The sequence below is a fragment of the Phyllostomus discolor genome, chromosome 3 (assembly GCF_004126475.2).
Source record: "Phyllostomus discolor isolate MPI-MPIP mPhyDis1 chromosome 3, mPhyDis1.pri.v3, whole genome shotgun sequence".
NCBI classification, from domain to species: domain Eukaryota; kingdom Metazoa; phylum Chordata; class Mammalia; order Chiroptera; family Phyllostomidae; genus Phyllostomus; species Phyllostomus discolor.
In genome coordinates, this window is record NC_040905.2 from 81,635,935 (window position 1) to 81,708,023 (window position 72,089).

General features: G+C 35.9%; 1 pseudogene; it reads left to right on the plus strand.

Annotated features, from left to right (window-relative positions):
- The first annotated feature begins 12,751 nt into the window (after positions 1-12,751).
- On the plus strand, positions 12,752-50,132 carry LOC114496766 (annotated as a pseudogene).
- The last annotated feature ends 21,957 nt before the right edge of the window (positions 50,133-72,089 follow it).

The following is a 72,089-nucleotide window of genomic DNA, read 5'->3' on the forward strand; positions in this document are numbered from 1 at the left end:
CTGTATCTGAATCAAGAAATCCATACTTTTGGCATGCAGTGGACTGTTATTCCAGATGCTATGGCCATAGAGAGATAATCTGATTCTGCCTTCTTAATTTCTGTATTACTTAGCAAAGGATGCAATGTCTGTCATGTAGTGAACATGCAATAATGGTCTTCATAGTATAGTAAATGGTTTGGATACTTGTCCCCACAGAGAGAATAACTGGTGTTTAATGAATACATACTATGTGCTGAGGTGTTAGGTATTTGGATTCAACTTTTGGTTCAATTTTAAGTAAATAGTGACTTTTTAAATCTCAGATACCAAAATTATAGAAGAGAAATAATTCCTCTTCCATTGAAAAGGTTATTTTTTATCCCCAGTTTTATTGAGATATAATTTATATATAACTGTAAGTTAATTTTATACAATGTGTTGATTTTAAATATTTATGTATTGGCAAATAATTATTGAACTAACATTATCTAAGAATGCCATCATATCATATAATCTTGTTTTTTTTTGAGAATATTTAAGATCTGGTCTGCTGGCAACTTTGAAAAAAGTTAAGAAATATTTTTTAAAGATTTTATTTATTCATTTATTTTTAGAGAGAGCAGAAGGGAGGGAGAAAGAAAAGGAGAGAAGTATCAATGTGTGGTTGCCTCTTGCACACCCCCTACCGGGGACCTGTCACACAACCCAGACATGTGCCCTGGCTGGGAATGGAACTGGCAACCCTTTGGTTTGCAGCCCACACTCAATCCACTGAGCTACATGAGCCAGGATGTGAAATTTATAGTACAGTATTATTAACTATAATCACTGGTCAAACATTAGATCCCCAGAACTTATTTATATTATAGCTAGAAATTTTTATTTGACCACATTTTCTCATTTCCCCAACCCTCGGACCCATGGTAACCACCATTTTAGTATCTGTTTATGTAAGTTCAGCTTTTTTAGATTCCACATGTAAGCAATATCAGAGAGCATTTGTCTTTCACTAACTGATACTTCATTTAGTATAATGCCCTCCAGGTCTGTCCTTGTTGTTGCAAATGGCAGGATTTCCTTTTTCCTCATGGTTGGATAATATTCTATTGTGTGTATAATGTATATTATATATATTTCACTTCTTTATCTATTCATTTGCAGATAGTCAGTTATGCTGTTTCCATATCTTAGAAACTGTGAATAATGTTGCAGTGAATGTGAGAGTGCTGATATATCTTCAAAGATCTGTTTTGCATTTCCTTAGGAGATATACCCAGAAGTGGAAATGCTGAATCATATGATAATTCTATTTTTTATTTTTTTAAGGAAACTGCATACCGTTTTCCACAGTGGACTGCTAATTTACACACTTACTAACAATACACAAGTGTTCCCTTTTCTCCACATTCTCACCAACACTTGTTATCTCTTTTTTTATTGTGATTATTTTAATAGGTGTAATATGATATCCCATTGTGGTTTTGATTTGCTTTTCCTGATGATTAGTGATGTTCATTACCTTTTCATGATTTTGTTGGTAAAATATATCTTCTTTGGAAAAAATATCTGTTCAGTTCCTTTGCCCATTATTAATTGGATTGTTTGGGTATTCTTTCTATTGAGTAGCATGAATTTTTGATATTTTTTAATAGTAACCCCTTATCAGATGACTTGTGAATATTTTCTTCCATTTCATAGACTAACTTTTAATTTTGTTTCTTTTGCTATGAGGAAGTTTTTAAGTTTGATGTGGTCCTACATACTTTACTTTTGTTGCTTACACGTTTGGTGTCATATCCAAAAAAAATCATTGCCAAGACCAATCAATGTCAGGGGGATTTTTCCCTATGTTTTCTTTGGATATTTTCCAACTGTTTATGTTTTCTTTAATTTCTGTAATCAAAGTCTTGTAATTTCTAATGTAGTAATATTTTACCTTCTTGGTTAAATTTATTTCAAAGTATTTCAGTTATTTTTGAGACTATTGTAAATGGGCCTGTTTATTTATTTTTCAGATATTTTGTGGTAGTGCATGAAAACACAATTGATTTTTGTATGTAAGTACAAATCTATAAATCACCAGATTTTACTTCCAAAATTTTACTGAATTTTTTGTTTAGTTCTAACAGTTTTATGACAGAGTCTAGGGTTTTCTGTATACAAGCTCATATCACCTGCAAACAAAAACAGTTTTACTACTTCCTTTCTGATTTGGATGTCTTTTATTTTTCTTGCCTGATTGCTCTGGCTAGTATTTCTAGTACTGTGTTGAATAGGAGTTTTGAAAGTGGGTATCCTTGTCTGTTTCTGATCTTAGGAGGTAAAGCTTTCAACCTTTTATCATTGAGTATAATGTTTGATGTGGGATTATCATATATTGACTTTATTATATTGAAGAATGCTCCTTCTACAGAAAATAAATTGAACATTTTTATCCTCTCTATTTCAAAGCACAAAATATTTTTGTTTTTCAGTTCCTTTTCTATTGGCCTATAATGTTTCCACTGCAAAATCCATTGACAGCCTTATGGAAATTCCTTTGTCAATTACAAGCTATTTTTCCTTTTTATTCTTTTAAGATTATCAAATTTGTCTGTTTTTTTTTTTTTACCAGTTTTATTGCAATATGCTTTGGAGAGGATCTCCTTAACTTAATTGTGTTTGGTGACCTATAAGTTTCATGAACTTAGATTTCCAAATCTCTTTCCAGATTTGGGAAGTTCTCAGCCATAATTTCTTTAAATAAACTTTCTGCCCCTTTGTCCCTATGTTCTGAAAGTTAGTGATTTGCACATTTTTCTTTCAATAGTATTCCATAACTCAGGTATGCTTTCCTCCCCTTTTCAATTATTTGTCTCTGTTCTACTTTCATTGGGTGATTTGAAAGTTCTATCTTCAATCTCAGATTCTTTCTTCTGCTTGATCAGTTCTTCTTTTGCTTGATCAGTTTTGTTATTTGCACTTTGTTTGCATTATTTAATTCCTTATTTTTTTATCTGTGGGATATCTTTTTGTTTTTTTTATGATTTCTTTGTTAAATTTCTCACTTTGTTCATGCATTATTTTCCTGATTTTATTGAATTGCCCTTCTGTGTTTTCTTGTAGTTCTTTGAGATTTCTTAGAATAACTGTTTTGAATTCTTTATCTATAAATCACCAGTCTCCATGTTTGATTATGGTTACCAGAAGTCTATTATGATCCTTTGATAGTTAGTGTCTTGTTACCTTAATTTTTCATGTTTCCTGAAGTTTTGAATTATTGTCTTCACATCTGAAATAGCACTCACCTCCTTCAGTCTTTACTATCATTGCAGGAAAAATAACTTCTGTCAGTCCTGCAAGAGATTCTGAGGCATATACCAGTAGATACAACTACTCCACACTTTTTGCCTTCTTGTGGCTGAATTCTTAAGCTTGTGTGCCTTCTTTGTTCCCTGCAATGCTCTAGGTTAGGTGATGACAGCCTCTCTTTTGTTTTCTCAAACACGACTTAAAGCTCAATTTTTGGATTTCTCCCCGACTGGCCAATTTGCTCAGCTTTTTTATATATCCTCACTAGCTCCCTGGCAGAGTCTGTTTTTTGACACTACTATTGAGAGTATGCACAGGGAGCTGGCCATAGGGTGGATTGTGTGTGAGTGAAGCACTTGGAGCACTACGGATCATCATAGACCAGCTGGGGGGTATTCATGGGTGGGGCATTCCCAGTGACTCATTAGGTGGGCTTCTTGATGGAACCAATGATATAATTAGTACCATCCAGATCCTTTCAATGTCCATTGAGAGTCCTACCTTTTGCTCTCCTCACCACTTTTCACACACCAGCCATTTAGCTTATGATTCCTTGCTCTGGATAGGAGCAAAAGAGAAATGAGCCCTTTGGCAGTGTCCAGAAGCATTGCTACAGCAGCCAGCTTCTCACTCACTAGCTCTATTTTACTCCTGCAGGAGAAATCATGAGCCAGTGAAAACCCCTCCTAACTCTGACCTGTTTCCCCTTGGGGTGAGGGTAATCTAGATAAAGTTTAATTTTCCTCTACCGTGTGTGTGTGTGTGTGTGTGTGTGTGAATTTACATGTGTTTTTATGAGTTTATATATATATACACATACACACACACACATACATATGGATATACATACATACATACATACGTGCACACACACAACTGCTGAAGCTTCTCCTCTGGAAACCAGGATTCCTACACAGGCTCTCTTGTCTGGGGGTAATTGTCTATGTCAGTGTTCTCCAGAGTCACCCAGACCACAGCTTACAGTGGCTAGAGTTGGTTCACAGGCTAGTACAATCAATGTTCACAGCCAGAATTATGTCCCGTCTGCTTATTTACTGATGCAGAGGTGGGACCCTTGGCATATGGGTCCTTTGGCATATAGAGCTGGATCCCACAGCTCTCTCAAAGGCATGTTTGTCCATGGCTGATTTTGCATTTGAGTAAGGGAAAAAATAATGGATGTCTTTTGCCACCACAGTGATGATTTCATTCTGAAATGTTTTTGAAAGTTAAAACCTCATTGGTTATTAAATTATTAAATTTAGTGTTATAAAGTATGTTATCTTAATAAAACAAATATATTCTCTGTTTATTAAGCACCAGTAATTGTTGTAACATTTGGATCAATATTAGAACTCAGTGCTTAGATGTGGGTTCATCTGATTTACTCCTATGGCTACTGAAGGCTGAGTTTGATTTTAATTTTTAAATTTGGTAATCAACCTTAATATAAGTCCCTTAACTAGTTAATACTATATTACTCACAATCACTTATCTTAGTGTAACATATTAAAGAGATTGTTTTGAGTGCTGGACTTTCTCACACAGTTCACATACCCATATAAGATGCCCTTACTGAATCTGAAAATTGTGTTTTTAAAGCTTAACTATAGTCTATAACATAATGTATCTGGATTACTTTTAAGTGTTCCAGGTCATTTCCCAACTACTGGATATTTTAATGGAATACAACTAAACTTTATTCTTTTTTTAAATTCTCAACCCAGGGTGTGTTTATTGATTTGAGAAAGGAAGGGAGAGAGAGAAGGGGGAGAGAGAGAAACATCGATTGCTTGCTTCCTGTACGCACATTGACTGGGGATCAAACCCACAAGCTAGATCTGTGCCCTGACTGGGAACCAAACCTGCAACCTCTATGGTGTGCAGGATGATGCTCCAACCAACTTGAGACACCCAGTCAGGGCAAGCTATATTCTTGACCAAAAAGCATAATTTCAGTTATTTCTATTTCTCTTTGTTATGCATATCCAGAATCCTTGCATTCCTGCTTGTTTGGCCTAATGTCATGAATTTAATTATATATTAAATTTGTAGGTATCCATTGTTAAGAGGCACCAGCAAATGCATTGTTTGTTGTTTGAATTGTGACAAAAAAAAATATGTATCTATACATTGCCTCGAGTTACTCCCTATTTGCTTGCTTTTCATTCATAGGCTATTTTTAGAACATTTTTACACATACAATAATTGAATAAATAATAGAGCTCCCATATACCACCCTCTTACAGCCTCTGCTATTATTAATATTTTACATTCATATGTTACATTTGCAACAATAAACCAACATTGGTGAATTATTGTTAATAAAATCTATCGTTGGTTCAGATTTCCTAAATTGTACCTAATATCTTTTCTGTATTCCAGGATTCTATTCATAATATCACATTACATTTAATCATTATTTCCCTTTAGATTTCTCTTGGGTGTGACAGTTTTGCAGATTTTTCTTGTTTATTGACCTTGACAGTTTTGAGGAGTATTGATCATGTATGTAGTAGGATGTGCTTATATTGGAATGTGTCTGATGCTTTTTCATGGTTAGACTGAGATGATGAGTTTTGAGAAGCACTACCACAGAGGTAAAATGCCTTTTCTATCACTGCATATCAAGGGTACATGCTATCTACTTGACTTGTGACTGTTAACATTGACCTTGATCACCTGGCTAAAGATGTATTTGTCAGATTTTTCCACTATAAATTGCACTTTTATTTCCTCCTTCCCATACTGCACTCTTTGGTGGGAATTTACCTGTAAGGTGGTATGTGTACACAATTTATCTGAAATTCTTCTGCATGGAGGATTTGCCCCTTTTCATTTATTAATTATTTAATCATTTATATACATCATATGGACTCATATTTATTTTATATTTATGGTTATAATACCTAATTCCTTTTATTCCAATCAGTCCTAGAATCATCCAAATTTCCAAGGATCTCTGGTTCTTTTCTTTTAAAGATTTTATTTATTTATTTTTAGAGAGAGGGAAAGGGAGGGAGAAAGAGATGGAGAGAAACATCAATATGTGGTTGCCTTTCTCATGTACCCCTTACTGGGGACCTGGCCTGCAATCCAAGCATGTGACTCTACTGGGAATCAAACAGGCAGCCCTTAGATTCGCAGGCTGGCACTCAATCCACTAAGCCATACCAGCCAGGGATGTTTTTTTTTTTTTTTTTTTTTTTTTTTTTTAAATTAAAGAATGGTATTAGAAACCAAGATCTGGATACTAGGTGCACTTGTGTTATTGGGCATCCTTTCTTTTAAGGCCTCTCAGCTCAGTTAATAGAGCAAAGAAAAGTATGTGATATTAACCCATGCATATATATATATTTCCAGATATGAAACCAACTCTATATGTTTTATTAATATTTCCAACTCTAATACTTTACCACTTAAATATTCTAGCCTCCTCTCTTGTTTATCTGTAAATTCTACTCCAACAGCAAGAAACTTGGATTATACCATCCACCATCCATTTACCTAATTGTTCATTTCCTTTATAGGTGCATAACAATCTCAGATTTGTTCATGTATACTAGTGTGGTGACAATCTTTTGAATAGAGTACAGTGCTTATATGCAGTTCTTTTTGCCTTTGGTTTTGCACACACCACTCATTTTCAAAGTTACTTAGGTTACTATCTTTCCCTCACTTCCTTTGGTGAGGTTATTTCATGTATTTGTAGTAGAGTTATATTCTCTTGTCACAGTCTGTATGATTTCCTGAGATTCCTCCAATGTCCTAAATAAATTTTAACAGTTGCACTGTTACAGAAAAGACGACTCAGAGGGCCTTGGAGTTTGCAAAGTGGGGTTTATTCATGCATGCGGACCCAAAGGAACTCAATTTCAAATTCTGGGCATTGAGCTTAAGGTGGAGTTTGCTTATACTCTTGTTACAAGGCAAAAAGGAGGCAGGGGGAAACAACTGCTAAAAGCAAGCATACAGAAGCAGAAAGCGAAGGTTAGTGTATAACCTTGAGATAACTGCTTATCTGGGAATGGCTGCTGGTCAGCTCCTACCTAAGAATAGCTACTGCTCAATTATGTCCTGTCACAATTCCCCCTTTGATGCTATAAGGTGCTTTTATCCCTTTAGCATCACTGTATGCCTGGCAATGTGGCTGACGTCATGGGGAAGGTTGTAACTGCTGATACTGGTATTGGTACCACTGGAGGGCTAACACCTTGGTGTCTGCCTTCCAAGTCACCGTGGCCTCCAGGTGTTGGACCAAGGTTCGGAGGATGCAGGGCCCCAGAGTTATGCCTAGGAGAATTATGAGGATGGGCCCCAGGACAGGCAACATCCACCTTAGCCACGTCTGTGGACTGAATCCAAAATTCCAATCCTCTAGCTCTTGGGTCCGAATTCTAATGTTCTCTTTTAATTCTTTTACCTTTTTTGCTACTATACCGGATTGACTGACAAAATAGCAACATTGTTCTCCTAGGAACATACATGTTCCACCTTTCTCTGCAGTAATGAGGTCTAAAGCTCTGATTCTGAAGGGTTACCTCAGCGAAGGAGTTTATCTGCTGCTGCAGGGTGGTCAGGGAGTCGGCTACGTTGTCCATATCTTCGCTCAGCTGAGCTGACAGCTTGTAGTAAGTGGATGCAGACAATCCCATTGCCCTGACTCCTGCCCCGACCCCCACTGCAAGACGTGCCCCTATAGCTATGGCGGCCCCTACTCTTCTCTTACGCTGGGAGGCTTCCTTTACTTTAGGTTGCAGTAGTTTTCTCATCTCGTTAGGGGTCCGGATGCTGACACTAGGGGCTAGGAAGACTTCAGTGCAGATCCCAGTCTAATTCTGGGGCAGACACTTGTAAGTTGCCTTCTCACAGAGAAGGAAGATTCCAGGTTCAGTACAAAGGCTGCTGTTGTTAGGAATATTACATTGACCAGAGAAGAGCTGGGGGTTGAGTGTTCCCATATTGTTCCTCAGCTCTTCGGTCTGGTTTGCCACCAAACAGGTTAAGTTCATCCCCTTAGCATCTAGGAAGACAATGGTAGCTATGGGTCCTTGGATCACAGTAAGACCTGTGTCTATGGGCTTATAGCCCTGTTCTAGCTCGTGGGTACTGGAATATCTAGAAACCCTTTTTCTTCTATAGGCAAACATACCCAGCATTCTTTTGTGGAGTTAGTAACATTCTGGTATGCTGCATACATGGCGTGGACCATGTACTGAACTTGGACTGCTGGGCTAACCCTCCGCCGGGCCTCCTGAAAGGCCATGAGGTTAGGTCCTTTGTAGATGACTGCTTCTTGGGCCAACTGGTTTGCTATTTCTCTTGCAGCCTCTTTCTTAGCCTGTTCAAACTCTTTCTGGCTCATTGTACTCAGCTGGCGGTAAGAGTTCCAACATACTTGTTGGCCGGCGTGTCCATATCCCTGACACTTTTGGGACTGGTATCCTACAGTTCCTTCCATTATTCCAGTCTGGTATAATTTCCCTCCCCAAGTACAGAGAAACAGGCTGTGGCTGAATGCAACCTGATGGCATGGAGGTGGAGGAGGTGAAAGCTACAGCTACGGAAAGCCTAACCCTTGCACAGGGGCACTACATTTACAGACTGAGGCTGAGATAGACCCCACATTTGTCAAACAAAGCATACAATATATCCAATTACAGAGACTAAACAGAGATAAACTACTCCCAGGGTGACTTGCTCCCCAGGACTCCATTCTGCCTGGGTCACAGTCACTAGTCCAATTCCCAATACTCCTATGAAGATGTCGATTATAGTCAGGAACCCTGTGGAGCAACAGTCCATCCCCCGGTGTATTCTCCACTGGTTGGTGTCCTCCAGAGCCTCAGCATGGGTAGTCTGGGTGCAGGCTTGGTCTTTGGGTCCTCAGGATCTGCTGCTGCTTTGGCCTGGCTATAGTGGATCCAAGGGGTGATTCCTGTAACCTAAGCAAAGCTAGCAGTACAAGTCTGTCTAGGGAAGTTTGGTTTCCTGGTGAAATTTAGCTAAGGTTTCTTTGTAAGAGTCTGGTGCATCCCAGAGTCTGTACTTTCCCAGAGCTCTGGGGTCGATAGGCAGTGTGCAGCTTCCACGTGATGTTCAGAAGTTTGGCTGTTTCTTAGATTACTTGTGAGACGAAGGCTGGCCTGTTGTCACTTCCAATGGTTAGAGGCAATCCATACCTTGGGATGACCTCTCTCAGGAGGGCTCAGGTGACTTCTCAGCTTTTCTCCGTCTTGGTGGGGAAAGCCTCAACCCATCCAGAGATGGTGCACACAATTACCAGGAGGTATTTTAACCTTCAGGTTGGCTTGACTTCAGTAAAATAATTCAGCCAGGAGCTTCAGCAGTGTGTGCGTTCCCTCCCAGCACCATTCCTGGGATGGGGCTGCCAGGAGGAGGTTGTCCATGTACTGCAGAATCATCAGGTCTGGCCCCCCTCAGCAAGGGGCTTCAGGTCTCCTGCTAGGGCTTCCCCAAATAAGGTTGGGGAGTTCTTAAACCCCTGGGGCAGTCTAGTCCAGGTCAACTGAGTCTTGACCTCTGTGTGCGGATCTTTCCATTTGAAGGCAAAAATGGGTTGGCTGGAAGGTGCCACAGGAATGCAGGAAAAGGCATTCTTCAGATCAAGGCAGGTAAACCACATTGCTGTTGGGGGAAGCTAGCTCAGGAGGGTGTACAGGTTTGGGATGACCAGGTGAAGGGTGATGGCTGCTTCGTTGACAACCCGCAGATCCTGGATGGGCCGGTATCCGCTTCCATCCAGCTGCCATCATGGGTCTGGGCAGGTGTGGCCCCATGTCATGGAGCCAATCTTCTTTGAGCTCCCACGCAGGTGCTGTAACTCGGGGGACCTGCCTCCCAGTCACATCTTAGGTGGGGGGAGTCTTTTTTTATCTCCCTGGCCCAGAGCATGGCCACAGCCATTCAGCATATCTAAGTGACCAGCCGAAGGCTATAGGTATGTCAAATGACTATGCCATGGGTTAGCTGTAAAGCTGTTGCTGTACAAAACAGCCCTGCATGTTCCTGCTCTGTGTGTCCCTTCCCCCAATTCACACCTGTGGGGGAAGGGGTGAAGACAGCTTAAAATCTCCTGGATGCCTTGAGTTCTGGTCCCCATTTTAAATGCCCATTTGGGGTCCCCCCTCTTGGCTGCACCGTGTAACAATCTCTCATTTTAGATATATGCCCACTTTAAATTCTTTTAAAGGACAATGGATGAAGGTCTCATCTTCTTGTAACTACTTCCAGCTGGACATGGATGTCATCCTACCTACCCTTGGGTCTGGGGTGCTCTGAAGCGGGGGGTGGGGGGGTGGGGGGGATGCAGCACAGAGGGAGTCCTTCCTGTAAGGGGAATGACCTTACAGAATCCTGGCCAGTTGGCTGTCACCAGAAGGTTGCAGGCTTGGTGTCCAAAGACTGGCATTTCTGGACCATTGGCATCCTGGTTATATTCTGGAGATGATAGATTTAGAAAGAGTTGGAAGGCCCAAATAAATGATAACCACTAAATGACAAAGGCAGGAACTTAAGTAAAGAATGGCTTATCTGGAGGAAGGTGTACAAGGCATGCTACACCTATCCAAAACTCTTGTGGCCCATTATACTTCACTCGGGCTGAGGGGAATGTATTAGGATTTCCCTCCTTTCAGATATCTGAACCCTTCCTGTCCAAGTTATCAAGACAGAAAAGGGAAAATCAGTTCTACAGTGAAGCCCACAGATCACCCGAACTGCTCACTAACCCAACCACTCAGTTCAGCCAAACCATTGAGTTTCAGGGGGTGATGATAAAGAATGGGCTCCTTAAGTGAGGCCTATATTGCAACCAATCACTCAGGTAATGAAGTCATAGGCATACGTCCTATGAAAACAGAACACACAGGTTAATTCACACAATAGTCCCCAAACCAGTCTCTGTGCCTCTGAGACTGTATTTTGGGAAGATGTTCAGTTGCAATGTCTTTCCTGCAATTACATTCAGCAATTGCAATTTGACAGGTCCTCTGTGCCTGTAAATTGTACATCTTTGATGATATTACAAAACCAGTTTTAACTTTCAAATGAAAAGAAATTTTCAAGACAGTTAGCTGCATCATTCTGATGTCCAATACTGAGCACTGTGATTTTCCTTGAACCACAGTTTTTCTCCTTAAGATCACCCTCACTGTTATTAAAGGGACTACTTTGAGTCCCACTTTTCATTTTGACTGTTCCTTTGCATAAACACACCAAGAGCAGGCTGGATCACTTATGATCTTTAAGTCTGCTTTGCTGGAACTCACACAGGGAACCTTTAGATTGACTTCTCAGCCCACCTCTCAGGGCACAGAAGCAGAGCCACACATCCGCCATCTGGCTTCGCCTGTACCAGTTGTTTCACTCAAATCCTTGAGGCTTCCATTGTGCCCACAAGTTCTTTTTTGGCCATCTTTCATGAAAGCAATCTTTGTTCCTTCCCTGGAAAGACTGCTATGAACCGCACAACCAACCAAAGTACCAGGCTTTTTTCATGAGCTTACGCTAGCTTCACAAGTCAATCCCACTTCCTCAGGGCTTTCTGGTGACGACCAGAACCCAGACATGCCTCCTTCAGGTGTGACATTCCAGTCAAAGTCTTGGTTAACAAAATCACTATTAGTGAGCAGATACAGAGCAAAATTCAAAACACAAAGTTCCAGAACAATACACAGGTAGAAGCATTCTCTTGCGCCAATGTGTCCATCAGTACCTCGCAGAGATATGCTCCTTCAGGCCCGGTCTTTTGGCAGAGACATGCTGCTTTGCCTCTGTCTGAAGCACTCATCAGCCCCAAATGATCCTCCCTGGGTCCCGAGTGGACTGGAGGCAAAGGCATTCTCCTCAACCAGTTACAGTGACCTTTCCGTGGCCTTATAGGTGACCTTGAACAGGTCTTCAAGTACAGAGGGTTTCTGATCAGAAACACCACCAAGGGCAGAGACTTGCTCTTTCAAATCCGGACTCATGGCAGAGACATCCCCACCCCTTGAGATAACCGCCCTCGCCGTGATGAATTCTCCCGATTGGCGCTGACAGACAAGGGAAGGGATTCTCAGGTCACCCGCCTGGCCTCTCTCCTCTCGGGGTACTTAGGTTCATCTTAGCTAAGGCTGCCTGTGTAAAATTCGGGTTAAACTCCTAGCTGTTGTGCCGTATGACAGACCAAGGAACTGCAGGTTAGGGCTCACTCACGCTCCATAGGCTTCCACCCGTGGAGCAACAAACACAGTCATTCACACAAACACACTGAGTTTATTACATTCCCACCCACCCGAACTGTGGGAGCCCTGCCTGGGCCTTCCGGCCTGAGGAGTGATCAGTCCCAAGCCTGATCTCGAGCTCCTGGTCCCCGGGGCACTTACCAAATTGGTGCCTTCCCAGATTCCACCAGTTCGCACCCCACCAGCCCAGGTCAAAGAGTGGCCCGGGTGCTGAGCCTGTGGAGCCTGGGATGTTCAGGACCCGAAATTACTGGGGTGCCTCCTTATCACTGCCGGGCCCCACCAGCCGCTCCAAGGCCGCCTTCACTGGAGGCAACAGCCTGCTCGTGTGAGTTGTTTCCCAGTCAGGGAACTAAAATGTTAACAGATAAGACGACTCAGAGGGCCTTGGAGTTTGCAAAGTGGGGTTTATTCATGCATGCGGACCCAGAGGAACTCAATTCCAAATTCTGGGAACTGAGCTGAAGCTGGAGTTTGCTTATATTCTTGTTACAAGGCAAAAAGGAGGCAGGGGGAAACAACTGCTAAAAGCAAGCATACAGAAGCAGAAAGCAAAGGTTAGTGTATGACCTTGAGATAACTGCTTATCTGGGAAAGGCTGTTATCTGGGAACAGCTACTGGTCACCTCCTACCTAAGAATGGCTACTGCTCAGCTATGTCCTGTCACAGCACAAACTAGCATTCATCCTCTGGGCTATAAAGTTCCCTGGGTTTTGACAAATGCCTAATGGCATGCGTTCATTATTACAGTATCAGACAGAACTATTTCATTATCTTAAAAATCCCCTGTGTTTCCTATTCATCCTTCTCCACTGAATGCAGGACAACCACTGATTTTTTTTTTACTACCTCTATTTGTTTTACCTTTTTCACAATGTCATATAATTGGAGTCAGAAAGTATGAAGCCTTTTCAGACTGGTTTCTTTTACTTAGAATGAATTTAAGCTTTTTCCATATCTTTTTGTGGCTTGAAAGCTCATTTCTTTTTTCACAGAATAATATTCCATTTTATGGCTATTTCATAGTTTGTTCATCTGTTCACCTATTGAAGGATATCTTAGTAGCTTCTACTTTTGGCAATACGAACAAAGCTGATACGAATACACATGTGCAGGTTTTATGTGGACATAATTTTTTTAACTTCCTTGACTACATACCTAGGATTGCAAGTACTGGACTATATGGTAAGACTATGCCTAGATTTGTTACACCCTACTAGTTGAACTACTTTTTTACTCATTTTGTACAGGGTCTGTCCATAAATGAAAGAAGAGTGTGGAAATCTCTAATCATAATAGTGGAAACCTCTCTGTCTCTGTATTTAAAATAGTTTCTTTTTTAAAAAATAGACAACACATAGTTGCAGGTTTGTTTTTTTAATACACTCTGTCAAGCTCTGACTTATAATTGATGTATTTATACCATTCGCATTTAAATTGTTACAGTTGGATTAATGTCAACAATACTTGTGCCAGTATTATATTTCTTGAATTTGTTCTTTGTTTCTTTTTTACATTACCAGTCACTTGCCTTAACTAGTTTTAACTGAGCATTTTATATAATTTCATTTTCTGTCCTCTTTTTCTTTTTAGTAATTAGAGTTATTTTACTTTTTTAAAGAGTGTTTTAGAGCTGCTAGTATCCATTTGCAACTGATCTACTTTAAAATGACACTCTGTCTGCTTCACAGACAGTGCAAGTATTTTCTAACCTAGCATTTCCAATTTCTCCTTTCTATCCTTTATAATATTATTGTCATTCACTTCACCTAGCCATGTGCTATAATCAGCCAGTGTGTTGTTACTGTTATTACTTTTGGCAATTATCTATCAGATCAATTAAGAATAATACAAATGAGAGGCAACCAATCAATGTTTTTCTCTCACATTGATGTTTCTCTCCTTCTCGTTCTCCCTCCCTTCCCTTCTCTTTCTCTCAGAAAAAGAATAATACATATAAAATATTTATTTTACCTTATTGTGTCCATCTCTGACACTTTTTTAAAAATGTAGATCAGAGGTTCTAATCAATGACATTTTCCTACTCTCCAAAAAATGTATTTTTTAATTTATTTTAAAATCACAGTTGACATACAATATCATATTAGTTTCAGGTATACAACATAATGATCAGATATTGATATACTTTACAAAGTGATCACCCCCCCCTTAAGTCTAGTACCCATCTGATACCATACACAGTTATTACAATATTGCTAACTATATTCCCTATGCTGTATTTTACATCTCTGTGACTGTATAACTGGCAATTTGTACTTCTTAATCTCTTCAATTGTTTTCAACCCCACCTCCAAACCCCTCCCATTGAGTAACCACCAATTTGTTCTTTGTATAAGAAACTAATACAACTTAACTCTAGAAAAGGGGGGGAGGGAAAGAGCAAACAATTAGATTAAAAGATGGGCAGAGGACCTGAATAGACTTCTCCAAAGAGGACATACAGATGGTCCATAGACATATGAAAAGATGCTCAACATCCCTATCCATCAGGGAAATGCAAATTAAAACCACAATGAGATATCATCTCTCATTTGTCAAAATAGCTATCATCAATAAATCAACAAACAACAAATGTTGGCGAGGATGTGGAGAAAAAGAGAAGCCTAGTGCACTTTTGGTGGGATTATAAATTGATGCAGCAACTATGAAAAACAGTATGGCATCATCTCCAAAAATTAAAAATGGAATTACCATATGACCCAGTAGTCCACTTCTGGGTATTTATCTGAATAAATAAAAAACACTAATTTGGAAAAAAGTATGCACCCCTATGTTCACTGCAGCATTATTTACAGTGCCCAAGATCTGAAAAATGTCTTTTAACCTTTATTGTAGGCAAATTTACTGGAGACAAATTGCCTCAGTTTTGTTTGCTAAGAATGTCTTTACTTTTCTTTCACTTTTGAAGAATACTTTCATGGGATATAGTATTCTGGGTTGGTAAATTATTTTTGTGAACACTTTAAACATTGTACTATACCACCTTCTTGCTTGCAAACATGATAAAAGGTCTGATGTAGTAATTACGGTCCTTGTAACTCTGTAAGTAATGTGGTTTTGTTTCTTCTGTTTTTTTCAAGACTTTCTCCTTGTCTTTGGTTTTGTGAAGTTAGAATATGATGTGTTTTGGTGTACAGTTTTTGGTATTCACTCTTCCCAGTGTTCTGTGAGTTTCATTGACCTTGTTTAGGTGTTCGGCATTAATTTTAGAAATTATCAGATAGTGTTACATCAAAAACTTGTTCTGCTTCTTCATTTATTTATTTTTTAAAATTATCTCTCCTCATTTTGGGAAGTCTATATTGATATTCTTTAAGCTTCTTTCTTCAGCCATGTCCAATCTACTGATGTGCCCATCAAATGAAATTTTTTAAAATTTTTTATTGTATTTTCTGATTTTAACATTTCATTGTGCTTTTTATTAAAGTCTTGTCCTCTCTGCTTACATTATCCATCTGTCCTTTCATGTTGTCTACCTTTTGCATTAGAGATTTTAATGTATTAATCATAGTTATTTTAAATTCCCCATATGATAATTCCAAAATTGATGTCATGTATGAGTCAGCTTCTGTTGCTTTATTTGTCTCTTCAACTGTGCTTCTTTTTATACCTTTTATAATACAAAAATTTGTAATTTTTTGTTGCTAGTCAGACATGATTTCTCAGGTAATGGGAATTGAAACAAACATGTACTATGTGAGATTTTGTGTGATTCTGGCTCACAGTTTATTTAGGTGTCTTTAATGTTGGCTGTAGTTGTAGGTACTATAGCTTCACAGTACTCCAGTATCCTTGTTTCTCCCTGTTATCTCTGGGCCCTCTAAGAACTAAATATTAAATACATTGCATCTTAGCTATTTCAAATATAGTCCTCTGTTATTATAGGAGTCCTATTACGTTGGGGTGAAGTGTGGAGAAAGGGAAGCAGTCTATAATCTTATGATTGAATCTCACTGTTTGAGTGGGTGTGAAAACCTGGGCTGTAACCTTCAATGTTTCTCAATGTTTCTCAACGTGTTTCTCAATGTTTTCATCCCAGTTAGGTGAGACATGAAAATGAGACAGTGCTTGAGTTGGCTAATTGCCCTTTCCCCAGACTGGAAAAGGCTCTGTTATAGGTTTTTCCCTTGGACAGCAGGCCTTTGTTGTGGGGAACAGTCTGGACATGTTTCAAAAGGGTTATTTTTGCCTTCCCTTTACCAGAAACACAAGGTGATTTTTCTTGGTTCTTCACCTTAAGAAATTGGTAGGGTTTCTGTAGATAAAACCTGTGAACGTGTGGGCCCCTAGGACTTGGACCTGGCACAGAAGCTGCTGGAGTCATATAGTAGTAAAAAATACTTAAATGTTAATTTTGCTGAATCGCAGGGGGTTAAATGTGATGAGCTTGAATGAGAGCAATTCTTTGATCTAATTTTTGCTCCTGAGGGCTTGAGCTATGGGAACAGCTGTTTGAATGGATTTTACCATCCTAGCTCAGAGAATATAGCAGGATTTGGGGGACATTGACGATATATGTGAATATGTGTGGCTACGTTTCCAACCATCAAGCACCGAGATTTAGACATGAAACAATCTCTCGATTTCTGTAATTCAAAGCAGTTTCACAATGGAAAAACAGTTAGAGGACTTCTTTCCAATTGTTCAACACATTTCTCTGTGAGGAATGTGTTGAATGACTGGAGGGTGGTTGTGTAGTCATCCCAGCTTTTGGCCTGAGGTAATTTATAAATATATTTACAGTATCCAATGAAACATATGATGGAAAAGTGGCACTAGTTGCATGGGGAAAATAGGAGAGAGGAGTTTGCATGAATGGGGTATTTGGGAAAGTTTCATGGAGAAAGTTCATAAAGAGAATCTTACAGATTGAGGAATTCTGGAGCAATTACAAGCTAATAGAGAATAGGAGATGAGAAGCAGGGAGATTTGATAACATAGCTGTTGATCTGCAGTTCTTCGACCACACCAACACAGGCCATCTGGTCTACATGAGCACCTGGCCCATATTTGACTTATTAAAAAAGTGGAAAGATGAAAAAGTTTTTGCTTGCCTGTAGCATTATAGAGTGAATAAGGAAAAATATCCTGTAAAATATTTTAAACCAGAATACGTAGGAAGATGTATTTCAAAATACCTGGAGCTTTTATTGGGTGATTAAAATACTCCTAGATTTTCACAGTAATTTTAAATGTCAAAAATAAGTTGGAAAATGTTTTTAATAATACAGTGTCCTTGGAGTATTCATAAGCATTTATCAGATTATCAGTCATTTAAAGAAACATTATGATTCATCTTTCCCCTGGAAAATTGTAAATTGTATAATAACCAGCTCTTTTATCAAAGCTACTGATTTCTAGGTATATAAACAATGAAAAAATCTTGAATAACTCCTTATAAGATTTACTCTTTATAGATATAAATGTTTAGTTAACCTTTAATACTATTGCACTAATTATTCTACCTTGAGATGTTTTTAAAAAGTCTTTCTAAAGAAAAAGACCAATTTTGTAAGAAAATCATGTGTGTGTCAATAGACTTCAGGGACTGAAAGAAAAAGAATGTTTGATTTATTAGAAACTTAAACACAAATCTCTTTCTTCAAAATATAGTATGGTTATATGGTGTCCAAGACTACTAGATCTTAATATTTTTACTACATGTTTAAAAAATTCCAGCTTTCAAAGTTATAAGCAATTTTTGCTTTTAGGGTAGATCATTAAATTGTTAAATTTCTCTAGGGACATATTCTTTATTTCTTAGGGGCACAGAGACTGAGATGGAATTTTTAATTTGCATTGGTAGAGTTTTTTGTTTATAGATATGAATCAAGTGTCTGCTTATTGATCTTAATGGTGCAATGGAGTGTGACAAAAGGGAATTGTCAACTGGAGTCAGAAGCTACTTGAGCCTAGAGGCATGACATACTTCAAGTGATGACAGGGTTGGAAATGTGGGCATGATTAACTCTGACATTTGGAAGGTAGCTGGAACTTTAGCCAGGTAGAGATTCTAAAGTTGGGCATGCTAGATTCTTTGAATTGCTGCCTCTAACAAGAGCTATATCCCCTCCATTAGATAAGTGAGTTGATGAAAATTATCCAAAGGACAGCTGTGTCCAGCAAAATAGATGGTCAGTAGCTAGCACCCAGCAGTAGACAATGCCACAAAATCTTGGGCAAAGAGTGAACTGCTGGAGAGTGAAGGTGCCTGGAAAGCTAACAAGAAGCAGACGCTGACATCAGGCATAGGGTAGCTGTCATTGACTGGCATCACCACTGGCTGTCGTCCTTAGCTCCCAGCAATGCACCTGGCACCCAAGGGTGAAGAAACCTCTAATCATAATTATTTCATGTAGACATTGAAGGCTGTCTGCTTTTTTTTGTTTTGCTTTCCTTTGTTTTGTTTTGTTTGTTTTGTATTTTCCCCTCTCCTCAGTTCACTGATATGGCAACAGGCTATTTCCCAGCTGATTGCTCTCTTCATTACATTACTGAACATTCCTATCATTGGTAGAAACACCGTTATCTCCCAGTCACATTTACATATAACTGAGATACAATTTAAGTTTAAGCAACTTTGCTAAGGTGCTACACTTGAACCCTGGCAAAATTACTTAAATTGTGTCTCAGTTGTACCTACAAGTGGGGTTATTCTGAGGATCTTAAGAGACACATCCTTTCCTTTCAGTCTAGCCAGGACCACCCAGATCAGATAACACCCTCTCCATTTGAATTATTCCAAGTTCTTTGCTTCTGGGTAGAATTTGTTGTTTTCCATTTAAATTCCCCAAGCACTTTTAGAAAGCCCCATAACTTACCATACGTATTTACCTGTCCATCTTTTTCAGGTAACTGTGAATTCCTTAAAAAGAGGGATCATGACATTTTCATGTTTATCTTACTAATACCAAGCACAATGTGCGGTGCATAAAAGATGTTTTCTAACCATTTGTTTCTTAATAAAGTACAATATTGGAACTGTGTCTTGCAATTTAAGTAAATTATCCTCCCTCCATTGCTATGGTTGCTGTCCTGATGGGTATTCTCAATAAGAAAGAAAGTTGTGGGAAATAGAGTTAGATGTTTTTCACAGGGCCCTAAAAATATTAAAAGATAGAAAGAATAGGTGAGTGATGATCAGAAGGTAAATTTAATATGGTAAAGGAAGAAAGTATATTAAAATTAGTGTTAGGTAAATAGAGTTTTTAGTTAGTGATTTTAAAAGATATTATGTTATACTAGGAAAAATTTCCAAATATTATATGCATATTATATTTGGAAAACTTTCAGATATTACGTTAGTAGAAAAACTATTTTCTAAAGTTGGTAGATTTAAATGAATATATCTTGTTCCATTTGAGAAATGAAGATTAAGGTGAGCTGAGTCAAAGGAAACAGTGTGTTTACATTCAAGTAGCCATAAGGTCAAAGTAAAAAGCCAAGTAGCCATAAACCAAATATATCAGAGGGTCCAGTGAAGACTAACCATTATAATCAGCATTCCTGTGAGCCCTGGTTATGGGTTCTCCTCCTCATGTTAGTGCAATTTAAAGGTAAAGTTATAGGCAAATGGTTAAAGAGTAATCAGAGTTAAAGTAATACCTGGCATTGTCACTCCATTGGAGGAGGAATGGAAGAAATACTAGTTGTTCAAATAAAGGGCAAAAGAAACGTCATACATGGAAGGACTTTTCTGGTTAAAGAAATAAAAGGAAAGGGAAAGCAGACATGTTCTAGAACATTCTGGATATAGTAACACATTACTTCTTATGATGTAGTTACAAGAGCAGGGGGAAAGCATGATTCCACATACCTGTGCTATCCAACCTTTTACCATCACTGCATGGAAGAAAGCCCTCAGGAAGTAGGACAGAGAACTCAACACATAAGTGACACCAACATGATCGCCCCGTGATATTATCAGCTGGTTCAGAAGTTTTCTCCCTGCTTTTCTATAGCTATCAGCCTCCTAGAATCTCTAGTCATGTTGGACTCTTAGGCTTTTTCAATTTGTATTCTATAGGGGTGGGCAAAAGTAGACTTAGAGTTGTTCAGATGAAAAATAATACAGTGATTAATAAATAATAGGAATAAACTGTCTTTCACATACAACTGTAAGCCTACTTTTGCCTACCCCTTTATGTTAGATCAAATATTAGGAATCTGAACTACCTCATTTAGTACACCTCACAAATATTTAAAGTAAACATTTTTATAGCCATTTTGCAGATAATAAAATTAAGGATGAGAAATTAAATAATGTCCCTTGTCAAACAGCGAGGAAATGGAAGAGCCACAATATTCAGGCCCAGGTAACTCTCCAAACTATGCTTCTTACAGTATTGTGTCCCAGTAAAGGAAGGACTTTCTGGTTCATTTTTTTTTAGTTCTTTATATTTCTGGTAAGTACTTCTATATACCATGTTTTAAATTATTTTAAAAACAAAACAGTGAACTATTTTGCTTTCATTGTAAAATAGTTATCACTGATCAATCAAGTAGCTCTTTGAATTTTTAAAAGATATTGCTAGTTATCATACTCATTGTGCCATGATCATACTCTAAATTATTTAGACTAGAAAACATGTGGAAATCAAATTGCTGCTAAGCTATTGTTTCTGAAAATTAAGATGGAAAATTTTTTAAATGAATTAATTTAAAGGCAATGCTTTTGGGCCAAAACTTCCACAGTGATTTGTTGTAGGCAATAAGAAAACAGGTGATTGAAATGAGATGTTTTATGTCCAATTATTGGTATATTTTCATTGTAAAATGAAAATATTAAAGCAAACATATCACTTTGAAATTAAAAGCCTATACATTGTGAAGAGTGACAGTCTTGTGTTGCATGTGACAAACAGTCCTTGATATATTTGTGTCTTCTATTGGCTGATCATACTGCTACTGTGCAAACTAACAATGATTCAAAAAGAAACAGTTTATTTCAACCCAGGAATATACACAATGTCTCTTATTATTTTCTAAGTGGGCAAATGCAAAGTGTTTTATTACTCTGCTTTTATACTGGCTTATGTAGCTAGAAAGTTGCCTCCAAAATGTTTTGGACATTGGCTGTTACCATGAGTTGAAAGACATTCTCAGAGGCTTATATACAATTAAGTGGTAGGATCCAAGCTATGGAAAATAAAGACCACTGTGAAGAGTGCTGATCTATTCATCCCAATGTGACACTTTGAACAGTGCATTCTTTTTGAAAGGAGAACCAGGGAGAAATACCATTTTGTGCATTTAGTGATTTGTTTGGAAATAATGAAGTACTTTAATTGTTTCTCTTTCTAAATAATATTATTTTTACTTATTGAAATGACTATCACAGCTGAATAGCAAAACTTTAATGATGATATGTATAGGGTTATATAAAAAGTGAAAGAAATAAAAATTAAATGATGATATCTGATATACTACCATGCCTAAATTTCAGTAGCTAAAAATAAGATTTATCCTTTTTTAAAAAAACAGTAACGTTGAAATTAAGAACAACTGGACAGTAACCAGAGAAGGGTGGGAGGGGATAATGGGGGAAGGGTTTTAAGGAACAACTGTAAAGGACACATGGACAAAACTGGGGGTGGGGGGTTAGAAGCAAGGGAGGGAGGTTGGTTTGGCTGGGGTGGGGGGGTAATGGTGGGGGATAAACGAAGACAACTGTAATTGAACAACAATAAAATAATTTTTAAAAATACAAAAATAACAATAAAATTGAAGAAAAGGGTGAAGAAAAACATCACTTTTACTTCTTATCACTGAAATAGTTAGCTATGTATGCATATTAAACTCAGGGATTAAATGCAATATTTTCACAGCTGGAGGCAATATTGTTTTTGCATGTTTATGTAAGATTATTTTCTTTCATCTTTAAGTCCAGCAAAATTTTTTCTACAAAGAGCAAATTGCCTTTGCGTGGCAAAGTTTTTGCATAAGTGGCCCATACTTTTAACTATATAAATTTCTAGTTGATTCAGTCACTTAAATAATTCAGTAGACTACAGGGGAAAATATGGATATTTCAAAGTAAAAATTTCAGGGCCCAGAACCTTATATAATTAAAGTAGATAAATAGATAAATAATTCCCACTTCTGAGCCAGAGAGCAGCAATGTAATGTTTAATAATTGAAATGTAGTAACAGTGGCATATTAATGAAGGTCAATTTATACAGTTGTTTTGTCCAATACAGAATGTTTGAAATATAAATAGGTTTAAAATTAAAGCAATTCAATTAAGTGCAGTAATTTTAGAACAAGATTTTTTTAAATTAAAATTTATACTAGTTTATTTTTTAATTAGGACATGACCACAGTAGGCAGTTTAGAAGAGTAGAAAAAAGAAAAATATTATCATTTACCATCAGACCTTCTAGTGTATTCCACTCCCATTCCCTCTCCGCTGCATTCTTCACATGGAAGCCAACAGTGGCCAGTCTATATGCCCAAATTCTTCTTTCTTGGTCTCAGTTTTTAATATTCAATTGCCCAGCGAAAACCACTTAAGCCTGTGGCACTTGAACATATCCCAAATTTGGTAGAAAGTGTCCAGTACTTAGAAAGAGACAATTGTAAAATGATTTTCAGACCTGACTCCATCACACTGGAATGTCCCCGACAATGTAACTGATAATGTAGGGTCTGTTTCAGGTACCTAACAAACCTAGACTAAGAAAATATATTTAGAGTATGCAAAATTTCTTCTGCTGAGCTGACCCTCCCTAGTCTTATCTAGAATCCAGAGATTTCCCACTCTGAAATAAGTGACAAGATGGCTGAAATTAAGCTTATAAATATTCTCCAAGGAGATATATTTTATTTTTTTAATGAAACTAGCTTTTGGATGGCTCTTGTACTGTTTATCTTTAGTTAAGCCAATGGGAAACAACTAGGGTATTTTCCTAGGAAACCTATATAGCTTAGCTTATTTCTATCAAGGACATATCTTCCTAGGGAACTTTTCTCATAGGTGTGCTCAAGACTTTCTATCAGGAAAGGAAACTATTTTCCCCTCAATTTTCAAGCAATATGGTCTTCAGGGTGTGCTCTGCGAACAAGTCAAGGTCCTGAAATTCCAGGGTTTATTTATTTTTATCTCATCCCTTGATGAGATAAAAATAAATTCCAATCATACATTCTTTTGGAATGTATGATTTACAATGTAGATATTCCAGAAAAAATATCAATGCCAAGCTGGGTGATATTTCAAGATATTTATAACTGTGATAAGTGGAATATATTTTAAGTAGTAGAGATAAACATTAGCAAGTATAGACCAAAACACAATTTGACAACAGATAAAGCAAACCATAGACTATTGCATGTTGCTTTCTGTGAATATGAGTTCTTCCTTTTTTGCACAGTATGTACTTTTAAAGTTGTTTTCTTTGCTTGGAATGAATTATTAAAGAGGTAGTAAAGGCCACATTTTGTCAGCTGTGGTATTGAGCTACTGTTAATGTAAGGGCTGCTCAGTGAGTTGGAGGAGGCACTGAGTAGCTATTGAAATTAGTAAAGGGAAATAGACTTAAAAATACTGTTTTTGTTTTTAGAACATGGTGCCAATTTAGTAATATAGGTTTAAACTTTTGCATGCTGTGTTAGATTATTCTATCTAGTAATGAATAGTAGTATTCAGCTTCTTTGATGAATGGCCTACAGATTTATTCAGCTCTGAACTGAGCATAGCATAGAGAAATATTAACATGCTTTTATCTACCTACTGCAAACTAATGAGTCAGTCTGCCTCATGGATGATGAAAATTACCTCCCGTCAACATCAGAGTTCATTCTTTTAAAATGAAACTAATTTAGATTTGGACTAACAATTGAATAAATCTCAGATAAGCCCAAGTAAAACACACATACAAGAATTATGGCCTGGTATTTCCAGTTGGCACTTATCTTTGCATTTGTTTAACTGTACACTTCAATCTGAAGATTTCTCTCAAAGAACAACTATCGGCTCTATGAGAATCCTGAGGTGTGCAGTTTTCACATTTTCAGTTACACTGAATACTGTTTGTTGACAGGATAGACTGCTGCAACAGGCCATCTCTAATTCCCAGAGCCAGAGTTAGTCAGGTGGTATGCCCCGCCATTCTTCTGTCAAAAGCACTGTGTAACTTAACAGAAAGAACCAATAGTTTAATTAATCTGTTTAAGTTTTCCATTTCTGGGGGTTTTCTATTTTGACAATTTGTATTTTTATAAGAAAATCATCCATTTCTTCTACTTTTCAAATGCATTGCCATGGAGTTGCAGGTATTACTTTAATTTCACTTTTTCTGAACCTGTGTATGCTTTCTCTTAATTCTCTCTCTCTGTCTCTCTCTCTGTCTCTCTCTCTCATTTTCCCACTTTGCCTGTTGGAATAACAAGAGGTTTAACTATTTTCTTCATCATTACAAAAATTCAGCTTTTGATTTTATTCATCTTACAAATTTTGGTTAAATATTTTGTTTTATTCACATTAGCTTTTATCTTTATTGATTTCATTTTCTTTCAATTCTGTTGTAGTTTTTCCTAACATGTAAAATTCTTTTTTTCATTTTTAGTCTTTCATCTTTAATATTGAAAGAATTAAATGTACATTTTCTGAGCACAGTTTTTACTCTGTCTCATAAGTGTTCAGTGTAGAGTAGTTTCTTTTCAATGACTTGAAGTTGTTCTGCATTTTCTGTTGATTTCCTGTTTGATTCGTGGATTATCTAGGTCTGTTTCCTAATTTCTAGTGATTTAAGTTTTGTCACTTCTTTATTATGTAGTTATAATTTTATTGAATTCTGATCAGAGAATCCAGTACTATAATTTTTCACTTTGTCATTTGTGTAGTTTCTATGTACCCGAGCAAATGATTGCATTTTTGTGCTTCATGAACATAAATAACAAAACATATTTGTTCTGTTTGAGGGCTGTAAGGTTTTATATATGCATGTGGGTGTGTGTTCAATGTTGGTAGCTTTTTAAATTTAATTCTTTCATAATGTTCTCTTAGTCCATTCCAACTACTGTAACAAAGCATCATAGACTAGGTAGCTTATAAACAATATAAAGTTATTTCTCATAGTTCTAGAAGGTGGAGGTCCTACATCACAGGTCCAGCATGTCTAGTGAGGGTTCTCTTCCAGGTTGCAGACTATCAGCTTCTCCATGTGTCCTCTTGAAGTGAAAGGGGTGAGAGAGCTCTCTTAGCACCCTTGATCAATCTCTTGATTGCCTTGAGGCTCCGAACTGCCTTGTTGATGCCTTGAGGGCATCCATCTCATTCATGAGGGCTCTGTCTTCATGACCTAATCCTCCCCAAAGTCCTTACCTTCTAACACTATTACATTGGGCATTAGGGTTTCAGCATTTGAATCTGGGGATACACAATAATTCAGATAATAACAATCCTCATTGATTTTTGCTTGGGAACATTAAATCCTTTGTTGGGATCACAGAACAAATTTTGCCAGGACACATTTCATGCCTAGATCCTTCATCAAAATCTTGGATACAGTAGTTTTTGAAATCCCCAGATTAACTTCTAGTTCTCACACTGTCAGTTGCCAATCTTTATTGATTGCAGCCCATACACATTCAACATTCTAAGGTGTTCTGTTTGTTACAGGCCTTCCAGAATGTGGGTCACTTTCAACAGATTCTTGACCATCTTTGAAGTATTTGTACCACACTTGTATTTGCACTGCACTCATTGCATCATCCCCAGAAACCTTCTGAATTATCAGAATAGTTACTGCAGAGGAATGTTCAACCTTAATGCACAATTTGATGCAGATTCATTGCTCTACTCACTCAGTCATTTTGAATGTGATGGCCACACAGTACATACGCTCACTGAATGGTGTCTACCACCTCTACTGACTAGTCCAGTGAAGTCATCATTATTCACACATGCGTATTCCAGTCCACTCTCCTTGGCGTCCAGGTTACATCCACATCACAAACCATTCTCATGATATTAAGAGTGGCTGGACTTTTCCCAAACAGACTTCTGATATTGCTGTCTATCTCTGTAGGGTTCCTGTGGCTCAGCTGCAGTTGCTGGAGTACCCTGAGAGGTGGCATCCTAACCAGTAGAGAAAGATGATTTGGCATGACAGGCTCCTGGACATTTGTAGGCACTTGGTGGAAGCTTTCCTGCTCTCCCAACTTCTTATCTTTTCTTTGTAAAGAGAAAAGTCAGGTAATCTTTCCTTCCTGGCATCTTGTGAGTAATGGGAAATCAGGAACACTGAAGAGGGGGAAGGGACAATGTTGACTTTTCCTAAATGATACCATAGATTTCTGTTGGTCACTGGTTTCTACTTCTTACCTTGGGGCTCCCAAAAGTTGGTTTCCAGACATTCACACAGGCACTGGCATTAAGTCCTTCATAGGCTCTCAGCCAGAACTTCCAAGACACCTAACTCCAACTTTCTTCTTCTGAACTAAGGAAGTACAGGGAAATGGAGGAAGGTCATGTTCTCTTCCTGTCTCCCATTAAAAATTGTCACACTTAATGGTGGCTTTAGGGCCATTGATGAAGTTAAGCAGTGTGTGCAGTATTCCAGGAAACACATTTCTGTTTCATCTCAGGTCATTTATATGCAAGAATATATTCCCTATTGACCTGGTGATTATGCATGCCTCAGTTCTTAAGCAAGAATTTGGCTATGTTTGGCTTTATAAATGCCTGGATATTTCACAAATTAATTCTAACAGTATTAATCTTTAAAGCAAAAGTTTTATAAGTTATATCTTCATTAAATTTAACCATTTATTTTAAAGTGAAAACAATAAATGTGTCCTTGTAAGTTGCAAAAAATATTTAAAGTTTACATCTGATTAACAGGCTAAACTTACATTTCATGTTTTTAAGTAAAGGATTGAATTTTCTTATTAGTCTTCATGATTTTAAATAAATAAAAGGGAAGAAGTAGCTTCATAAAAATTCAATCTGTTAGCTCAATGGTTGGACTTTTAATTATGAAGCATCTTCCCCTATGTCAAAGAACATTGCCCTATTTCAAATTTGTTGTTAATTATTATTATTAAATGCTCTTCATTTTTTTCTCTTGATTTTCTGCCTGTAATCAAAGTTTATCTTGAGAATAAAACTATTCTTTGGAATATTTCTGGTAATAATATTAAAATTATCCAACTAATTCAGATCTTTGAATAACAAGAAAGGTTAGCCATACAATAGAGAAAACAAAAATTCACTAGGGGAAAAAAGAAAACAGAGAACATTGACAATGCTTTCTTCTTCTTTTTTTTCTTTTACAACACTAGAGATTTCTTTTTAGCAAAGTACTGATTTTCGAAAAATCCACCACAGCAAAATCAAAGAGAAAAAATTGTTCCTTCCATTCTCTTTCTTAAGTTTTTTTTGTATCCATCTTCAATAAAAATCCCTTTAACCCCTTCTCATAGACCATTCCTAGTTTCTACAAAAATGATCTCCTTTTTTCAAATCTCTATATGACTTTTCTTCTGGAAGCCTCCAAATTACTATGTACAAGATTAACCTAAAAACACTTTCATCAACTTTCTATAAAGCTTATCTAACTTCAAGTCACAGAAATTTTTCAAAATTATATAAGGAAGAAAAGCATACTTTAAAAAACTCTCAGAGCTTGTGGAAGCCTGTGTTTACATTTAGGATGTGTCGTGTCATGTCTTAATATGTGCACCATGCTAGAAATAGAAACAAATAATTTCCACATATTTATAATTGGACCCAGGCTTTCTAGCCTGTCTGTATGAGGAGTTTTTTTTATGGCGAAGTTTTTAAGTTTTGCTTTTCCACTTTACTTGTTAGCCCATGTTTCTGTCCTTCATTCAGCTCTCAGTGGCACCCAAAGCATTCATACTGCCACCTCTGTGCTTCAGGGCCACTGGTTCCTATTGTGGTGTCTCAATGCTTGCAGCAGAGACTGCTACCAACAACCAGCCTGTCCTGTCTGGAGTATGTATCCCAGTCTCCTTTGCAGTTAGGCTTGTCTGTATGACTGAGTTCCCGCCAGTGGAATGTGAGCAAAGTGATTTGCTGCACATTCTGGGCAGGCTCTTACTTGTGGACTTCCATGTCTTTTCCTCCCTTCTATGTCTTTCCCTTTCATAGCCTTGGAGGCTATACCTTCAATACAGAGGAACCTGTATATGAAAGGATAGTGAACCCCTCAATCGCCACTTATAGAAAGCACTGTTCAGGTCTTCTATCATTTAAGACAGACTGGATATAAGAAATTTACAGGCAATACACTCCCCTCTAATCCTTAGTCTCCTTTTTCCTAACAACATTTACCAGGCTTCAATTTCACATGTGTTCCCTAAAGAAAGATAAGTGATTAAATCAATTTTTAGATAAAGTATTCTGTAATAAAGAAAATATAATTATATTGTTAGAATCCTTTCCTGGGTTGAGATGATTCCCTTCTCTTTTTCAGCTTCTAATTAATTAGAAGCTGAAAAAGCTTCTTGATTAGAAGCTGATTGATTTTTTAAATAACAAGATAGAGGTTCAGAATGCTGAGAGACAAAAATCTGGCAAAGGAGTTTTTTTTAAGAAGTCCATCTTATCATTTATTCTAATTATTTAAAAGGATACTCAGAAGTTAGTTTTCTGCTTAATGGCAATTTTCTTTTTTCAAAATACTGAGCATATATATGTTATACCCTCAGTGTTTTTAGGGGTGGACTCATATTATTATATGAAAGGAGGAAAATATTCTAATCTATTTTATATCACTACTGAGGAATGAATTATGAATAGTGCCAAGGTCCAATTAGAACTCCATTACTTTGTTGGAGGCATGTTCAATGGGTAAGTGACTCTGTTTTTCATGGTGGGCATATACCTAACTAAATATATGTAATTTTCCTTACATGCAGCAAAGCGTGACCATAAGACTAAATTATTGTCAATGAAATGTAATCAGGGGACTAAACAATGCTTGCCTTAAAGGTGCTAACTCACTTATAGAGCCTCTTTGCCCTTCACCTTTTTATTTCTCCCTTCCACTTGCAATACAGACATGGTGACAGAAGCTCCAGCAGCCCTCTGGACCATAAGGTAATCTTGAGAGTTGGTTATTCATTAAATATGATTGAGGAGAAAGGTGGAATGAGCTTGGGTTCCTGACAACTTCTTGAGGCAACTGTAGCAAAATCTTATGACTACTCCTGTGTTTTTCTTACCTAACAGAACAAACCCTTTATCTCCATTGTTTTTGAAAATTCCCTTAGGTTTGAATTTCTTCACATTCTGGGGAAATTATTAAAAAAAAATAAAATATATCCAACAGCATTTAAAAATCTCAGCAGTAAATTAAGTCAGTTCTCCTGGGGAGAGTTTTGGAGTTCTCTGTCCTTATGGCATGCTACTTTTCTGGGTATAATTTCTGCCCTACTGCTTCAGAGCTGGAGGCAGGGACAGTGACCTGTTCCTCTTGAACTGACACCCCTGCTCCTTGAGCAAAGCACTGAATGAGTGGCCTCTGGTTTCCCTGACTTGCTTTACCTGCTTTGAAACCTCCATCCTGTGACCCAGCTTGGGAAAGAGGTTGATATGGGCCTCAGTATTTTTGACAGTGATCTAGCGTAGAACCTTCACCTTATGAATGGGGCTGGGTGGAGGAAAGAAACCCCCAAACTTTTAACTGCATTTTACTGGAATTTAGCCTCTGCTATACAGAGCTGGAAGGCTGCAATATGCCACAATCTTGACTGGGAGCTGGGAGGAGAAAGAGCCCCATCTTATTGGCCCCACCCATTGGATTGAAGCTTGTCATACTAAGATGGGACAGGGACTATCAGGTTGCAGCTCAAGCACCAAAAATATTACTGTTCTTAAAGGAATTTTTTTCCTTTAATATAGGGTTCTTCCTTTAAGATAGGGTTTTTTGAGTAATTTTTTTTTTCATTTTCTGCATGCCCTTAGCCTAAGACTTCAAATGGTGGTTTAGTTGTTTGTTTTTAACTCACTTTCACCAGTTATGTTTCACTGGGGAGAGCATCCACAGAACAACTTATGATGACATTCAGAAATTTTCTCCCTCCATCTGTTAATTGTTTTCAATACTTTATTTTTATATAATTTTTCTTCACTTTTCCAATTATATTTCTATCTTACTCTGTTTTAAGGAATATTCATTTTCTTTTTATTCTTTTAATTTAGCCTTTGTTTATATAATTTTGTTTTTATTTACTTCTTTTAGGCTCTATCAAGCTCATCATTTATTCCTTCCATAAAATTTCTTTTCATATGGATTACTAATGTAGTAAATTACTTTTTAATAATATTCATGGTTAAATGTTTGATCTAAAACTTTCTTTGTTATGTTTTATTTTCTTTTTAAAAGTTCTTTTTCCTTCCTTCCTTCCTTCCTTCCTTCCTTCCTTCCTTCCTTCCCTTCCTTCTTTCCTTCCTTCCTTCTTTGTTTTTTTCTTTCTTTCCTCTTTCTTTCTTTCTTCAAAGGAGAAGCGAGGGAGAAAGAGAGGGAGAGTAACATCAATGTGTGGTTGCCTCTTGTGTGACCCCTACCAGGGACCTGGCCCACAACCCATGCATGTGTCCTTACTGGGAATTGAACCAGCAACCCTTTGGGTCATAGGCCAATGTGCAATCCACTGAGCCACACCAGCCAGGGCTAAAACTTTCTCTGTTCTGACTGCATTTTCTCATCAATACAATTTTTCTGCTATTTTTTGTCCAATTTTCTTGTATTTATATAGATTTTAAGATAGTGTATTTTTAAAAATGTTTTATTTTGATAGAGCAAAAAGTTTTTCTAAACTATTTGCATGTGGTTTATGTGTGCAGTGAATCAATGTTGTGTATTGGTCTAGAAGGAATTTTTATTACAAACTAATTTTGTATGAGATTCTTTAATTTTAATTGTTTCTTCAATGAAAAACAAGCTTTATGGATTTTTTCCTCATTTTTCTTTATTGTTTATTATTACAGTTGTCCCAATTTTTTCCCTTTTGCCCCCTCCTCACAACCCACCCTTCTTGCCTACTGTCAATCCCCACACTATTGCCCATGTCTGTGAATCATTCATACATGTTCTTTGACTAACCTCTTCTCCTTCCTTCTATCAGTTCCCACCCCCTTCCACCAGTCCTCTGCTCCTTCTCTCCTCCTACAGCTATCAATGTTCCATGTTTTCATGTCTCTGATTATAATTTTCTTATTAGTTTATTTTGTTCATTAGATTCCAGTTATAGGGAGATCATATGATATTTGTCTTTCACTGACTGGCTTGTTTCACTTAGCATAATAGTCTCCAGTTCCATTCATGCCGTCACAAATGATATAACTTCTTTAATTCTGCTGCATAGTTATTCCATTGTATATATATATATATATACCACAGTTTTTTAATCCACTCATCTAGTGATGGGCACTTAGGCTGTTTCCAACACTTGGCTATTGTAAATAGCACTGCTATGAACATAGGAGTGCCTAAGTTCTTTTAATTGATGTTTCAGGATTCTTAGGTTATAGTCCCAGCAGTGGAACACTGGGTCATAAGGCAGTTCCATTTTTAATTTTTGAGGAAATTCCATTCTATTTTTCACCTAGATGCACCAGTCTGCATCCCCACCAACAGTGTGCTAGGGTTACCTTTTCTCCATATCCTTGCTAGCACTTGTTTGTTGAATTATTAATGATAGCCATTCTGACCAATATGAAGTGGTATCTCATTGTGGTTTTAATTTTCATCTCTCTGATGGCTAGTCTATGGGAAATTTTCATATGTCTGTGGGCCATTTGTATATCCTCCTTGCAGAAGTATCTATTTAGGTCCTTTGCCCATTTTTTAATTGGGTTGTTTGTCTTTCTGGTGTGTAGTCATGTGAGTTCTTTGTATATTTTGGAGATTAAACACTTGTCCAATGTATCATTGGCAAATATTTCTCCCATATAGTCAGTTCCCTTTTCATTTTGATTATGGTTTCTTTAGCTGTGCAGAAATGTTTTAATTTGATATAGTGCCATTTATTTATTCTTTCCTTTTTTCCCCTTGCTGTAGGAGATATATCAACAAAGGTATTCTTACATTAGATGTCTGTAATTTTACTGCCTATGTTTTTCACTAGGACTTTTATGGTATCACAACTTTTATTTAAGTCTTTATCTACTTTGAGTTTATTCTAGTGTATGGTATAAATTGGTAGTCTAGTTTCAATTTTTTTGTGCACGTAACAGTCCAATTCTCCTGACTCCATTTGTTAAAGAGACTGTTTTTACTCCATTGTATGTTTGTGCCCTCTTTGTTAAATATTAATTGACCATAGAACCATGGGTTTATTTCTAGGCTCTCTATTCTGTTCCATTGATCCTGTACATCTGTCCTTTTACCAGTACAAGACTATTTTGATTACAGTGGCCTTTTAGTGTAGTTTGATATCAGGTATTTTGATCCCTCTGACTTTGTTCTTTCTCAGGATTGCTGAGGGTAATTGGGGTCTTTTTGGTTTCCTATAAATGTTTGGAATATTTGTTGTAGATCTGTGAAATATGCCATTGATATTTTCATAGGAATTGTGTTGAATCTATAGATCACATTGAGTAGTATGGACATTTTAATGATGTTAATTCTTCCAGTGTATGAACACAGTATATACTTCCATTCATTTGTATCTTCATCAGTTTCATCCTTCTATAGTGTTTTATAGTTTTCTGAGTATAGGTCTTTAACATCCTTGGTAAAATTTATTCCTAGGTGCTGTATTTTTCTTGTTGCTATAGTAAATGAGATTTTTCTTAGCTTCTCTTCCTGATAATTCATTGTTGGTGCACAAGAATGCCATTGATTTTTGAATATTGAGTTTGTATCTTGCTACTTGCTGAATTCACTTATTAGTTCAAGTAGTTTTGTGGTGGAGATGAGTTTTCTAGTACATTATCATGTCATATGCAAATAATGACAGTTTTACTTCCTCCTTTCCAATTTGGATGCTTTTTATTTATTTTTCTTATCTAATTACTATGGCTAGAACTGCCAGTACTATGTTGAATAAGACTGATGGAAATGCTTTTAGTTTTTGTCTGTTGAATATGATGTTGGCAGTAGTTTTCTCATATATGACCTTTATCATGTTGAGATATGTTCCCTCCATTCTCATTTTGCTGAGTGTTTTTATTGTAAAGTGAGTGATGGATTTTATCAAATGTTTTTTCAGCATTTATTGATGTGATCATGTTACTTTTGTCTTTCATTTTGCTTATGTGATATAGTACACTTATGATTTGCAAATATTATACCATCCTTGCATCCCTGGGATAAATCCCACTTGAATGTGGTGTGTGGTCTGTTTAACATATTGCTGGATCTGTATTGCCAATGTTTTGTTGAGGGTTTTAGTATCTGTGTTCATCAGAGATATTGTCTTATAATTTTCTTTCTTCATCGTGTCTCTATCTGGTTTTGGAATAACAGGATAATACTGGCCTCATAAAAAGAGTTTGGGAGTCTTCCCTTTTCTTGAATTTCTTGGAATAGTTTGAGAAGGAGAGGTGTTAGTTCTTTGAATGTTCAGTAAAATTTGCCTGTGAAGCTGGGTCTGGTCCAGGGCTTTTTTGTGCCAGGAGTTTTTTGATTACTGTTTCTACTTTACTGGTTGTTATCAGTCTGTTCAGGCTTTCTGCTTCTTGGTTCAGTTTTGAGAGTTGTATGATTTTAAACAATTCATAGTTTTTCTTCTTCCTCTCCTTCTCAGAAACAGAACACTTCCTACAAATACAGTTTTTGTGGATCATTCCTTGTCTTCACTTTTTTAAGCAAAAGTCATTCTAAAAAAATCTCCTGTGGCCAATTGGTACAGTGTCTTTCTGCAGAAAGGATTTTTTAGAATGTAGTATGGTTGATGTGCAATAAAAACTTTTTAGAGAAAAAAAGAGATACGGTCACTGTGTAGCTAATGGGCTAAGAGTTCACAATTTTGAAGACAATATGTGAGGGGGGGCTAGGATGAATATATTTGTATCTTAACAGAAAAATGAGACATCTTATCTAATGAAACTTACTGATAACATGCAAATTATAGAAAGAATAGTAAAAAATAGTAAAAAATGTATTCTGATGAAAGGAAACAGTGATGGCAAATATGAATGGAACCTTAATCCTGGACTTGAAGGAGATTTGTCTTAAAAACATTTCCCATTTATTTATTCTACTTATTTGGGAGTGCTTCAAGTCTAGATTGTTTGTATCAGAAATAAGAACCAGAAGTAATCTCAGATAGAAATTAAAACTTTTAATTTTAAATATTTTTTTTTAAAAGGATCTCTTTTTTTTTTTTTTAAAGATTTTATTTATTTATTTTTAGAGAGGGAAGGGAGGGAGGGAGGGAGAGGGGGAGAGAGAGAGAGAGAGAGAGAGAGAGAAACATCAATGTGCAGTTGCTGGGGGTTATGGCCTGCAACCCAGGAATGTACCCTGGCTGGGAATCGAACCTGGGACACTTTGGTTCCCAGCCCGCGCTCAATCCACTGAGCTACGCCAGCCAGGGCTTACTTTTAAATATTTTAAAACCTTAATATTACATATTTCCAGACAGTATCGGTGGACTGTATAGGAATCAGCATTTCATTCTCTTAGAAGAGAACCCATGGATAGTCCTAGAATTTTGTGTTCTGTGTCACTATCCTGGTTGGGCAGAGTAGATTGAGTAAATGATGTCAATGTCTTCCCGTATCTTCTAACATTTACTGTCTTACTAAACTCCAACCTGACTCCAGCTAACAACACATGCACTCTTTTTTCATGAAAAATTCTCTAAGCCAAGAACCTACATGCAGAGCCATTCTGTGGTGCCAGGGAATTACTGTCCTTACCACCAGCAGTATCCATTTACCAGTGACTGCCTGGAGTTGATATATAAATACCCTGGTTTTCTTGCCACTTGAGTGGAATGCCTCTGCAGTGCTCTACAGTGGCTTCCAGATTCCTCAGGGCTATTAAGATCCAGTTATCCACATGGTTAACTCCTTTAGTAATAAACGTTTTATTGATTGCATTTCATTCCATCCTTTTTCCTTGTCTCCTTTTTTCTGGGGCTACAGGAGGAGCTTGAAATGCAAACATCCCTACTGGTGTTTCCTAGACAGTGATCTTCCCAGTAAACTAGTCCCCCTTCTTGGAGTACATTTGACATACTTTTATTTAAAAACAATGAAGATGGGAAAAAAATAAAGGAGCCACATATTAAACCTGACAAGCTCAGAGGAGGCCTGCCTGGCGGCCTTACAAATTTAGAGACCTGATGTAACCACATAGGATGGTCTGAAATGAAAACTTTATAGCTAAAAGCATGTCATGGCAGGTAATCATATCCTAAGCCAGTATTTTTCCCTATAGAACGTCAATCTGTTGAGCCTGTCTGTTGTTTTTATTTTGCATCTATGATAACATACCTTTGGAATTTCAAACTAATTTTCTTTGTTCAATACTCTCAAAGTATAACCCCTGCACCAGAGCAGAGACCACAAATCTCCTCATTGTTATTATTATCACGTTGATTGTTAACCATTAACTACCCTGAACCCACCTATATAAAAGAAGTATGTGTCTATTCCGTTTACTTTTTATCCAATCCCAGAAATTTACCCACTCTGCTTTCCCCATTTCCCTAATCTATCACCAGTGAATTTCATGTAAACCCTTATGTTTTCCCTTTTGATTCCGGTGTATAAAGTAAATGATAGAACTGCTATTTTCTGGAGCATTTTCTTAATCCATTGGGATTTTGCTTCCTGGCAATTGTCATCAGGCCTCATGGCCTTCTTGCTGTTCTTATGAGGTCATCGCATACTTCCTCTAGGAGTTTATAAGAGGTCAGTGCTGTATAAGCAGTTATGTCAACCGTCTTATCTGTTCTGTTTCCTCAAATTTTGGGATTTCTGAATATGATATTCTTCACAAAAATAATTGACCATATCATTTTAAATAAAATTTACCCTCAATGTCTTATTTATAAACTAAATTTTTAATTCTTAATAGCAGTGGGTCTTACTTGTCCTAAAAAGAAATAGGAAAATAAATAGTTTTTACTGTTTTTTCTTAGGTACAGATAGGATGCATTTCTCTTTAAAATTTAAAATATGCACTATTTTCCTTTTTCTTTATTTTACTGAATGACCTGAATTAAGTGGAAGTAATAAGATTTATTAAAATAATATCATGTTTGCATTATCTTCATTTACATTTTTAAAAATTCAGTAATAGTCTGATGAAAAAGAAAAATACAGTAACATAGTCTTACTAAATGGTATTTACTCACTTGCTCATAAAGAATTACAAAAGGAAAGAAAAATGGGATCTTTGAAAAATATATGCATGTACATTTTTAATTAATGCAGAATATTTTTTGTAATGGCATAAATGTCATACTGTCTTGAACAAGGCAAAAGAAAATCTAGCCTTAAAATTTTTAATCTATAAACAACCATATCTATTATTTTTAAGAACTGGTATTTGGGAGGAGAAGTGGCATGGTGGGAAGTAAACATTTAAACAAATAGAATATATGCCTTTGTAATAAATATTCTGCTTATGTCTACAGCTGGATTATTCCAACCTTACCAGTTAGAACCAATCACTCATTAGCAAGTCTTTACATGACATTTTGTGGAATTAATCAGTCTTTATTTTGTTACTGATAATATACTCTCAAACTAGCTAAAGCTACAAAGGGAGTTCATTGCTTCATACAAAGTGGAAACTCAAAAGTAGAACTGCCTTTAGCTGTGCTTCAAATGATGGTACGTAGAAAAGCCTTTCTGGCTTTCAGGTCTGCTGTCCTGTTTGTTGGCTTTTTCTTATATCAGATGAGCTCTTCTTATTCAGTCACAAAAATAGCATGGTTACTCTAGGTTTACGTTGTCTTGAGTTTCCATCTCATATCTAATTTCAGAATATATACCTTTCTTAAGTGTAGATGGAACATATTCAAAGATAGATAATATGTTAGATTGTGAAACAATCTTTAGCAAATGCAAGAAGATTAAATTCATCTTTTCCAGCCACAATAGTATGAAACTAGAAATCAATAACAGGAAGAAAACTGGAAATTCACAACTATGTGGAAAATAAACACACTTCTGAAAAATCAACAGGTCAAAGAAGAAATCAAAGGAATAATAAAACATTTTGAAGAAAATGAAAACATAATGTACCAAAACTTAGGGATAGAACAAAAACAGTGTTAAGAGAGATGTTTATAACAATAAAACCCACATTAAGAAAAAAAAGATCTCAAAAACCTAAATTTGTACATCAAGGAACTAGAATAAAAAATACTAAGCCCAAAGTTAGCAGGAGGAAGAAAATGGCAAGGATCAAGCAGAATTAAACAAAACAGAGGTCAAAAATCAATAGAAAAGATCAACAAAACTAAGAGCTGCTTGAATAAGATGAATAAAATTAACAGTCCTTTAGCTAGACTAATAAGAGAGAAGACTCAGATCAGAAATAAAAGAGGAGCCATTACAACTAATACGACAGAAATACAAAGGAGCATGAGAGACTATGAACAATTTTATACCAACAAATTGGATAACCTAGAAGAAATGGATAGATTCCTAGAACAGCCACCAACCAAGACTGAATCATGAATAAATGAAATATGTGACAGATCAATGAGTAAGGAGATTGAATCAGTAATCAAAAATTTCCGAACAAATAAAAAATCCAGGACCAGATGGTTTCCTTGTGAATTCTACCAAACATTTAGAGAAAAATTAATGCCAATTCTTCTCAAACTCTTCCAAAACCTGCTGAGAAGGGAAGATTTCTAAACTCATTTTATGAGGCTGGAATTTCCCTGATACCAAAGACAGATAAAAACACTACAATAAAAGAAGACTGCATCCAAATTTTGGCTGTTGTAAATAATTCTGCAATGAACATAAGGGTGCATATATTATTTCGAATAAGTGTTTCAGAATTCTTTGCATGTATTCCCAGAAGGAAAAAAAGAAAAAAAAGAAGAAAAGAAAGGAAAACTGGGTCATGAGGCAGTTCCATGTTAAATTTTTTGAGGAATCTCTGTATTGTTTTCCACAGTGGCTGCACCAATTGATATTTCCACCAATGACATACAAGTGTTCCCTGTTCTCCACATCCTTGCCAATACTTGTTGTTTGTTGATTTATTTATGATAGTCATTCAGATAGCTGTGTGGCAATATGTAATTGTAGTGACAGAGATTTGACTTTAGATAGTGAACACAGAATAGAATATACAGATAATGTATTATAGAATACATTAAAATAGTGTATAGAATACACTTGAAACCTTTATAATTTTTTAACTAATGTCACCCCAATTAATTCAATAAAAATTAAAAGAAAGAAAACTGTGGTCAATATCCCAGATAAATATAGATGTAAACATTCTCAACAACATTCTAGCAAACTGCATCCAGCAGCACATTAAAAGGATCATGTGAGGTCTGTTCGGAAAGTATCCAGCCACATAGTATGAAAATTAGAGACATGTATTGAAGAAGATATAAGATACAAGAAACATTATAAACAGGACAATGATACCTCTGTCCTCTTCTTCAGTTATGACCTTCTTCAGGAAATCTGTTTCATTGGTAGTGGTTTGAATCAAGTCATGAACAACTTCAGCATGATGTTCCTTCTGCTCTGGTAGCAGAGGCTGCAGAACAAATTTTGCCAGGATATGATTCATGCCAATATCCTGTGCCCAAATCTGGGACACAGTAGTTTTTGGAATCCCCAGATCAGTTTCTAGTTCTCTCACTGTCTGTAACTGATCTTTGTTGATTATAGCCCATACATGTTCAACATTATCAGGTATTCTGCTTGTGGCTTGTCTTCCAGAACAAGAATCACTTTCAATGGATTCTCAACCATCTTTGAAACTTTTGTGCTACACTTGTATTTGCAATGCACTCATTGCATTGTCTCCCAAAGTGTTCTGAATCATTGGAATAATTTCCGCAGAGGAATGTTCAAGCTTAACACAAAATGTGATGCAGATTCATTGCTCTACTCACTCAATGACTTTGAATGCGACAGCCACACAGTACACATGCTCATTCAACAGCATCTACCATTCAGCATGATGGCATACCCACTAACTAGTATAGTAAAGTTGTCATTGTTCATGCATGCACAGTCAGTCCACTCTCCTTGGCTGCCATTTTACATCAATGTCGTGCAAACCATTTTTCTTACATTAACAATAGCTGAACTTTTTCTGGGAAAACCTCATACACTATTAGCAAGTGACATTTATCTCTGGAATTTAAGGATATTTCAACATACATAAATTAATCAATGTTATACACCACATTAGTGGAATGAAAGATAAAAATCCTATAATCAAAATCCAACATTCTTTAATGATAAAACTCTTAAAAATTTGTGTGTGGGGGGTGCTTCACCTGCAGACCCCACTGTCTGCCACAGGTGAGAATAAGTCTTCCAAGACATGATCTCCTTCGGGAGAAAAGGTGGCTGATATCTCAAAGCAGAAGGGACAGGAGCCTGTTCCTCAGTGGGCTTGGGGGGGGGGGGTTAATTTGCATAAGAATACAGGGTGTATACATAAATCTCATCAGTCATTGTCAGGTTGTAATGATCAAACAATAGATAACATTCAGGGAACTCTGAGGGCTTATTCTGAGTCAGGGTCAGATAGCTAAAGGGCCATAAAACTTTGGGGAAACAAACTCATTCTTGCTTGGACCCTTATCATTTAAATTGAGGGTTTTAGCAAAGCAGTTTTCACAGGATTTTATGCATTTGTTCTTAGGCCTGATAGCCTTGGGGAACCTGCACTTTCCAGCACCAGGCCATACCCACCTCCCTCATTGTTTCAGGCTTAAGTCAGACAGGGGAAGTAAGGCAACCAAGAGATTAGGAGACTTCTTGCAGACAGATTGAGGACTCAGGTTATATCAAAGCTGAGGGTCGAGGGTCCATCACTCCCAAGTCCTTCCCTGAGGGCCCTTCCATGACCATGCCCGTCTTAGGTCATCCCTCCTTTGAGGAATCTTACCCATGACTGGTTAACCACTCATCTTCCCAGGGCCAAGCAGGGTGAAGTAAAAGGGGGCAGAGGTGGTGCTCCTACCAGGAATATAAGCTTTTTCTCCTTAGTGGCTTATGGTTCCAAAGTCTCTTTCTCAGCCTTAGCCATGGGTGATTACAGCTTCTGAAACCAGGCAGGGCAGTTCCCAACAAAAATTGGATAGAGAAAGAACATATCTCAACATAATAGTCTTTTGAAAAAGAATTTATTTATTTATTTTTAGAAAGAGGAGAAGGGAGGGAGAAAGAGAGGGAGAGAAACATTGATGTTAGAAACGTTAATCAGTTGTCTCTCACATGTGCCCTGATCAGGGACCAAACCTTCAACCCAGGCACATGTCCCAACCAGGAATCAAACTAGTCATCTTTGGCTTTGCAGAATGATGCCCAACCAACTGAGCTACACTTGTCAGGGCCATAACAAAGTCTTTATATGACAAGCCCACAGCTAACATCATACTCAATGGCAAAAGGGTGAAAGATTTTCTGCTATGATTAGAAATAAGACAAGGATGCCCATTCTCATCCCTCCTATTCAGCATAGTACTGAAAGTCTTAGACTGGGCAATTAGGCAATAAAGGAAGCAAAAAGGCATTATATTGGAAAGGTAGAAGTAAACTTGTCACTATTTTGTAGTTTATATGATCTTATATATACAAATTTTAGAGACTCCCCAGAAGCCATTTTAGAATAAATTAATTAAAAAATCAGATGCATTTCTATACACTCACAACAAATTACCTGTAAAAGTAGTGGAAAAAGTCCCACTTATACTAGCATCAAAAAAACATATTTAGGAATAAATTCAACCAAGAAGGTGAAAGATCTATACAGTGAAAACAACTAGACTTTGATAAATGAAATTGAAGAAAACTCAAGCCAGTGGAAAGATATCCCATGTTCATGATTCAGAAAAGTTAATATTGTTAAAACGTCTATGTTACCCAAAGTAATCTACAGATTCAATGCAATCCCTATCTAAATTCCAATGGCATTTTTTAAACAAAAATAGGTAAAAAATTACCAACATTGCATGGAACCACAAAATAGTATAAGTAGCCAAAGGAAACTTGAGGGAACAAAGCTGAAGTCATCATATTTCTAGATTTTAAACTATATTACAAAGCTATCATAATCATAACAGTATGATGCCTGCATAAACACAGATGCATAGAGCAATATAACATACGTGAGAGCCTAGAAATAAACATATGTATATACTGTCAACTAATATTTCACAAGGGAGCCAAGAAAACTCGATAGGAAAATGATAGTCTCTTTAATAAATGTTGTTGGGAAACCTGAACATTCACATGCAAAAGAATAAAATTGCATCCCTGTGTTATACCATTCAAAACAATTAATTCAAATTGGTAAGATCTAAAATGTAAGACCTAAGACCATAAAATTCTTAGGGAAAAAAAAACAAAGTTACTTGACATGAGTCTGTATCTTATGGAATGGGAGCAAATATTTGCAGACTATATATCTGATAAAAATTTAGTATCTACAATGTACAAGGAACTCATATCATTCAACAGCAAAAAATATGACAAACTGGATTTCAAAAATGGACAACCTGTCTGGGTGGCTCAGTTGGTTGGTGTGTCTTCTTATACACCAAAATGTTGTGGGTTCAGTCCCCAGTCAGGGCATCTATGGGAGGCAACTGATCAATGTCTCTCTTTCTCTTTCTCTTTCTCCCTCCATCCGCATCTCTCAATAGATAAACAAACAAACAAACAAACAAATCCTTCGGGGAGGATTAAAAAAAGGGACAAAGGACCTAAATAGACATTTTTCCAAATACATATACAAATGGCTGTCTGGTATATAAAGAGTTGCTCAACATCACTGATCATCAGGAAAATGCAAAGCAATACCATGATGAGATATCATATCACACCTGTTAGAATGGGTATTATCAATATGACAAGAGATAAACGCCAGTGAGTTTGTGAACAAAAGGAAACCTTAGTGCACTGTTGGTGGGAAAATAAATTGGTATAGCCACTCTGGAAAACAGCAGAGAAGTTCCTCAAGAAATTACAAATAAGCCCTGGCTGGCATAGCTCAGTGGATTGAGTTCGGGCTGCGAACCAAAATGTCGCAGGTTCGATTCCCAGTCAGGGTACATGCCTGGGTTGCAGGCCATGACCCTCAGCAACCGCACAATGATGTTTCTCTCTTTCTCTCTTTCTCTCTCCCTTCCTTCTCTAAAAATAAATAAATAAAATCTTTAAAAATAAGAATTATTATAAAAATTTTTTAAAAATTACAAATAGAAGTACTAAATGATTTGGGCAATCCAACTTTTGGGTATATACTCAAAGGAAATTAAATCACCATATTTAATAGATATTTGAAGTCCCATGTTAACTACAGCACTATTCACAATAGGTGAGGCATGGAGACAACCTAAATGTCCTTTGACAGATGAGTGGATAAAGAAAATGTGATTGTATATGTGTATATCTACATATATATATACACATATACACACACATATGTTTATATACGCACAGAGACACACACAAATAAGGAAATCCCTCCATTTTTGACAACATGGATGAATGCTGAGGACATTATGCTAAGTAAAATATGCCTGACAGAGGGAGACAAATACTGTATGGCATCACATATATGTGAAATCTTTAAAAAAGAATGTACTCAGGAACAGAAAGTGAAATCATGGTTGTCAGGGGGGGGGGTGGGTTGTGGAAATAGGGAGGGGCTGGTAAAAGAGTATGAACTTTCCATTATAAGAGACAAAAAAGGTCTGAGAATCAAATGTATAACATGGTGACTATAGTTGAAAATGCTGTATTTCATAATTGTAATTTTCTGAGAGTAGAACTTAAATGTTCTCAAAATAAAAAGGTGAAATGTGAAGTGAAGAATGTTTTAATTAGATCAATTGTGGGAACCCTTTAAATATCTTACAATTTTGTCAGTTACAACTCAATAAATCTGAAAAAATATTATATTAAGATTTTATTTTAATACTGATGATAAGCACTTTATTCATCTCACTAATAATGTTCAACTTACAGAGTTACCAAATCTCATTATGTCTATTATTGAGATAAAATAATTTCCTTAAGAAAGCTTAAGCATGATGCATTTAGAGAAGAAAAAAGTGAGGAAAGTCTTGTTAAATATGGGGGTTTAATTGAGTGAAGTAATAAAAATGATCTTTTATATTAAAAGTAATAGAATTTAAACCCGACAGCATTGTGCAGGACTAAGATAGAGACTGCTGAGCAAGGGACAGACTTTACAAGGAACAGCACCAGCAGCAGAAAGTGAAAAACCTGTCATTGCCATCTCAGGTGACATGTAACTAGAAGCAGGAATGTATTGGAGGTTGTTCCCCAGAGGAGATGAGTGGGTGTGCCCAGCTGTTGAATGTAGTGTGAAGGGTGAGGAACTAATCTTAATATCTTCTAACTGTAAGTAAAGTCTTTGCAAGCTTTCAAAGAATGGGCTGTAAATTCCTAAGAATTTATATTTCTCTCAGGCATAAGATTTTGTGGAATAACTAATATTGTCTGTTAGTCCCAGCTTGTTCCTTGTAAGAAGAATTGGTGTAATTTGACAATGGGTATTATGCATACAGACACAAATGGTCTGTGGGGCTTCATTAGAAAAGCATTAGATACCTAATTAATAGTTAAGACCTTTTAAACACGTCTCTTTCCAAATTTTCTTTTTAATGATTCTTACATAATTAAACTTGTGTGAACATGATTAAATTATTACAGACAAAATGTGACATTTTAGAAACCTCAAACAGTAAGTACACGTGTTGCTGGAAAAATAAAATCAAAGGCACATGCAGCCCTCATTGCACTGACAGAAAAATCTTTTATATCTTTTTTTATAAGTCACTTCTTATATATCAAAATAATATCACATGTAGTTTTTATAAATTAAATTCTGTGCATTACCAGTCACCTCTAAGGTCTTTGTGTCTGTCCTCCAACTTTGTCTTAGTTTCTCAATAAGTCCTAAATAAACTGCACCGTGTTTATCTAGGAATTACTGAGTTTGCCCTGGCTGGTGTGGCTCAGTGGATTGAGTGCCAGCCTGTGAATCAAAGGGTCACCAATTCGATTCCCAGTCAGGACACATGCCTGGACTGTGGGCCGGGTCTCCAGTTAGGGTTGTGCAGGAGGCATCAACTCATGGATGTTTCTGGCCCTTTCTTTCTCCCTGCCATCCTCTCCCTTTAAAAATAAATAAATAAAGTCTTTAAAAAAAGATTAAATTCTTCAATAAATCCTCATTAATTGCTGATGCTGTACCAAAAATTCCCGAATTCATTCTAGTCAAAAGCTTCAGAAGAATCTTTATATCCTAAGGAGATGAATTTACAGTGCAGAATGCATATTCATTTAAGTATTTCAATTTTGTGATAGAAAAGTGGAGGTTTCGATTTCTACTAAATGAAGGCCACAGAAGCTAAACACAGGCATTGATAATGCAGCCAACTTGATGAATACATTCATGGAATTAGTCTAATGTACTCTTAAGTAGTTATCTATATTGACAAAACCCTAATCATGCCCTTAATGCACAAATCAGAACCCTACTGGACTGATTAAGCAAATATTTGAGCTCTTGTACTCAGTGGGATCAGATATGTAATGCCTGAAAAGACGATGAAAAGTTGTGCCCAAAACCTCAAGGTTTAGATTACCTATCAATTTCCATATAAATTTAGCCTGTGCTTCAGTTTTTAGATGTAACACCAATTGCCTTCCTTAACTCATTAAAATGTAACTTTCATTATAGTAAATTTATCCCAGAGTAACTTGATTTAGGTATAATTTTAATACTCTCCAACAAAGCTTTCTATTATTTTATGAGTACTGATTTCATTTGAATTTTTATATTATGCTATTATCTAGCATTAAATAATCTAGGATGTTTCATGAAAGCAGTTTCTATAGGCTGGTATAAGACAGAATTCTCTAATAATAAAAGTGGGGTGAAATTCTAGTTGAAGCATTCTGTTATCCTGGGCACGAAAGTGTGGAGAGGAATAGAATAAAGACACATGCTATAATTTAGCTATTTTACCTGGTGGGGATTTCCTCAATTTTCATATGGATCTTTAACTCCTCTTTTACTTTACCATGAGCCAAGTAATTCAGACAATAGATACAGACTGCCTTTTCACAGAAACTACTTGGTCTGTCTTAGCAAAGTGATAATTTCCCTGACCTTGATAACCCTCTACTAAATGCAGTTTGAAATAGCCCACATCCATGAATGGGAGAATTAGCTCTTTAGATCAAAACACATTTAGAGTCATTTAAAATAATATATTTTTACAGCTTTACATGAGAAAATGTTTAACTAATTAAGGAATATCATTGCATGACATTCTTGACTGTTTAAAAATGATGGACTAGCCATTAATCATAATGCAATCAGTGATGGTTGGTTTCATCTCATTTTAGACAATGCAAAAGTCAGTGAGGATTCAAGAGCAGTTAATGAAAAAACTCCACTTAACAAGAAAAAAAAAAGAAAATATGGCTTCTTAAATATTTATTCTAAAGTAACTAAGGTTAAAAACTATATTGCTACTTTAGTTCAAAATATTCATAATCATAGTAATCACCATTTATTCTGGACTAAAATGCTAGACAGTATAAGACAGTGGATGCACATTATTACATTTAATCCTCTGAACAATCCTATAATTGAATATTATCACCATTTACAAATGAGGAACTAAATGTTGAGGACCTAAATTACTTGCGCAAGACACCCACAATAAATGGCAAGAGAAGGAAATGAAAAATCAGATTTCTGACTTCCCACAGGTACCTGGGACATTGACATGCACTGCGCTTGACTGGTCTTCTTTCCTTTCTTCTCCTTCTTCCTTCCTCACTACCCACTCCCAACCTCCCTCCTCCTTCTTCTCCTCCTCCCCTTCCTCTCCTCACCCCCCTCCCCCTCCTTCTTCTTCTTTCTTTTTTCTTCTTTCTTCTTCTCTGTTTGCCTCTTTTCCCATTTGTGGATCCAGAGAGTCAACAGTGTGGAGGACTTATCCAACATGATATTTTCTGCTACTGCTGTTGCTTATAGAATTTACTTACTTGATAAGAGAGGGCTACAACAATTCATTCATTTGTATGTAGTAGGAATTATGTTTAAGCACGATTGATAAAATGTTGAATAACTTATTATCTAAGAAGGAAATAATTATATTAATTTAAGATTATATAGGTTGTTATTAAGACAAGTTTCCTGCATGTCTTGCTCTAAGTATCAGTACGAGAATAATCTCTGTACTCAAATATTTTGGGAAATCATTGGACTGAAAGAAATTTACTTCAATGTATTTTCATTTCAATAATCTCTTATTTTGGTTACAAGATAATGTCAGATCATTTCTAGTCAATATAACTTTGTGTTAAATAAATTATTTAAAAGAACCCATGAACTCCTTAATCTATTAGTATCTCTCCTAACCCTGAACTTGGTGGTAGCAATTACCAACTAAATTTGTCAAAGTTATCCACTCAAATCTTTGAAAATAGGAGAAAAAGGAAGAGAAAGACTCCATTATTATCTGCTCAGGTTACATTCTGAACTGCCCTGAGAGGAAAAAAGTACAAGACAAGATGGAAACAAAATAAAATGCATACTTCAGCCAGTATGTAGAGGTGCAGCATACTTGTAGGGTCCTTAGAAATAATGATAAAATTAATGCCTGTCAAAGTATATTATCCAAATTTCTAGTTTAGAATAATTTTTCTTCTGTGTATGGATGTTCTTTTTCAAAGCAATCCCATGTGATGGGCTGTGTTCTTGTCTCCTGCCGATTTGGAGCTTTTGCAGTGCATTTTAATGATTAATTCAGGCATATTGAACATGCTTCTGATAGGGACACAATAAGATATCTTTAGGTTACCATCAAATGAGATACAATGGCATAAGCAGTACATTTTAGAAATCACCATATTTACCTGAAACTATGGAGAGAAATGTACAGATAAAAAATGTATTTCAACCTCTGAAGTTGAATGGTAAAGTTATTAAATGGTAGGATGCAATAATACTTGGATATTTATTATTCCTTAGATTTGTTGTTAATCAAGTTAGATACTCATATATTCAAATTTTTATAAGAACTTCTTTCATTTGGCTTACAATCTCAGAATAATTCTCCTACATCTTAAGTTATGACCTGTTAAAATTTATAATAGTGGCTGTTTTAATTATCTGCTTAGAATTTTGTATGAGAAATATATTCACTTTCTACATTTCATTTATATTTCATCCAGGGAAGCAAAAAATACACAACCTTTCAATTACTAGTTTAGATTGGCAGAAAGAAATATGTAATCAGGAACAAGGCATATTTATAGGTAGCAATAATTTTTAAAATTGATGAAAAACATTCAGAAATATAAAGAATATACATACTTCAAGTTTCTGGTGTAGATTTATCTTACTTTAACTCTATAATTAAAACTTCACAATCAACAATGTTTTTGATATTAAAACTCCAGAAATTTTCTTTTATCTATCTTAATGTAGGATTTTTTGGTTGTATCTCTGGTTTCATATATTTAGGTAGTTCTAAATATGGTAAAATATTTTTTATTTCATAATTATATTATTATTATTATTTTGCTGTACTAAACTGTATTTTATTTTAATTTTCATTATTTATTTTTATTGTATTTTTTACATGTCCATTTGTCCCCCTTAACACCCTCCTCCCCCCACAATCACCACATTGCATGGACACCAACATGCATGGACACCGCATGTTGTCCATGCATCCTTTTTTCTTTTTACTCAATCCCTCCATCCACTCACCCCACCCTCCAGAGCTGTAAACTTGCTCTCTATCTGTGACTCCATCTCCGTTTTGTCTGTTAGTTCAGTTTGCTCATTATTTCCCAAATATGAGTGAAATCCTGTGGTATTTTTCTTTCTCTGACTGGCTTATTTCACTCAGCATAATCTTCTCCAGGTCCATCCATGCTATCCCAAAGGGTAAAATTTAAATGAATTTAATAAAGTAGCAGGATACAAAAATCAGTGTCTAGAAATCAGCCACATTTGTATGTGCCAATAATGAACTATCTGAAAAGGAAAGTAAGAAAACAATCCCATTCACAATTGCTTCAAAAAGAATAAAATAACTAGGAATAAATTTAGCCAAGGATATAAAAAACTGTACTCAGAAAATTACAAGACACTGAAGAAAGAAATTGAAGAAGATAGCCTAGTCGCGGAGCTGGAGGACTCAGCAACCTTCCCCTTGAGCCTCCCTCTTTTCCCCATGCTGGGTCCCCACTGCCCACCTTCTCCTGCCGCAGCCTTCCACAGGCCTTTTCCAGTGAGGAAAAGGAATTGTATCATATATTCGCTATCCAAAACCTCCCCTCTTTCAACCCCTTTGCTGATGCAAGTAAGGGTGATGATCTGCTTCCTGCTGGCACTGAGGATTGTATCCATATAAGAATTCAATAGAGAAATGGCAGGAATACCTTTACTACTATCCAAGGGATTGCTGATGATCAAGAAATTAGTGAAGGTGTTTAAAAAGAAATATGCCTGTAATGGTACTGTAATTGAGCATCCAGAATATGGAGAAGTAATTCAGCTACAGGGTGACCGGCGCCAAAATATATGCCAGTTCCTGGTGGAGATTGGACTGGCTAAGGGCGACCAGCTGAAGGTTCATGGTTTTTAAGTGGTTTTTGGCTCACTGAAGTTTAAGTGAGGATTTCCTTGCAATGAGTAGAATTCCCCTTCTGTCCCTTGTCACAAGTTTAAAAACCTCACAGCGTGTATAATGTAACCATTTGGGGTCTGCTTTTAACTCAGACTAGTGTAACTCCATGCAATAAACTGAAAACAGCCATGCTGTCTAGTCTTGAAATCCCTCATTTAAATGGAGGTCAAGCAGGAGGTGCCTGGCAGTGTCCAGCCTGAAACAAAGCAGTAACGTGATGTTTCAGACAAGCGCAGAGGCCCAAGATCACAGGTGGCTTATGTCTGGCCAGCTCCTTGCCATAGTCCCTCCCCTCATTGAATGTTACCATCTGAACAGCCCTCAATGAAACTGAAAGGAGGGGTAAGGCGGCAACAGCATGTTACCGCTAGAGGGAGCCTGGGGTAGTCAAAGATCTCCAACCTGACCCGTGGGTGGAGGTTAGAGCAGCCACCTTCCCTCTAAGCAGGGTGATGAGGATATCTGGCATGCCACCAAGGTCTTTTTAACCAGACGTATCCCAGCTAATTGATGTCCAAACACCAGAATTTGAGACCAATCTTCTATCAGAGTTAAACTTTTGACAAGGGAACAAATCTCAAACTGATGTGTTGGTCATGTAGTTAGCTGTAGTGCTCACAACTTACTATCAACAGCTGCCCAATGCAATGTGAAGTAATGAACTGATTTTTTGGATTTTTCCCCTTCAGTTTTAATGTTATGTAATGTATTTAAACCCTTATTTAAATAAAACTTGTTTTCAGAAACAAAAGAAAAAGAAGAGAAATAAAAATTGAAGAACATAGAAATAAGCAGAAGCATATACCATGTTCATGGATAGGAAGAATTGACATCATTAAAATGTCCATACTACCCAAAGTAATCTATAGATTCAGTGCAATTTCTATCAAGATACCAATGGCATACTTTATAGAACTAGAACAAATATTTCAAAAATTTATATGGAACCACAAAAGGCCCTGGATAGTAACAAAAATCTTGAGAAAGAAGAATAAAGTTGAAGGAATTATGTTACCTAATATCAAACTATAAATAAGGACATAGTAATCAAAATGGCATGATGCTGGCACAAAAACTGACACACAGATCAATGTAACAAAGTAGAAAACCCAACAATAAACCCACACTTTTGTAGTCAATTCATATTTGACAGAGGAAGCAAGTATATACAGTGGGCTAAAGATATTTTATTCAATGATGGTGTTAGGGAAATTGGACCAATATATGCAAAAAAATTAAACTAGCCCACCTTCTTACACCACACACACAAAAAATTCAAAATGGATTAAAGACTTAAATGCAAGACCTTAAACTATAAAAATCCTAGAAGAAAACATAGGCAGTAAAATCTCAGACATTGCTTATAGCAATATTTTATCTGATATATCTCCTCAGGCAAGGGAAACAAAAAGTTAACAAATGGGAGAATATCAAACTAAAAAGTTTTTGCACAGCAAAGGAAAACAACAAAATAAAAAGACAACCACTGAATGGGAGAAACTATTCTCCAATAAATGTCATAAGGGATTAACAGTCAAAATTTATAAAGAACTTATAAAATCAATGCCAACCCCCCCCCAAACAATCCCATTATAAAATGGTCAAAGGAGCTGAATAGAAACTTGTCCAAAGAGGACATACAGATGGACAATAGACATTTGAAAAAGATGTTCAACTTCATTAATCAGAGAAATCCAAATTAAAGCCACAATGAGATAACATCTCACACCTGTCAGAATGGCCATCATCAATAAATCAACAAACAAGTGCTGGGGAGGATGTGAAGAAAAGGGATCCTTTTGCACTATTGGTGAAAATGCATATTGATACAGTCACTGTGGAAAGCAGTATGGAATTTCCTCAATAAATTAAAAATTGAACTGCCTTGTGACCCAGCAATTCCACCTCTGGAAATGTATTTGAAGAAACCCAAAACACTAATTTGAAAGAACATAAGCACTGCTATGTTCATTGCAGAGTTATTTATAATCGCCAAGTAATGGAAGCAGCCCAATGTCCATCAGTAGATGAGTGGATAAAAACTACTATGGGACATTTACACAGTGGAATACTACTCAGCTATAAAAAGAATAAAATATAATTGTATTAGTTTTTAATTGCTGTTTTCATAATTTACCACAAACATAGTGGTTTAAAAATAATATGCATCTGTTGTTTCACAACTCTGTGGGTCAGAAGTCTCTGATCTCAGTCTTAAAAGGCCAAAATCAAGGGATTAGCCAACCTCAGCTTTTATCTAGAGGCTATGGAGCAGATTTTCCTTCCAGGCTCATATATTGTTAGCAGATTTCAGCTGCATTTAGTGGCAAGACTGTAATCCTCATTTCTTTGTAGGTTGTCAAGTGAAAGAGGCCCTTAGCTACTCAGGTGTCTCTCTTGTCATTGCAGGTGGACTGTACGTGTCAGTAATGGCACATAAAATTTTCTCATCCTTGGAATCTTTTTCACATTTTTCTGCCACAAATCATTTGTTCACAGCTAGAGAAAGGTGTTTTGTTGTTTGTTTGTTTTTCAGGGCTCATGTGATTAGCCTAGGCCCATTTGAATAATCTCTATCTTTTATTTTATTTTATTTATTTTTTAAATTAATTTAAATTATTTTATTGTTGTTCAATTACAGTTGTCCATATTTTCTCCCTACCCCTTCTCCCTACCCCCTCCAAACCCACCTTCCTTCCTTGCTTCCACCCTCCCCCTTGGTTTTCTCCATGTGTCCTTTATAATAGTTCCTGAAAACCCTTCTCACCACTGTCTCCACCCCCGTCCCCTCTGGCTATTGTTAGATTATTCTTACTTTCAATGACTCTGGTTATATTTTATTTGATTTTTTTTGTAGATTATGTTCCAGTTAAAGGTGAGATCATATGGTATTTGTCCCTCACTGCCTGACTTATTTCACTTAGCATAATGTTCTCCAGTTCCATCTATGACGTAGCAAAGGGTAGGAGCTCCTTCTTTCTGTCTTTTAAATTCAGTGATCATAATTACTTGTGCAAAGTCCCCTTTTCCACATAACATATTGACATTTTGTATGGATAAAGATATGGGTATCCTTGAAGGTCATTAATTTGCCTACCACAATAATGCAGTGTTTTCTCTTCCCACAATTTAAAATCCTTGTGATGGGATGAATTTTGGAATTAATAGTATATCAAAATCTACCTGACAGGGATTTTCCTGTCATGCATAATATATGTATATATTATAATGTATACATTACTGGTTGTTCTACACAATATGCATATGATTTGTACATGTTACCATTATATGTTAGACTCTATGAAACAATCTATTTTATGCTACCCTTGAATATCATTTCAATGTTTAAAGAGCAATCAAAATCAGGAATAAAGAGAAATGTCTTGGTAAATTAGCTTAACTGAACAAACTGCTCATAAAAGAAATCTAAATGGAAAATATATGTACAAAAATTTCACCTATCCTAGAAATCAAAGAAATTGTACTTTAAAAGATACTTCAATTTTTCATCTATCAAATTGCCAAAACTTTGAACGAATGATACCTGTTATTAATGAGAGTAAAAGGACAAGAGTTGGAGGTAGAATCAATTTTTGCAGGCAAATTTTGCAATGAATTTCATAATACAAAAGTCTTCAAATACATTAATTCTAGAAATTTTTGCTGTAGAGATATTCAAAGATAAGCATCTAGAAATTTTTGCTATAGAGATATATATGATAAGCAATTGGAAACAGACTTCCTATTGTGAAATTTAAAAATATTGGTTAAATAAGCATGGTACATCCTTATGAAGAGCACTTATGAGGCCTATAAAAGTGATACTGTATTAGAATCTCTAATGAGAAGGAAAACTATGCATGAAATATCAAATAGGAAGAGGATGTTTGATAATCGTAGCTTGGTAATTTTGAGAAGGGGGAAAAATGAAGCAATGAAGCATTTATATCTATTCTTCCTACTAGTTTGAGTGAAAGAAGTGTGTCTGTTTCTATCTATAGCTAATAACTATACTCTCACTCTGAACCTGCCACTTTTTACTTCCCCAGGAGTTGTTTTCCCTCATTGTTTCCTCTCCCAACATTCCCTCCCATTGCTAGATTATCTGCAATAAAATGTATGCATGCATACATACATACATACATATAGAAAACAAATAAATAAAGCCTATCCTAAATAATTCATCATCTCTACTTTCAGTTTGAGTGATTTAGAATTTATTTTTTTATCCTCAAGGCTTCTAGTTCTTTTCGTTCTTCAACTCACTGTAGTTGCTTCAAAATACTGATTTATTCAACTAACAGTTACTCATATCTACTAATTCAGAGGGCCATACACATGTTTGGGAGATATGAAAGTGACTTGTAAATAGGGCAATATATCTGTTTTAATGTTTGGGAACAAAATAAATAATTTAAAAAATCAGATACTGACAAGTCCAATGTAGAGAATTACAAATGGGTGTTTTGCAACATAAAGTAAATTAAAGGTTACTCACTTCAATGTTTGAATAAGGCTTGATTTAAGTTAAAATCTCAATTATTAGAAAGTATAGCCATGTGAAATCAGTGGAAATAGAATTTCAGATAACCTAATTCCAGATATTAAGAAATTGGACATCTATTAAAGGAGACACTGCAGAAGTAGGGAACAGCTAGTACAAAGAACCCCTAAGTAAGAAATGACTTTGAAATGATAGACATTTAAAGAAAAACAACCTGGGTGAAATATATTGGCCTAGAGAGGGGTAATAGAAGAAACTTTCAGAGGTCAAACTATGTAGGACTTTCTATGCCAAGATATTAGCAGTGGGGGTGGGATTTTACATAGGGAGATATGTACTGTGAATATCTGATTCTTATTTTTAAAGAGTAGTCTGTAGTGTAAAAATGGATTGTGATGGGGGCAATAGTGGAGACAGGAGTCTTGCTAGGAAGCTCTTGCAGGCGGTGGTCATTATTGTAGTGGTCTGAGAGGAGGAGATGTGGAGAACTGCAATCCCAGGACATGTTTGTATTGAAGAGAAGGGAGTGAATGACAGTGGAGAGGGAAGGAGATCATGCTGGAGCAGCTGGTAAGATAACAATAATCTTTCCTGAGATGAACCCAGATTCTAACTTTGCCATGCTTTTGAAATGGTTCTTATAAAGGCCATTGATTCTCTTTTTAATTTTAAATCCAGTAAAGAATTATGAGTTCTTTCCTCCCTAGATCCCTATGTACTTTCAGCACACACATAAAAAAATTTACTCTTTTCCTTGGTTATATTTCTGTATCATTTATCTGATTTTCCTTTATGGGTCTTCTGATGCTGCTCATACCTTCAGTGTTGGGTTTCTTTCCCCAAGAGCCTCTTCATTCTCCAGTCTGCAGTTGTCTTCTAAATATCAAGTCTGACAACTTCTCACGTGTCCCTAGGACAGAAAATTCTACCAACATCCCAATTTGTATACCAAACTGCCTGCTAAATGTCAGTGTTTTGATATGCTAGATGCATCTCAATATGTACAAACTCAAATTTTGTTTTTCTCTATCCAAATCATGCTCTTTCTCTTTAATTTTTTGTTTTAGGAATTGCCCCACCATCAATATGGACTGTGTTAAATTGAATAATTGTTCTTAGAGCCTCACTTCCTTGGGTTAGTATTATGTATTACACTCTTATCATAGTGGATACAGCTCCTTTATCATTCCTTTACTTCACCCTTTGCCAACTGACTTGCTTTGACCAATGCAATGGTGGTATATATGATAAAATTACAAGTTTAAATGGCTATTGGGATGACTTCCTTATGACCTCTTGTATGTCATAATAAGAAGATGCTTTGGGTAGATGTTTGTTCAAGGAGAATGAGAGATGTGTAGAACAGATTGGGACCCTATCTGTGGTTTAGAGTCAATCCCAGTTGGGCTCAGGCTATGGCAACAGTTGTATAAACAAGAAATAATTGTGTATTGTATACCAGTAAGATTTAGTGGTTGTTATGTAGTCAAAGGTAACTCATACAAGTCCCAAATGAGAGCAGCCATCCCTGACTTGTCTTCCTCCATTGACAGTCACATGGAATATCTAAATCTTACTGTTTTGTTTTCTCAATGTCTCTTGTAACTATCACTACCTCTCTGTGACCTCACATCCCTTATCATCTCTTGATTGAGCTACTCTATATTTTATTAGTGATTTCCTTGGCTTTACTACAGTCCTCTTTCAATTCATTTTCTGTATGAATGCTAGAATGATCTTTCTTAAGAGGCAAACTTGTCTAGTCATGTTAGTGTTTACAGTCCTTCAAGGGCCACCCATAAGCAAATCATAAGTATAACATCCAAATTATTAAGCACACACTGATTATTATATTCTGGCTTTTCTCTAATTCTCCACCCTTATTTCATATACTTATCTCTCATCCTTGCTTCCAGCAACATCATGAAGATTTTCATGTTAAAGCTATCCCACATGATCTTCACATCTTTTTAGATTTTTTACCTCTATTCTCTCTTTCCTTTTGTCTTAAATACTATTTCCACAAAGTTGTTCCTGAGTTTCTCTATGCACCTCACTTCATCCATCTTTGTTTTGGAACACCATGTTGTGTTTGCATCCATGGAAATCAGTGGTTGCTTATATTGAAGCATAAAGGATAACTGGTTAATTTCTATTTATTCTTAAAATTTAGTTCAGATGAACCTTCTGCATTCTATTTTTAATATATTTTATTGATTATGCTATTACAGTTGTCCCATTTCCCCCTTCACTCCCCTCCATCCTGTACCCCCTCTCCCACCCACGTTGCCCCCCTTTAGTTCATGTCCATGTGTCATACTTGTGAGTTCTTTAGCTTCTACATTTCCCGTACTATTCTTGCCCTCCCCTGTCTATTTTCAACCTACATTCTATGCTACTTATTCTCTATACCTTTTCCCCCCTCTCCTCCTCCCACCCCCTACTGCTAGCTCTCCATGTCCCCTCTATTTCTGTGGTTCTGTTCCTGTTCTAGTTGTTTACTTAGTTTCTTTTTAACTTGATTGCTTGCTTGCCTTCTAACCAGCAAATAATTTTCTTAGGGCCATGACCAATTCTTTTATTGGTTTCTTTACATGATAACTGAAACTTTATGAATATAATTATGGAAAAAGAAAAATAGAGAGAGAAGGAAGAAGAGAAATCAATTAATATTTTGGAGAGAAAAACTGAAGCCAAGAAAATTTAATTTTCTCATTCCCACTCAGCAAATAAATAATGAGAATAAAGGTCCTCTTCTCCACGAGTAGTACCTTTCTCCTTTACCATGTTGATTTCTCAAGAAACAGTTCTAAAATAGAACCATTTCTTGTGATTACAGAAATTTGAGATACTATACACATATGTATATATATAATTAGGAATACATAATTATAATTATTAAGCCTCTGTGGAAGAAAAATAATTTGATGGAGTCAAAACTTTATGTTTAAAGAAATAGAAATTATCCTGAAAGTCATATTTATTGCACTCTATGTAGGAGATGACTGAATGACTTTGAAAAACATGAGTAACAAGAAGTCATGATTAAACAATAACAGGAAGTTAATACTTAGAAGAATCCTATTGCAATACAAAGAATCACATCCTTGTTACCTGTGCATATTAGATAAAATTAAGTAATCAAATTTAAGTAACTTAAAAAGTCCTCTATAGTCCTATCTCTCTTCTAAGTTCTCTTTCTTTGGATAAATTTTTGAAGACACATTCTAGCTGTTTGTTTGTTTTTATTAATACTTTATTGTGTTTGGAGGAATTTAATGTTTACAACAAAACTGAGTGAAAGGTAGGAAGGTTTTGCAAGTACTCCCTGCCCCCACACAGGCATAACTTCCCCATTATCAACAGCGCGCCCACCAGACTGGAACGTTTGTTACAACGGAATATCTTGAATTTACACATCATAATTACCCAAATCCCAAGCTTACATTATGCATTCTACTTGTTTTTAATTAATTGAGTCAAACTCTAACCTCTGTATTCCTTCTTCTCTGACATTTATAGTATATGTTCACAAATCACCATTGATCAACTAGTATGTCTTTAAAGCCTCTTATTCCTGCTTATATTTAAGTTTGCTTTGTATGTGTGTTTATTTATGTTTGTATAAGTGTGTGTTAAATCAGTGTCCCGCAGTATTTTCAAATTTTCTTGAAAGGAGAAATTGTGTTGTTCCTCTTTCTGAATGTCCATCTACTGTTTCTATCTACATCAAGCTTCATACACACAGATTACTTCAATTAGCCATTAACTGAGAACCTTAGATATTTTCAACAATAGAAATGATGCACATATCTCATTTTATGGAAGAATTAACTGAAGGCTTTAGTGGTAAATCAAGTGACTTTATAGTGCATTCATTAAAAGCTGGAACTAGAACTTCGGATTCCTGTCTCTTTGCTCAATTCTAAGACCCCTTAATAAACATTCTCCTCTATTAATTAGCTTGAGAAATAGCTACTGTACTTTCTAAAATAGTCAAGAACTGTAAAAATTGTGTGAGTTTGCAACTGTAAGCATTTCTCTTGATGTTACTTAAAGGAAATTTCTTTATATATCATGGCAAAAGATACATATAAGAAGTAAATAGTAATGTCTCTTGATGGAAACAATGGTACTTCAAAAATAATTAATACTTTAAACTTCTTTTGTAGCAGATTGGTTCTTTTTACAATATATTTGAAATTATTGTTCTGACTCAATAGTGAACATAATGGTGATGATAATGATATTATCACTACCATATTGTATCCTTTAGAGCTTTATATACTTACCAGTCTTTTTGGTCATTATCATACTGATCTCCACCACACTCTGGAAGACAGAGTGTCTACCAATATGTTAAATTGGAACCTTAGTTACTTTTTTTCTGTAATTTCAATTGCTTCTACAAAATTCTATTAATGGGCAACTATTTTATATTTGGATGCTGAGTTATAAATATAAATTAATACATTATCCAAGATTTTAAGAAAGTGGTTATATAGCAGAAGAGACAGTATGGAATGTTACTTTAAAATAAACTTGTATGTTTCTTTAAAAGATGCCATTGGGGTTTTATTAAGTCTGTATATTGCTTTGGTAATATGGCCATTTTACCTATATTGATTCTTCTAATCCATGAACACAGAATTGTATGGAATCACAAAAGACCCCAAAGAACCAAAGCAATCCTGAGAAAAAACTAATGAAGCTAGAGGTATCATAGTCCCTGACTTCATATTATACTACAAAGTTAAATTAATCAAGACAGCATAGTATTGTCAGAAAAACAGGCACACAGACCAATGGAACAGAATTCAGAGCCCAGAAATAAACCCACATGTAAATAGGCAAATAATTTTTGGTAAGTAAGCCAAAAATACACAATAGAGGAAAAAAAGCCTCTTCAATAAATGGTGCTGGAAAAACTGGAAAGGCAAAACTAGACTACCGTTTGTCCAATATACAAAAATTAGCTGATAATGAATCAAAGACCTAAATATAAGGCCTGAAACAATAAACTACATACAAGAAAACATAATAGTAACCTTATTGACCTTGATTTTAGAGGGAATTTTATGAATTTGACCTTGAAGGCAAGGGGAGTAAAGGCAAAAATAAATGAATGGGACTATATCAAACTAAAAAGTTTCTGCACAGCAGAAGAAACCACCAACAAAACAAAAAGGCAACCAAACAAATGAGAGAAGATATTTGTAAACAACAGTTTGGCAAGGGGTTAATATCAACAATATATAAAATATTTATACACCTCAACACCAAACAAAAAAGCCAATTAAAAATGGGCAGGGGACCTGAACAGACACTTCATAAGAAGATGAACAAATCACCCAACAGATATATGAAAAGATGCTCAACTTCACTAACTGTTAGTGAAATGTAAATCAAAACTACAGTGAGATAGTATCTCACACCTGTTAGAATGACTATGGTCAATAAGACAAGTAATAACAAGTGTTGGTGAGGTTGTGGAGAAAAGGAAACCTCATTCACTGCTGGTGGGAATATAAACTGGTACAGCCACTGTGGAAAACAATACAGAGGCTTTTCAAAATAATTAAGAATAGAGTTACCATCTGACCCAGCAACCTGTCTTCCACGTATCTACCTGAAGAAATTTAAAACATTTATTTGCAAAAATATATGGCCCCCTATGTTTATTGCAACATTATTCATAATGACCAAGACATTATGTCCTTCAACAGATGATTGGAAGGAGACTTCCAATACATATACACAGTGGAATACTACTCAGCCATAAGAAAAGATGAAATACTGCCATTTGCGGCAATGTGGATAGACCTTAAGAATATCATGCTAAACAAAATAAGTCAGACAGGAAAGGTCAAAAACCATATAATTTAATTCATATGTGGAATATAAAACTGAAAGTAACAAATTAACAAACAAGAAAAACAAGAAACAAAACCTCATAGTCATAGACAACAGTGTGATGGTTACTCAGAGGAAGGTGGGTGGGGGTGTAGTAAAAGATAAAGGGGATCAAATGTACGGTGATGTAGATTTGACTTTGGGTGGGACCACCCAATACAATATACAGACGATATTATCAGAGAATTGTACACTTGAAACCTATACAATTTTATTAACCAATATCACCCTCAATAAATTTAATTAAGAAATAGATTTCTTTGCCATGACTGGTGTGGCTCAGTGGATTGAGTACCAGCCTGCAAACTAACATGTTTCTGGTTCAGCTCCCAGTCAGGGCACATGCCTGGGTTGCAGGCCAGGTCCCTGGTAGGGGCACTCACAAGAGGCAACTACACATTGATGTTTCTCTCCCTCTCTCCCTCCCTTCCCCTCTCTCTAAAAATAAATAAATAAAATATTTAAAAAAATAGAATCCCGTTGCATCAATAATGCAATGAGAGATTATTTCAAACTGCAGAGATCGGGGAGAGCTTCATGGAAAAGGCTGCTTGGAACTGGACTATGAAAATCTAAACATGGCATCAGGTCAAAAGGACCTAGAATATGGAATTCTCTTGTCACTAACTAACCTTCTGTTGCTACTTTGCCCAGGGTAGTTTAATAAATACAATTTCTTTTTTCTTTTTTTTTGCCTTGGTAAGAGTTTTTCACAATACTGATCATAGTTCTTTAAGACAGAACCTCAGAAATAATTTAGCATCAAATAAATTATGACTTGACAATTCAGCATAATACAGCGTTATACCAGCTCTTGTTCACGTCTTATCTGAAGTAAAATGTTGGGGTACAGAAAGCCCATAGATCAATATTTCAGCCCCTTTCCTTACCTATCTAGATCTGAAGGTATAATAACTAGTTATTCACTATCTTTAGATTTATACTCTACTGTGGCTTTGGTGACCATGTGTGGTGAAGAGGAGTGGGAGTATTCATCTTTTCAGTTTGGTTTATTGAGTTGTTTCTCCACAAGGTTTTTCATATTAGTATTTTAAAATTTGAATACAAATATATTCCATATTGAAGCCTATGCAGAATTGTGATTTGAGATAATTTTTATCCTTTATTCTTCAATTATTTTTTGGTTATCCACTATTTCTGGTATGTAGTAGTGGTTAGTCAGAGAGAAATCTACTTGTCCTATGGAAATGGCTTGGGTTTCATATCAAATATCCAGGAAAGAGTGAATAGTCTGCTTGTTATTTTTCTCAAGGGAACAAAAATGTGGTAAAAACTGGCATTTCAGCTGCAAATTTTTATTTAGAAAATGCCACTTTTAACCAGGCTAATCTAATTTTGACATTATCAAAAGAATGATTGTTTTAGACTGCACTGTTTAAGGAAAATGTTTCCACTGGGTCTATTTATTGTACTTCATTGACTTCCTGTCTTGCCAAGTCATTTGGAATCTATCTAGAATATAATTCTCTTCACTAAAGAAAATATGTCATATCATATTTTACCTTTCATAATAATTATTTGCTTTTGTTTATAATTAGCAACACAGAGCTGAAGACCTAAATGGGCTCTGAAGCCATAGAATTAATAATTTTGTTACCTAGAAAATGGAAAAAGAAAACAAAATTTAAACTATTTTAACCGTGGAGTTTCAATATTGTTTAAAACATTTAGTTAATATATGAAACTCCTTTTGGAAAACAAATCAGATAATATGAATTGGCTATGATTTGGGTCCATGATCTGAAATAATTATTTTAGCTAGAAAAATCAGTATTTTTATTTAGCTAGTTGAAAAGCTAATTTTTCAGTATGTTATTTTAGTGAAACTCTATAGCCTACTAATGGTGAAAAATAATTTTAGAGTCAGTAAATTGGGTTCAAATCTTGGCTCTGTTACTTATTATCTCTGTAATCTCAGGTATTTAAACCATTTGAGTCTTGGTTTCTTTCATCGTAAAAAAAATAGCTGTTCCTAATTTACAAGGGTTTCTTCTATCACTTTAAGGTTAGAGCATTATGACATTTATTTTCTGGTTTCCAAACTGTAATTCAGAATTGTAATTTTCTGAACTCTCTAAAATAAATTCACATAGAAGATTTTTCTATTTATGTTTTAGAAGGAGATGAAACAAGAACTTCCATATGTATGAACTATTTTCAACTATGTATGTCCTCTTGAGAGTTTATTGCCTGTGCCTCTGGTGTCAGTGTACCCATCCCTTAAGTGCTGTAAGTACTTAACTGTAAATTGCTCATAGTCCTTCCCCTCATCATGAACCACAGTCAAGGACTGATTGTCATGAAGTTAGAAAACGTCAGCTTCCTTGCCATAGGTAGTAAAATCAACTCTGGCTTTATTAATGTTCCACACCTGTTCATGGGGTCAAGCTCAGCTAGAGCTCAGCTAAGAACCCATTATTTTTTTTTGTTCTTTCCCTTGCCATTCTGCCTTCCTCAGTCTTTTTCTGCTGAGAACACTTTCAACATCAGTCTATTCATTCAAATCAATTTCTCAGGCTCTGCTTTCTCAGGGACCCAACCTCAGACACAGATCATTAAAAATTATGAAAAAATGATTTTGTGTGAACAGTGTGCTTCAGTGGAAAAGATAGCCAGATGAGATTTGGAATTATTTTCTTAAGTTTGGTCTGGATATAATGTTGGGTAGATAATTCAACCTTTTTGAATCTTTATTTATCTTAAAGGATATAAACTATTTTCTACTGACTGTTGTGAAAACTGAGATAATGTTGGATTGGCCAAAGAGTTTATTTTTTTCTGTAAAATAAAAGACACATTTTTCATTTCACCAGTAACTTTATTGATTCAGATATTTTGAGCGTGTTGGCTCTCTCCTGCATGGTATATCATTGATTGTTCTCAATAAATGTCTTGATTTGATCACTCTCAACTTCAACTAGTCGACCCAACTGTAGAGTAGTATCCGGCAAGAAATCTCCAGCACAAAACTTCACAAACCACTTTTGACACTTTCAATCAGTCACAACACATTTTCCATATACTGTACAAATCTCTTTTTACATTTCAGTTGTATTTGTAACTTTCTTGAAATAATAAAGCATAATATGTCAAAAAGGTTGCATATTTTCTTCCATCTTCAATATTAAAATAGCTACACAAAAATTCACAAAATTAGATAAATTTTTCTCAGAAAACTATACAACACTGAAGAAAGAAATTAAGATACATATACCATGTCTTCCTTAATTTCTTTCTTAGAGAAGAAATAAATGGAGGCATATACCATCTTCATGGATTGGAAAAATTATCATCAAAATGTCCATACTACCCAAAGCAATTTATAGATTCAGTGCAATTCCTATTAAATTACCAGTGACATATTTCACAGATATAAGAACAAACATTTCAAAAGTTTTTATGGAACCATAAATGACCCCAAATAGCCACAGCAATTTTGAGAAAGAAGAACACAGTAGGAGGGATCATGATACCTGGTATCAAACTCTATTATAGGGCCACTGGAATCAAAACAGCCTGCTACTGACATAAGAACAGACATATATATCAATGGAGCAGAGTAGAGAGCCCAGAAATAAACTCATGTCTCTATGGTCAATTAATGTTCAACAAAGGGCACAGAAGCATAAAATGAAGTGAAAATAGCCTCTTTAACAAATGGTGTTGGAAGATCTGGACAGCTACATGCAAACAAATGAAATTCAACCACAAATTTATACTATACATGAAAATAAACTCAAGAGGGATAAAAGGCTTAAATTGAAGTCATGACACCATAAAAGGCCTAAAGGGACCATAGGCAGGAAAATATAAGATATTCTTTGAAGCAATATTTTCACTGATATGTTCCCTAGAGCAAGGTACATAAAGGAAAGAATAAACAAATGGGACTTAATCAAAGTAAAAATCTTCTGCATGGCTAAAAAAACATCAGCAAACTGAAAAGAGAATGAAACATATGGGAATATATGTGTCAGTGCTACCTTGGACAAAGGTTTGATCTCCAAAATATATAAAGAACTCACATGACTCCACACCAGGAAGATAAGCAATCCAATTAAAAAATGGGTAAAGGAACAACTATAAAGGACACATGGACAAAACAAGGGCGGTTGGAATCAGGGGTGGGAGGTGGGGATGGCTAGGGTGGGGGGAGTGGGGAGGGCAATGGAGACAACTATACTTGAACAACAATAAAAAAATAAATACAAAACAAAAAAATGGACAAAGGACCTGAACAGACACTTCTCTGAGGAGGATATACAGAGGGCTCAGAGGCATATGAAGGGATGCTCAATATCACTAGCTATCACGGAGATGTACATTAAAACCACAATGAAATACCACTTCACACCAGTCAGAATGGCCACCATAAAAAAATCAACAAACAGCAAGTGCCGGCTGTGGAGAAAAGGGAACCCTAGTGCACTGTTGGTGGGAATGCAGATTGGTGCAGCCATTGTGGAAAACAGTATGGAATTTCCTCAGAAAACTAGAAATGGAACTGCCTTTTGACCCAACAATTCCATTGCTGGCATTATACCCTAAGAACCCTGAATCACCAGTTCAAAAGAACCCATGCACCCAAATGTTCATAGCAGCACAATTTACAATAGCCAAGTACCAAAAGCAGCCTAAGTGTCCATCAGTAAATGAATGGATCAAGAAACTATGGTACATTTACACAATGGAAAACTATGCAGTAGAAAGAAAGAAGGAGCCCCTACCCTTCGCAAGAGCATGGATGGAACTAGAGACCATTATGCTAAGTGAAATAAGCCAGGCTGTGAAAGGCAAGTACCATATGATCTCATCTATAAGTGGAACCTAATCAACAAAACAAATAAGCAAGCAAAATAGAACCAGAGACATTGAAATAAAGAACTGACAGTAACCAGAGAGGAAGGGAGAAGGGGATAATGGAGAAAAGGGGAAGGCTTGTCAAGGAACATGTATAAAGGACCCATGGATAAAGCCAAAGGGGGTTAGGAGTGAAGGTGGGAGGTGGTGATGGGTGGGGTGGGGGAAAGTGGTGGTTGAAAACGGAGACAACTTGAACAACAATAAAAAAAGGAAAGATAATTAAAAATAATAAATGCATAGTGATATGACAGCTGTCACAATACAATCTAACAAAATTGTTTTGAGTGAAAGTAAAGACAACTAAGAACTACTAGGTCCATCTTACAGAAAAAAGCAAACTTTTTGGCCAACTGAATATATAGCTTACTACTTACAGTGTCCAGTACAAATAACACCCCTTTTTTATTACAAACTCTTTTATTACAAAATCATAAGCATGCACTTCTGCAACATAACAATATCACACTCAAACACACCATATGATATTTTAGGTTAAATGTTCAAATTAAAACTATAAATTATTGCACCCATATTATCCTACTAACCACATTCAAGCAGGTGTTTCTTCTCCCAGACCCTGTATATTACTTTCACATTTTAAAAAACAACTTTCAAAGATACACAAAATTATTTTCCTCACATCAACTTTTTTACAAAGTGAGATTTATGAATATAAAGAGTTTGTAAGTGTTGATTTGTGAATGTACAACTGACATGTATATGCTTTATATTAATTTTGGCTCATTCACAAAGTAGTGTTTAGGGATTAAATCATACTTATGGGAATGCTTATAGTCTAATGTCTAGCATATTTTAGGGACTGTATAAATAATAAATTTCCTCTTTTCAGTAATTATCATGAGGGTTAGATTCACTCTCAATCAACATTGCCATTTTAACTCTAAGTATTGTTAGTCAATTACTTCTAATCAACTATCAGCGATCAAAATATATTTAGTACCCTCAATTAAAATTAATTAAAATGTTTTTCTTTGTGATGCTAATCAATATATATGACATATTCTTATTTGAATTACAGGCTTCTAAAGGGTAGACTATTGTAGTCTTATCATTTAAGATAAAGGTGTTTATGTACTTAATTATTATTTATTAAATATCAATTAAATATTAAATAAATCATTGAGATGCAATTAATGTAATTAAAATCCAAATTTAGGAACTGAAATGCCCTGTAACTTGATCACCCCAGGCTGCCTTTCACTTTTTTTGTTATATGAAAACTAGCTTCTTTTACCAAGAGGGTGAGTGTATGATCTTTAAAGGTGTGCTTTTCTTGAAAAAAACTTACTTAGCATGCATATGTAGAAGATTTTCTTATATAAAATAAAATGTACTCATTTGGTCCTTTTAAAAATACCATTTAATTTCCACAGATCTGTGTAATATTATTTGAACATTTAATAAATATTAGTAGAGATTCATCCAAAAAACTCATCCATTTGATTTACAATGATGGAGAGTTGCAGAGATGAAGAAATGAGGACACCTCATGTAATAAGTCAAAGGCCCTAAGATGGTAGTACAATTACATGATGAGGGAAATGTAATTAGTGAAAGAACAAAGCTTCCGTGGGTGTCTGATTACTAATTAACCTATTCACAGTGAAATCAAGAAAAACTTTGGGGGAAAGCAACTTTCTTATATTCAAGGGGATGTTTAAGACTGCCATTTCTAGTTTTCATTTCCTTAAGATTGTATTGTTTAGCTTAAAATCTGAAATTACTACTTCAATGTATAAAATTCCATATTAAAACTTTTAACTTTTATAGGATTGGTCCAAGTTAATTCCAGCATAATGTTTGTTTTTCAGTACATTAAAAGCTTTTTTTGCTTAAAAAATAATTTTGGAATGTACTACTCATCATTCCCCACAGCCTCCACTATTACGAGATTTAATTAATTACTTAAATTGAGTTCATTTGAGATTTAAAACCCTCCTAAGGTAAATCACTTAAAATACTCACAGTTAACATCTATTAAATATATTCATTATATGAAAATTCCAAATATATGTTTAAAATTAGCTTATATCTATATACCCTCACTAAACCCTTGACTATATAATGACAGTGACTGCCTTCTGGATTCTCTGTGTCACCCATGTTGTCAGTGTGGGGGTAGCCTTGCCAGCATGTCTGACTCAGTATTTATGCAGTACAAAAGGATAAAGAACTTCAAGCAATCTCCATGAATCAAAGTGCTAAAATAGTTTTGGTTCAGTACCAAACTATTTTACCTAGTATGAACCTAGACTTCAGAAGAGTTGGGGGAAGCAAGAACACATTACAGAGTTCCAGTATTCCTCCATAACATTACATACATAACACTCCAAACTAAAGAAACCTAGGTTCCCAACTTCCATTATTTCCCATCAGCCTTACTCGAGGAAATTGGAAAGGAGTAGCATGTTAACCTAATAGAATCTTCTCATAAAAACACAAAGTCTCATAAAATAAAAGGTGAGAGAACTCCAATAAATAATTACTTGATCTGAATATTATGTTTCAGAAACCCTGAAATCCTGATACAGTAATGGGTCTCATTGTACCCGTAACAGATAGAAGTTGAAAAGCAAGGTTCTGAAATGTCATTCTAGGTCGCATTTCAGAATAACCAGAGAGAGAAGGTCTGTCACATTGACTCCTAATGTGTCATGGAAAGTATTATTAAAATTCTCATACCTCTTCACCCCTTTTCCCAACAGATTAGAAGGATTTTTGTTTATAAAAGAGCTTAAAATTTGCATAACTTTAAGGTCTTGCTTATATTGTGGAAGTCAGAGAAAACAAAAAGTTAAACAATTTTTCAGAAAATTTTTGTAGTTGAATAGCAAGGTGAATATATATTGGTTGAGTCATGAGACATTATTATGATTCAGAGATAGTTTGGGGTATCCCTGAGGTACTTTTTAGTGTGATTTGAATCAATTTAGAGACTTCTGAGGGAATTCATTGTTCACCACATTTGTGTGTGTGTGTGTGTGTGTGTGTGTGTGTTACTAGAATGAGCTAGCTCACAGTCTGTTGCAAGTATTCTCAAATGTAAGTGTGCATTTAGAATCACTATGAGGGCCTGTGCAAACACTGAGGCCAGGGCATCAGTTCCTAGTTTTTGCTTCTTAGGACGGGGCCTGAGAATTTTCATTGCTGACAAGTCCCCAGGTAATGCTAGGGGACTTGTCAGCTGGTCATGCTAATGCAGCTGGTCCCTGGCCCTCACCTGAGGAACCCTGACTGCTCTGCATCAAGTTCAGTCCATTGCACAGCCACAGAATTGACCGAATACTTTAAAAGTCAACAGAGTCACATCTTCTAAATACCTTTTAAGCAAAATCTTTCTGAGAATTTCTTGAATTTTAAATAGGCTATCTGGCTTCTGTTTGTGTCTTTCTTGGAGTACAGATCCAAATAATACAGTTACTAATGTCATTTTTTCCCCTATGTCTTATCCCCTCCACCTACCTTTTAAGTCTTTGAAATTGTTCACAATATTCAGTGATGCAGTTCAGTGCTCTTGGCAACAACAAAAATGAAATACTATTACAAATTATAGTTTTTTAAAAGATTTTATTTATTTATTTATAGAGAGGGAAGGGAGGGAGATAGAGAGAGAGAGAGAGAGAGAAACATCAATGTGCGGTTGCTGGGGATCATGGCCCACAAACTCAGGCATGTACCCTGGCTGGGGATCGAACCTGGGACACTTTGGTTCCCAGCCCGCGCTCAATCCACTGAGCTACGCTAGCCAGGGCTTACAAATTATAGTTTTTAAAAAGTCGGAAATGAAGGTAATATTTTCACATTAAATCTTAGATAATTACTACTTCCATACCTCAAATTAATAATATTTCTCAGTTTTGTAAGAAATGTATTACAAATGAGAAAAAACCTTTCTGTACCTGTGCCTGTTTCACATACACAGTTTCTTTTGAAACTTAACAATTGGACTAGATTATGTTAATATTTCTGAAAGAAAGAACAATTTACCTCTTCTAAAAAACTGGTAAAATAGAGCAAAAATGCTGATGTTTCCTCTAATACTCATTCAAGACACTTATAAATGTACCCTATATTGAAGGTAGTGATGCATGGACTAAGCTGGTCATTTAAGGCAGATAAAGGTGTTTTACATATAAATTAAAACATCTTTAAGTACATTTTTTATCTCTACTTGAATTGCTATTCTCTCCCATTCCTAAATGTGTTTACCAATAATACACTACAACCTTTTTCCTTTATATGTCCTTATCTTTTCGTTATCTTCTAACCATTCAATCTTTGCACAAATGATGATATTTCTGTATTTTTAATGAATGTATACATACACATGGCATAGTCTTTCCAATGTTGTTTTAGAAGGTAAAAATCTCTGATGATAAATATATTTTCTTTAAGTGAAGCATGTACCACATGATTTCTAGATGCTTAGGGTACTTAATAACCTTGACATCACCATCACAGATATCATTATCATCAATCACTGAAGCTGTTCTCTGCCCTGATTCAATTAGACATAGATTAAGAAAAGGATCTTCTCTTATGTCTCTGGTTGCTGTTCAGCTCTGATGGCTCTCCTTTTTAAAATATACCTGCTCTCTTTCAAGTAATTTTTGCGTCTCTCTCATACCTCTAAAGCTGGTACTTGCAGATTAGTGACAGAAAAGTTACCTAAAATAAACAAGCACTTACTACTGAAAGTAAGTGTTGAATTCAGCATGAGAATGCTAACCTGTTTCCACATGACTAACCAGGGCTGCACAAAAGTAAATCACCCTGAAAATACAGCCATTCTCTTAATCACCTAATGATTCTATTACTTATATATAGACATGCACACAGGGCATTTCATTATCTTTAGAAAGGTCACTCAATAGTCATTAGAGTCAAGTAAACGAGGATTATACTGTCCTCAATACCATAAACATACTGGCTAATATATGTACTATAATTATAGAGCAGAAATATAAAATACAAAATGAATTTCACTGAGAAGTAAATGTATGGTGGTCCATAACCAGAAACACCATTTGTGCTTTTGATAAGCTGAAATGTTTGCAAACCTGAATACTCTGTTGAATTAATTTCCATCTATGGAGTGCTTTGTTCATATTGAATTTTATGTGGAAATATTTTATGTAAAAGAGACAAAAGCATGTGATGTATGAATAAGGCAGGATGGGGAGGTTGGCAGATTGAACCTGTCTTCTACCCCAGCAGCTCTGTAGGGATCTCCACAGTAAGCTTTGAGATCTGAAACCACATTGAAAACCACTGTATTTGAAGGTTAACCCATGAGCTGCTTTTCCTCCAGAGCAGTTATCACCATATAACAAACTATATGCAATATTTTATTTTTTACTTACTGATTCATTTACAGTGGGATCTAAGTTGTATAAGGGGAAAGACTTTTTAATCCACTTGATGTATAGTAGGTACTCAACAAATAATTGTTGACTGAATGTTAACTAATTGTTAGAGTAAAAGAATGACGACAATAGGCCCCCAGGATTATAAGAAAAGTAAGACACAGTCACTGACCCAGAAGAACACATAAGGTAGTTGGAGCAGATAAAATGTCCACAGGAAAATATCTAATAATAAAGACAATACATCCGGATATCTTTCCAGTGGTGCAGGAACCACTTGCTAATGTGATTCAGATGAGGGGGAAATGGATCAAACTAAGCAAAAAATCACAGAGACAAATGACTGGATATGTGGCCTTAAATAATTTTCTTAAATCTTCTTGGTCTCAGTTTCCTCATATAAAATCAGGTTTTTCTAACTAGTGACCGTTAAGATCTCTGGGACTTTTAGGCCAAAAAAAGAGGTTTTGAAAAGATGGTAAAAATCTGAACTAGATAGGAAACAGTCTCTCTGCAAATTTGCCTTTGCAAGTTTAGGTTTGGCTGTTTTGAGCTTCATGGTACACTACACTATGGCATGGCTGTAGTTTGAAATTGATGAAATTAGACTGAAGTTAAAGACAATTTATGAGAAGTAGAGTTAATTTAAAAATATTTTTTTCTGACTCAGTATATATAGTGATTTACAACTGGCCACTGAAGCGATACCTTGGATGAAAAAGCGTGGTTTTGCATTGCACAGAGGTGTAGCTAGCTGGTGGGCAAGTTGTACGTGCAGCTAACAAATTAGAGGTCATCTTCTGTTCTCTCTATTTAAAGCTCTTTTATGTATGGATGATATAGGTACCAAAAAGTGTACACAACAATGTTTGCAGCTTTACAGAATTTTACACAGTGAGCAAACTGACACCATCCACCATCAGAAATAAGGAAACAGTTTTGATTTTGAGCATAATAGATTAATTTTGTTCCTTTTTGAAGTTCCTATTAGTGGAATCATACATTATGTTATATTCCTTTTATTTAATATTATACTTATGAGATTTTTAACACTTATAATTGTAATGACTGAAATATTAAGAATTCAATAAACTTCATATTTTTCTATCATTTCTTTTTCCTCACTCTTGGCTTATTATTGAGTGCTCATGTATTTAAAAAATTGTTCTTTTTATTATTTTAGCTATTTTTCTTTTATATTCATTTAGTGATTTAACCCTAAAACTCAGCCTTAAATGCATCTCAGGATCCCTTTATAATTACTGAGGATCCAAATACCTTTTGATAACATGTTCTACATTATTTGATATTTCCCATATTTCATATTAAACCTGAGAAAGTTTTAAAACACAGGAATACTCCAGCAGAGCTTCTGGTCACAATGGCTATGTAGGTAAATACGATAGTCACATTCTCCCATACCACACCAAGATTACAACTAAACTACAGAACAACCATCATTTAGAACTGCCTAAAATCTAGCTGAGAAAAATGTTCTACAACCAAGTATAAGTAGAAGAAGCCACATCAAAACTGATAGGAGTGGGGGAGACACAGGATAGACTGATCCCATAGCCACATGTGGCAGATGAAAATTGGGAGGGATATCTCAGCTGCAGAGGTAGAGATCCTTCCTGAGTAGCAAGAGGTCCCAGCCCCACACCAAACCCCTCATCCAGGATTACAGTACCATAAAGAGAAGTCTTCACAACCTTTGGCTGTAAAATCCAACAGGGATTGTTGCTGAGCTAGAAGAAGGGCTTCAGGAGTCCCAAGCATTCCTGTTGAAGGACTGACTCATGGAAGGGCACCAGGGACATACAGGGAGGAACTAAATTGCCTTGCATCACAGTGATGGCTGGAGGGGCAGCTTTCTCCCAGATAGAAGTGTAGGCAGGGGCTATGTTCCTTTGCTGAGCCCTTTATTCAAAGAGCCAGCAGGTAGATGTCATGGGCTGAGTCTCCATCAACCTGGGTCATACTGTTTGCTTTGCTGTGGTGATTTCCTGAGACCCCA